Source organism: Salmo salar, chromosome ssa12 (assembly GCF_905237065.1).
Source record: "Salmo salar chromosome ssa12, Ssal_v3.1, whole genome shotgun sequence".
Classification (NCBI taxonomy): Eukaryota; Metazoa; Chordata; class Actinopteri; order Salmoniformes; family Salmonidae; genus Salmo; species Salmo salar.
Window position 1 is genome coordinate 65,695,435 of NC_059453.1, and position 64,280 is coordinate 65,759,714.

General features: G+C 43.2%; 4 protein-coding genes across 5 annotated transcripts; 1 reads left to right on the forward strand and 3 right to left on the reverse strand.

The window, feature by feature from the left end:
- Nucleotides 1-732: 732 nt before the first annotated feature.
- On the reverse strand, nt 733-5,037 carry LOC106565555 (actin-related protein 2/3 complex subunit 4). The gene is made up of 6 exons (XM_014132813.2): nt 4,966-5,037; nt 2,393-2,511; nt 2,204-2,315; nt 1,764-1,859; nt 1,372-1,542; nt 733-1,287 (listed from the first exon to the last, which is right to left on the reverse strand). Exons 1-6 carry the CDS (start codon nt 4,966-4,968, stop codon nt 1,282-1,284), a joined length of 507 nt encoding a protein of 168 aa, XP_013988288.1. The 5' UTR covers nt 4,969-5,037; the 3' UTR covers nt 733-1,281.
- Nucleotides 5,038-7,227: 2,190 nt separating this feature from the next.
- h1-10 (H1.10 linker histone) lies at nt 7,228-8,418 on the reverse strand. The gene has a single exon (XM_014132812.2). The coding sequence runs from the start codon at nt 8,336-8,338 to the stop codon at nt 7,757-7,759; it is 582 nt and encodes a 193-aa protein (XP_013988287.1). The 5' UTR covers nt 8,339-8,418; the 3' UTR covers nt 7,228-7,756.
- A 1,487-nt stretch (nt 8,419-9,905) lies between these two features.
- Nucleotides 9,906-29,657, reverse strand: LOC106565552 (ras-related protein rab7). Of its 2 annotated transcripts, XM_045691647.1 has the most exons (7): nt 29,317-29,657; nt 24,570-24,632; nt 24,319-24,435; nt 16,036-16,162; nt 11,860-12,078; nt 11,433-11,561; nt 9,906-11,274 (listed from the first exon to the last, which is right to left on the reverse strand). In XM_045691647.1, exons 2-7 carry the CDS (start codon nt 24,620-24,622, stop codon nt 11,179-11,181), a joined length of 741 nt encoding a protein of 246 aa, XP_045547603.1. In that variant the 5' UTR covers nt 24,623-24,632; nt 29,317-29,657; the 3' UTR covers nt 9,906-11,178. The 2 variants fall into 2 exon arrangements, with proteins under 2 accessions (XP_045547603.1, XP_013988286.1); XM_014132811.2 differs by lacking the exon at nt 24,319-24,435 and having other exon boundaries at nt 29,317-29,654.
- A 1,771-nt stretch (nt 29,658-31,428) lies between these two features.
- On the forward strand, nt 31,429-37,784 carry LOC106565551 (fibroleukin). Its single transcript, XM_014132809.2, has 6 exons — nt 31,429-32,309; nt 33,104-33,299; nt 34,663-34,740; nt 35,032-35,144; nt 35,441-35,703; nt 36,081-37,784. Exons 1-6 carry the CDS (start codon nt 32,049-32,051, stop codon nt 36,409-36,411), a joined length of 1,242 nt encoding a protein of 413 aa, XP_013988284.1. The 5' UTR covers nt 31,429-32,048; the 3' UTR covers nt 36,412-37,784.
- The last annotated feature ends 26,496 nt before the right edge of the window (nt 37,785-64,280 follow it).

Below are 64,280 nucleotides of genomic sequence, written 5' to 3' on the forward strand. Positions count from 1 at the left end.
GAAACCATGTTTGTCTTCGATACCATTCCATTACAGCCATTATTATGAGCTGTCCTCCCCTCAGCAGCCTCCACTGGTGGAAAGTCCAGGCGTTTAATTAAAAAACATTCTAGAAATCAGAAATGCCACTATACTGTCATGTGTGCATGGCTACAGAAGCCTATAGGTTGGGTCTCAATTACATCCCTGCAAGTTATAAGAACAGCATTTCATAAACGGCACTGTGGAAAAGGTGATACGCTTCAGTTTGCTGCCAAATGACTGGTTTCACATCTCCAGTGATGATAAGGTAAAACAGATCTAAAAGAACTGTCATTTACATTTCCAATCCCCTTATCCAGATGAACTCATTTACCTAGCTCTTATTAACAGCTCGTATCAATTTGTAAATTACAGGGCATGGAGAATGGTGTTATTTGTTGGAAAAAAGTAATGTTTTTCCACTTGGAACTGACAGGTTACTCGACATTCATTGTTCCTCACGCATAAAGGTGGTGGAATTCAAGTCAGTCAGAATATGCATATCTGTAAACACACCTCTGCCACACCTCCATCCCTAACGAATACCTGGCTGGCACATGCATTTCCCCATGCTTAAGGTCAAGGTCAGAATGCGGTAAAAATTAAGTCCCATTTAGGAACTCCCCCCCTATGTAAATAGTTAATGATTCATTCATAAAATAATGTAGTGTAATGTCTTTTTTCCATAAATAACACACCAAAATACAAACAAACAATAAAGGGGTTTATTCATCATCACTGCCAGCACTATTATCATCATCACAATCATTTCCATCAATGATAGGGTCTGCTCTGTGTGTATTAAGACAAGAAACAAGTGCACCAATTCATTTTTCCTCAGGTTTGAATGTTTGTTGTAACAAAAACATAGCAAAAAAATGGTGTGCATATAATATTTATAAAAAAAGTAAAATAAACCGTTTACATTATCAAAAAAAAATAATTCTCTGAATTTCCCTGTGCTCATTAATATTGATTAGGGTTTTATTTTAAGGACCCACCCTGATTTAAAGCATTGTTCTAAAAGCAGAAATTAGATGAGGCTGTGAATATTCATTATGTACAAACATCAATATTTTTGAGCACAGGGATACCTTAAAGATGAAGAGCCACACCCCATTGGTCTGACGAGTCTTTACTTTTTTCTACTGCGATTGACTGGTCACACCTTTGTCCCTTCTCTCTCTGTCCTGTGATGCACACCCTCCAAGAAACCATGTTGACAGTTGTGATCAGCGTAAGGGATGCTTGGGAATTTTCTTAGAACTGTGTAAGTCAAAAACATGGCTGTCAGGTCAAATGAAAACTTCTAGGTGAAAAGACAGAAAGTAAAAGACAGACAGGACTCACGTTTTTGAGGAACTCCTCAGCAACGATACGGGCCCTGGCGTTGACAGACAGCTTCATCTCACTGATCTCCTTGTCGATCTCTTCCATGAAGTGGATGACAAAGTCCACCAGCTTGTGCTTGTACATCTGCTCTGTGTGGAAGTTGGTGATGAGGAAACTGATGTCATAGCCCTGCGGACAAATGAAGGAGAGGGGGAGAGATAAAGGAGGGGAATGATGAGTAAACACTGTGTGAGACCGTTTTGCTCTTTGCACTGCCAATTGTTTATGTAAATATTTTATTTGAAAGTGTGAAAATATGACCGCTTGAGTTCTCTAAGAGGGGAACAAATATTCTCTTAATGTTTCAACTCAAACTGTTGGTTGCACCACCAGTCCCTCTCATTTCTCACCTCCACTGGTTTCCTCCTCAGGATGAAGAAGTTCTCTGCTCTCATCATCATGAAGCGCATGAACTTATGGCACAGGATCTTCTCAATCTCATCTGCCTTCAGGGACACAGCAAATCACACAGCAGTCAGACTTAGCACCCACCAATCACAGGCTACAGCTGTAAAAGCCAGCAATCATACACCAGGTAGTAAAAAACAACTAATCACAGTATACATTTCATGTCTATGACAAACCAGCACACAATCATCCTCACATAACAGGGGGAAAAAAAGGGTAGAGCTGAGCTTACATCTCTGCACTTCTGTTAGGGTAACGACAATGATGGAGGAAAAGATAGGTGTTCCCTAAATATGAATAAAGCATGAAAGTCACCAAAATCAAGCCTGTTAACTGCACAGAAGGACAAGTTAAACACGTTGGAATAAGTAGTCTCACTGACCTGCTTGACAGCGATGCTGACTCGGACTGAGTTGATGGAGCCCTCGATAAGAACCTTTTCCTTGTCATTACGACTGATGATGACTGGCTGCAGCAGCAACTCTTTGCTGCTCCTGAGGGGGATAGCATACACCAAGGTCAAACACCTGAAAACACACACTATCCCGCACACAGACACACAGGGACTCACCGGACCTCCACCTCTGGCTTGTTGTGGCGCTCCACCACCTGAGAGGAGAAGTTCTCCAGACAGAGAGCGGCCTGCAGCGTGGCACGCACAGCGTTGAGGTACGGGCGCAGAGTCGCTGTCTGAGGGAGAAAGAGAGGAAGAAAAGTTAGAAGATGAGAGAGGGGATCTCCCCCATACACTCCGCCAAATACCCCTACCACGCTTTACTTCGGTACTATAACGAAGAGGCCCCTTCCCTAAATCCTATTTTAAATCCAAGAGGGGGAGTGAACTGGACCGCAGCCTCTGCCTCTCTTACCACCTCACTATCCTCTAAAACTATTAGCTAAAAAGGCCCTTATCCTTATTCCTACACCACCATCTCTCCTTACAAACTGAGGGCAAAAGTACTGTCAGGCATGCAGGCCTAGACCTGCAGCTAAAATTCTTTGCATACTGTGTCTTCCATAGCAATGGCTCATGGTTGGGCTGACAACACACAGCTCAGCAGTGCGTATTTGATACTGCGGTTTCTAACAGCTCAACACTGGTTTGACCATCACAGAAACTCAAACAGTCAGTAAAAGTTCAAATAGGCCTAACAACCCAAATGCAAAACAATAATGTTTACTGTGGAACATGAGTGAAGTCACCATTAAATTGATACATCCAGGAGTCCCTCAAATTGAAAAAGAGGAAGTATATTGACCACATGAGTAAAGTGCATTCGGAATGTATTCAGACCCCCTTTTTTTTATTTAACTAAGCAAGTTCCCCTTTGACTTTTTCCACATTTTGTTTGATTACATCCTTATTCTAAAATAGATTAAATAGTTTTCCCCCCCTAAATCTACACATAATGACAAAGCAAAAACAGGTTTTTAGAAATGTTTGCTATGTTTTACATTGAATAATGCCTATAATAGATAAGGATGGTGTGTACACATTGGCTCTGGCCTAAGGCCAGTAGAGTGCACTGCCATTACATTCATTTTCAGGATGACAATATCTAGCTACTTCAATCCAGTCTGCATCTGATTTGGGCCGAGAAAACATTTGATTTGAAATGTTATGTCACATGCGACGCATACAACAGATGTAGACCTTACCTTGATCCTCACTCATAAGCCCTTAACCAACAATGCAGTATTTCTTTTAAGTATAAAAATATTTGCAACATTTTTTTTTTATTATAAACTAAAGTCAAATAAAGTAACACAAAATAACAAGGTTATATACAGGGGGTACCGGTACTGAGTCAACGTGTGGGGGTTAGTCGAGGTAATTGAGGTAATATGTACATGTAGGTAGCGCTAAAGTGACTATGCATAGATAAACAGCGAGTAGCAGCACTGTAAAAAAGAGGGTCAATGCAAATAGTCTGGGTAGCCATTTGATTAACTGATCAGCAGTCTTATGGCTTGCAGGGTAGAAGCTGTTAAGGAGCCTTTTGGACGTAGACTTGGCGCTCCGGTACTGCGCGGTAACAGAGCGAACAGTCTATGACTTGGCTGGCTAGAGTCTTTGACAATTTTTAGGGCCTTCCTCTGACACCGCCAGATATAGAGGTCCTGGATGACAAGAAGCTTGGCCCCAGTGAAGTACTGGGCTGTACGCAGTACTCTCTGTAGCACCTTGCGTCGGATGCCAAGCAGTTACCATACCAAGCGGTGATGCAACCAGTCAGGATGCTCTCGATGGCGCAGCTGTAGAACTTTTGAGAATCTGAGGACCCATGCCAAATCATTTCAGTCTCCTGAGGGGGAATAGGCATTGCTGTGCCCTCTTCACGACTGTATTGGTGTTTTTGGACCATGATCGTTTGTTATTGATGTGGACACCAAGGAACTTGAAGCTCTCGACCCGCTCCACTACAGCCCCGTCGATGTAAATGGGGTGGACATTTCAGTGGGCAAGTCTTATTGCAACCCTATGTGTGTGAAATGCAATTAAGAGAAATCTAGACTTTGGACCTACCTACTGCAAAGCAAAAATAATTCAGGCAAGATGCAAGTGCATAGCTAGCTAGGTGGTGAGGACAAATGAAAGCAAATGTTGAGACAGGTCCCTGCATACCTCTTAAATACCTAGGCTGGCTGCCTGAGACTAGAGATTTCTGCTAACTAGTTAGACTCTTCTACCAGCTTGTCTTCGATATATTTTCAATGTGGCATGGGGATCTTTACTCATGGCAATCATTTTTTTTATATACCAGCTTGATAGATGACGTAAAAGAACGTGAGCTCCCTGCTTCACCATTACAGATTGCTAGCTAATAGTTACCCCAAAATGTATGTTTATATTTATGCATACATTTGAAAGGATACTTTAGTTTACAGTATTTGACACTAAATTCCAAACTAACAAACTAACCTTGTATCTAGCTACATCACTGGCTAAAAACAGATTCTCACTTTTGGGTGGGGATGCTAACTGACGTTAGCTAAGCTAGCTAGCTACCAAACCAAATCCAGCAATAAACATACACATGAACGCAAGCAAGGATCGACATACTGCTCATCGTATGACTGATGTTGAAATAATGTCGAAATGTCTTTATTTTCATTGTAAAAATGATAGCTACATTCTCTTACCATTTCTCTGTATCCGCTGGGGGAAGACGGAAGTACACTTACCAAGGCTCTTCCGTGACCCTCTGCGCTCACTGGAACATACTATGTACAAAACTTCATAGGGGAGCCTATATCGTTAAGACAAAGATTTTTCTATACAATTAATTGTTTGAATGTAGCAGACAAACATGTAATACTTTTTTTATTTAAAAAAAATAATTGTTGGTGGTTTTCATTATTCGGTTACACTATTTCCCAATTTATATAGCATGAGAACATTTTGATAATATAATTCACGAGTAGCAAAATGTTCATATAAAAGAGAATTCTGAATTATTTTGGATTCTCTCATTCTTCATATGAGAACAGTACTCAATCTAGAAATGGTTAAACTGAATGATAAGGATTTGTCTCATTATTCGTATCAATCTAAAACGTGTCTGACTGGTGTTTTCTTCCTTATAAGGTAAAAGGATCTCTCCACTATTTTGCCAATAGGGGGGAAACTTACAATGGTCTGTTTCCATAATCTTAGTGGGTTTTATGGTACAATAATCTGATTCTGTATTATTAACGATTTAATTTTGTGATTCTAAAAGAGCTGCTGTGTGCAAGCTAGGTGCTCCAGAGCCAGATTCTGTCCTATTAGATATTTGCATTTGTTGAGTGTGCAGGCCCCATGTGTAAATTGACTAAACGACATATGATCTTGAAAACGATTGTACCGTTACACACTTAAATTGCCCTGTTGTGTAATTAGCTCCTACCCTCAATCCACCACTAAAGGCATGTCATGTGAACGGACAACAGAAGAGAATGAGAGACTCTGAAGATGCTGTGTAGTAATAGAAATAGAGCAATCGAAGTTGTTTTTTTTTGGGGGGGAGAGATTCCATTAAAAAAATAGAATGACACACCAAATAAATATGTAGGCTACATGTATGCACTGCGGAGGCCCGTTGGAGGCTTGACAACTTAAGAACATCAGAATGTTGAAAAATATATATAAATGAATGTGTCTGCGTTGATGTTCATAAAACTCCACAGACCTGCTCTTGCACAGTGGAACCCAGAACGATATGTGACCACTTGATTACAGCGACACCATTTTGCCAAGGACACCCAAACCAGAGTAGCCACCACAAAGCCCAAGAGCCTGACCCTTTCTGGAAGTTGCTGTAGCCCTGCTTGGGATATTTAGCCTATATTGGCAATTGGTTGAGACACAGGGCCAGTTCTAGCTTGGTAGGCTATGTCGGGGTGGGAAAATGGAAATTGGGCCAAGTTGGAGATAATAATGCATTTAGGTTATAGTTTCTAAAAATATATATATTTTAGAGTTTGAGATGCATGAATACACCACACTAAAAGCTAGATTGGCTGTTTTAAAACGAATTGCCTGCACGATTTATGTTCACTACTTTATTAAATCTATGAAAATCAATTATATACATTGATAGTTCACCGCTGTTTTCTTTTATTCTGGAATAAGGTATATTGTAACCATGTGTTCAAGCTATTCAAATCAAAGTCATTTCAGAACCAAAGTGTTCCAATCGTTTACAACACTTATCAAGATCTGTTGCCGACACCTAATAGTGCTACTCATCACAAATAGATACTTTACACAATGGTCCTCGTTTAGTAAAGTTCGACAAAGCTTAATCAATGTCTTGCAAGATCACATAACAATTAGCATTTTATGTAACATAACCAAATATAATAGCATAGCAGGCCTATAGGCTAATGTTAATGTTACACCTATCGAGATTTTAGGACGGTTAGCTGTATAGTTAAAAAAAAAAAAAATGTATGTGCCAAAACTGAGCCACTAGGCAGGATATACACTTTCAATGAAACAAAATACAAGGTTAAGTTTGTTAATACCATGCGCTCCAATTCACTCAACAGTTTTTGCTGCGACACATAATGTGTCTGCTAATACAGGACTAGTAAGGGCCAAGTGCATTACATTTGTAATTTTTATGTCATTATTTTTATCAATTGCGACTTTTCAGCGGGCGCTGCAACACCTTCTTCCCGTGGCTATGAGACCAACCAGAAAATATGAAGCTGAACAATATGGGGAGAAACTCATTGAAATTGCTTGTCTCATTGACAAACAAACGAGTCCAACATGCATAATTAAAGAAAATAAGCTACAATAGTTTTCTGACATTGTTCTAAGTATAGTAAAGAGACAGTGGAGGAAATTATCCTCACATTCAAATCTAACGCCTTAAATACAAATGTTTCTATGTTTGTCACAAAATGCAAAAAAGACAGTGTTAAGGTATTTATTTACAGAGATTGACAATCACTTCAATGCCACCTTTCCTGAAGAGACAATACAATGCTCATCAAATAGACCTAGTCTTTTAAACCATCAGTTTCTCAGAATTACAAATACACTTTCGCAATGTTGTCAGCCACCTCGAAAAGAATGAAAAGCCACGATTAGGATTTCCTGGTCATATCCGTAAGGGGAAACCTTTGGGTAAAGGTAAAAACATATGTGTTACAATGTAACATTTTGTAGCAGGGCATCTCTCGGACTGACAAGTGACAACATAAAACTGGGGGCGTTGCCTGTTATTCAAAGCAACACTACACTCATGGTCCCTCTGACAATACGCCACTGAGGCAATCATTGCCTTTCAGAAAATAAACAAAGAAAACAACTTTTAACCTATAATAATCCGTTGATTATGCATTGTATGCCAGTGAAACAAACCATGGAAGAAAAAACTACAACAAAAGATGTATAAAAATAAAAATCTCAAATAAAGTTCTGTATTTGATAGCGACTAGGCTACTTCTTCCTCGGTGACTTGGCTGGTGGCTTGCTGGCCTTCTTCGGCTTCTTGTTCTTCTGCGCAGCGCTCACCTTTTTGACACCCAGTTTCTTCAGTTTAGCCGCGGGCATCTTTGCATCTGGTGCCTTCTTCGGGCTGCTCTTCGCCTTGACTACGGTTGCCTTCTTGGTGGTCGATGCTTTGGCAGTTTTCGTGGTGTTCTTGGCTGGCTTGGACTGTGTCTTTTTCGGTACCCCTTTCGCGAACTTATCTTCATTGAGCCTGAAGGAACCGTTCGCCCCCATGCCCTTTACTTGGATCAGCGTGTTGTTGAGTACCAGCGCTCGGATGGAATACCGCAGGTAGGTTCGCCCATTCTGCTCATCAAACCAGCTTGCCTTCTTGGCTTCATTATAAATTTTTACCAAAGACGAACCGCTTCGCTCATTCAACTTTTTGACAGCGTCTAGCACAAGAACACTGTATTTGCCAGGTTTATTCTTTTTTTTCTTATTTTTCTTTTTCTTGGCTGGTTTAAGGCTACTTGCCACTGGAGCCTCCTCCGCGTTTATAGTCACCTCCACCTCGCTTTTCACCATGACGTTTCCTTTGAAACCAAGGTGGTTCTGCAATGCACTGTTATCACCGTCGGGTTTGCTGTGAATGTGGGTGTGTGGTGGATTGGCTTGCCTATATAACTACCAAACGGACGTGATTGGGAACAACAACACAGAGTGCGGAAATGGTATGTTGGAATATGTGCTTTTAGATTTTTGTTTGGAGGTGATTTTATCGTAATTGGACTGGTCGTTATTGTATAACCAGCAACTTTTCTGAAGCCTAAGCGATGCATTATGTTCTGTATTGCGCTCACATCGGTCCATGTCGAAATCTCAAAGAAAACAGTGGATGAGCAGAGGGCACTCCACACTCGCAGCTCCAAATAGGAGGGGGGCACCCACTTCAGGAGAAAAATACTTGAAAACGGTAAATGATTTGACAAAATACTACTTGCAAATCAACAGTGTAGAGTATCGCCATTCGAAATGGATCAATGATATCCCGATTAAATGAAATACCACTGCAACACAAAACGTTTAATTCATGTAAACTAACACAAACGCCCTCGCGTGGCAGCCTATTGACAAATCGAGATTTATTCCCTATCATGCGCGGCACCAATACTATTAAAAGGATCGGACCCTTTTTAGCCCCCAATTTTCGTCTAAAATGACATACCCAAATCTAACTGCCTGTAGCTCAGGACCTGGAGCAAGGATATGCATGTTCTTGATACCATTTGAAAGGAAACACAGAACTTTGCGGAAATGTGAAATCAATGTGGGAGAATAACACATGCGCTTTTTTTCATCATCTTTGAAATGCAAGAGAAAGGCCATAATGTACTATTTCAGGTTAGGCCGCAATTTAGATTTGCCACTAGATGGCAGTGTATGTGCAAAGTTTTAGACTGATTCAATGAACCATTGTATTTTTGTTCAAAATGTTGTATCAAGACTGCCCAAATGTGCCTAATTGGTTTATTAATACATTTGTTCATAACTATGCACCCTCCTCAATTGCATGGAATTCTTCCACTGTAATAGCTACTGTAAATTGGACAGCAGAGTTAGATTAACAAGAATTTAAGCTTTCTGCCCATATCAGATATGTCTATGTCCTGGGATATTTTCTTGTTACAACCTTATGCTAATCACATTAGCCTACGTTAGCTCAACTGTCCCTCGGGACATACACACACACACCAATCCTGTAGAGGTTAATTGACCCTGATTATAATGTATCGGCATTCCTAACAAATCCAGTTAATGCACATAATTAGGCAAAATCGTTTAAAATGTGGTTCCAATCATACAACTTGTAGAGTAGCATTAGGGAGAAAGTATCCATTAAATAATTATAGGCCTATAAGATACAGTAGGGATGACTGGGGATTTAAAAATAACTTTAAAAAAAGCTCTGTCTCTCACCTATTTTACTTTCCATTTGCGTAACAAAGTGGAGATTTCTAAGCAGTCTTCACAAGTTAATCAAATAAAACATGCTCCCTATGTAACGCCATGTCATTCTATCCCATCAACCTTTGCATGCAACCACTCACCAACAGTTTTAAAACACATGGAAATAAATCAACCATAAACAATGTTTATATTCAACCTTTATTATTACTTTTGAAATCCCAAAACTTACTTTCAACAAATTCATTGGCATAACACTGATTATTTTGTTAAGAGGGAAAATCCTTGGACTGTTTCTTTGTAATTGATAGAAAGCTCATCCAATTGTTTCATCTCATCTTTTATTTAATTTTTTACACCGTCCCTGTAATATTAAGCACTTGACATCCTGAGCTACCAGCAGAGACAGAAACAGAGACAGAGAATACAGACATAAGTGGACAGATGTAAATATAGGGACAGAGCTGTAATTCTAGTTTTGAAACAAGATGGCTGACAAAGGACATACAGCACATAGTAGCAGTAGTATTAAGTAGCAAATAGTATTATTATCTTATGGAGAAAGTTCTTGTCTTTCATTGTGTTTGTGTGATCAGCTCTTCTCTTGTCATTGCCTACTTATAAATATTTCCCCTGCAACATGAGGCTACTAAACCAACCAATGCACTCCAGTCCCTACAAAGGGCGTAGTTAGCCTTCTGTTTGTATTTTTTTTGTATTTTTATAGCATCAACAGGCTTCCTAGGGATAGTAGAGAAGTATGGCGGGAGCAGTATTGTTGTTGGTCTAGCCGACGTTGCCCAAATCAGAGTTTAACATTTAAACCCCCCCCCCCAAAAAAAAACAGTAAAACAACAAAGTGCAAAAAAGTATAAGCTTCCGATGGCTTAACTTAGACAGCCAATAAGAACAAAAATAACTTCTAATTCAGCTGATTATTTGACAAGAGTTAGGTAGGCAATATAGAACTTCAAGTCAAAACAAATTCCTGATAAACAGAAAATACAGAGGATAAGAAGTCTCAGGACAATGACACAAAGATATCATAATCATGTAAAAAAGCATCAGCCATCACTTCTAGAGTTCCCCAGTGCATTCTTAGGACATGGCTCCATCTGGTCCCCCCAATTTGAGAGGCCAAGAGGGGACACAGTTAGACAGGGTGGGTGGGCCAGGCCAGGTTGTGGGTTCACTCATGATATGGATTCAGGAACAGGCAGGCAGGGGTCTACTAATTCTTCTCTCATGTGATCTTTGGGCATTGGAATGTGTGTTAGAGGTGCATGTGAGGAGCTATATAGTCATTGTGTTTGTAACTGGGAACTTAGTGTGATTCTGATGGGAGGGGGATGTGACATGGGTGCAGAGACCAGAGATGCAGTCCTTTCCGTAAGGGGGAGCAGGTGAGGAGAGAGAAGGGTTTTCCAGAAAGCCAGACAGAAGATAGTCCATGTTCCCCCTCAGCAGGTGCAGGCCTCTGCTGAAGTCTTTGCTCTGTCATTCCTGTCTAGCTTGATGGGCTCCGGGAATTCATTATACAGCTCCACCTCAGTCTCCTGATAAGAAGAAAAAAAAGAAGAGGGGATGAGAAGACGGAGAAACTGGAATCTAAGTTTTGCTCTTCTACTTAAGTCCCCCCCCCCCAAAAAAAGGTAAACAAAACCAAAAACCCAAACACCCATTCTCTCTCCTGGACAACCATGGCTCCACCCACCTGTTTGAGGGCGTTGCGTGCAATGGTCTGGAAGGCCTGCTCTACGTTGATGGCCTCCTTAGCACTGGTCTCAAAGTAAGGGATGTTGTTCTTACTCTGACACCATGCCTGAGCCCGCTTGGTCGTCACCTGAGTGTGGATGGAAAGACATTCACAAACATTAGATGAGATCAATGAGGAGACCAGGGTTGGGCTCAATTCCAATTGAGGGCAGTCAATTCAGGAAGAAAACTGAAATTCCAATTCAATGATTGAAAAAGGGGTATCTATTTTTAATACTTCGAAACACATACATTAGATAATACCCTGCAACTAAGAAATTATTAATCATATGTATTGAAACAGTGGATATGACATTAGCAACAGTAGCGTTAGGTCCAGTAACTTACATGAGATGTTTTAACACCTACAACAATCTGTCACCCACCTGTCTGTTCTCCAGGTCAATCTTGTTGCCTAGCACCACAAAGGGGAAGTTCTCAGGGTCTCTGGGACTGGCCTGGATCAGGAACTCGTCCCTCCAACTGTCTAGAGTCTTGAAGGTGTTGGGGGCAGTTACGTCAAACACCAGCACACAGCAGTCTGCCCCGCGGTAGAACGCCACACCCAGAGACTGGAACCTCTCTTGCCCTGCCGTGTCCCAGATCTGACCATGAGGACGGGTGGAGGGAGCGACGAAAGGAAGAGGGAGGGAGTGAGACAGTGACAGAAGGCAAGAGGAATAACTATTGTTGGGCAACATATTTTCTGAACTAAGATCTTAAACTAGTCACACTCACTGTGTCATGTAATCAGCCATGTTTGGTTGCCACTTCATGAAGTTAGCATCAGTGCTACCAAAAGAGTACTTTATAATCAACTGTTGATCAAATCACACCGATCACCCATTGGCGTGACAAGTTGTTTGCCTTTCCTCAGTATGTAAATCAGACCATATGTCAGACGTCCTTAAAATCTATTAGAATATAGTCGTTAATAAACTTTGGGTCGTCTTCATTTCGGCAAAATCAATTCAGTAAAGTGACTTTTTCTTGTGCCAGGGTTTCTGTTATAAAAACACCCATTTGGGTCTGTAGCCATTTCTGTAGACTTAAATGGAACTTTATCAATGAGACTTGATACTCCTCTGGATCTTGAGGAATAGGTGGAGGAGAATGTCAACCCATCCCAAGCTCACCCAAACCTTTCACTTTCTATTGCTGATAGGTGAGTTTCTTGCAAAAATAATAAAATGTTGGCGTTCTTTTTCAAATAAGACAATACCTTCATTATTTTGGCTGGTGGCACAATTCCATTGACATTCCATGACACACATGTTAATGCATTCATATCTTACGTATTATCCACGACACGGCATATTGAGATGGGTCTTTACATATTGACTCCATACATTATGTGTTGAAACACTAGAAAACAGCAACAATGAAAATAGCACTTATCAATCCTCAGGCTTCTTAGTGGACATGTATTCAAGACATGAAAAATAAAACATATCCCTCATGTTCCTTTTTCACCTCCTCCCCTTTGATGCTTCCTGCATGAATCTGTCCTGTGAGAGCAACCTTGTTGGTGCATCCATTGTAGTCATTCCCTTTAATGCAAGTTAAATGGTCAGTGACTATGTCTCTATGCAATACAAAGAAAGTATATGTATAGTCTTGGCCGGACTTAAATGCGTTCTAGTCAACCACAAAATGTCCTACTTTAAGTAAGGCACGTTATGAAGAACAAAATTCATAATAATACAACTTATGATTCCATTGGTAAGTCTAATATAAACTCAGCGACCAGTTTATTAGGTACACCACCCAGTTCACGAAAATGGTTCACTCCTACAGACAGTGAGTCATGTGGCCATAGCTTGCCATATAAAGAAGGCAAACGGGCATCGAGGCATTTAGTTACTGTTCGATTGAACATTAGAATGGGCAAAATGAGTGACCTAAGCGACTTTGAGCATAGTATAATTGTCGGTGCTAGGCGCGCCGGTGCCAGTATCTCAAATGTCCGGCGTCCTGGGCTTTTCACGCACGACACCGTCTAGGGTTTACCAAGAATTGTGCGACAAACAAAGAATACCCAGTCAGCGGCAGTCCTGTGGGATAAAACAGTTAGTTGACAAGAAGATGAAGGAGAAAGGCAAGAATCGTGCAAGCCAACAGGCGTGCCACAAACAGGCAAATAACAGCGCAGAACAACAGTGGTGTGCCAAACGGCATCTTGGAACACACAACTCGCCGGTCCTTGTCACGGATGGGCTATTGCAGCAGATGACCACACCAGGTTCCACTCCTATCAACTAACGCAAGTAGAAGCAGCTCTAATGGGCATGCGATCACCAGCGATAGACAACTGAGGAGTGAGAAAACGTTGCCTGGTCCGACGAATCCCGGTTCCTGTTCCGTCATGCTGATGGCAGAGTCAGGATTTGGCATAAGCAGCATGAGTCCATGGCCCCATTCTGCCTGGTGTCAACAGTACATGCTGGTGGTGTTGGTGGAGTAAAGGTGTGGGGAATGTTTTCCTGGCACACGTTAAGTCCCTTGATACCAACTGAGCAACGTTTCCACACCCCAAATAATTCAGGCTGTTCTGGATGCAAAGGGGGGTCCGACCTGATACTAGATGGGCATATCTAATAAAGTGGCCACATAATGGAGAAATTGATATATGAATTGAAAAATGTGTTAAGTGGGAAACATGATATCATCTCATGCAGATTATATATATTTTAAAATCAAATACATAAATCAGTATGTGTAATCTCTGACAATAGAAGGTCTGGGTTGCTGCGTGTCCAGCTTAACCATACCCATTCCCAACAATGCAGATAGCCCGGTTAGCCAATGTGCGGGAGCACTGGTTGGTGGGCCCAATTGAGGTAGCATATACATGAATGTATAGTTAAAGTGACTATGCATATGAGAAACAGAGTAGCAGCAGCGTAAAAAGAGGGGTTGGGGGGGGGCACACAATGCAAATAGTCCAGGTAGCCATTTGATTACCTGTTCAGGAGTCTTATGGCTTGGGGATAAAAACTGTTGAGAAGCCTTTTGGTCCAAGACTTGGTACTCCGGTACCGCTTGCCATGCGGTAGTAGAGAGAACAGTCTATGACTGGGTTGGCTGGGGTCTTTGACAATTTTTAGGGCCTTCCTCTGACACCGCCTGGTGTAGAGGTCCTGGATGGCAGGCAGCTTAGCCCCAGTGATGTACTGGGCCGTACGCACTACCCTCTGTAGTGCCCTGCGGTCAAAGGCCGAGCAAATGCCATACCAGGCAGTGATGCAATCAGTGAGGATGCTCTCGATGTAGCAGCTGTAGAACCTTTTGAGGATCTCAGGACCCATGTCAAATCTTTTTAGTTTCCTGAGGGGGAATAGGCTTTGTCGTGCCCTCTTCACGACTGTCTTGGTATGTTTGGACCACTCTAGTTTGTTGTTGATGTGGACACCAAGGAACTTGAAGCTCTCAACCTGCTCCACTACAGCCCCGTCGATGAGAATGGGGGCGTGCTCAGTCCTCCTTTTCCTGTAGTCCACAATCATCTCCTTAGTCTTGGTTACGTTGAGGGATAGGTTGTTATTCTGGCACCACCCGGCCAGGTCTCTGACCTCCTCCCTATAGGCTGTCTCTGGGTTGTCGGTGATCAGGCCTACCACTGTTGTGTCGTCTGCAAACTTAATGGTGTTGGAGTCGTGCCTGGCCGTGCAGTCGCAGGTGAACAGGAGGGGACTGAGCACGCACCCCTGGGGAGCTCCAGTGTTGAGGATCAGCGTGGCAGATGTGTTGCTACCTACCCTCACCACCTGGGGGTGGCCCGTCAGGAAGTCCAGGATCCAATTGTCGAGGGAGGTGTTTAGTCCCAGGATCCTTAGCTTAGTGATGAGCTTTGAGGGTACTATGGTGTTGAACGCTGAGCTGTAGTCAATGAATAGCATTCTCACATAGGTGTTCCTTTTGTCCAGGTGGGAAAGGGCAGTGTGGAGTGCAATAGAGATAGCATCATCTGTGGATCTGTTTGGGCGGAATGCAAAATGGAGTGGGTCTAGGGTTTCTGGGATAATGGTGTTGATGTGAGCCACTACCAACCTTTCAAAGCACTTCATGGTGGTCTGCTTGAAACATGTTGGTATTACAGAGTTTGGGGAAATTTACAAAATTAAGATTTGAACGGCAACTGAAGTCAATTTCAGTAAGCCCCAAAATTATGTATTTTTGTTCATGCCCGGTTCTCTGGAGCTTTTCTCGTGCAATTTTCTCCATGGTTAACCCGGTTTTGGCCTCCACCACGCATTTTCCCAGTATTTAAAAGGGATATTTTAGTAAAGAAAGGGAATGCCAAAACAAATCACCTTACCTCACGGTCACCATAATGGAAAGCCAAGCCTAGACTTCTCCTGTCCTTATAATATTGTCAATTCATCTGTGTGGCCGTTTGGCACTTCTGATGTCTTCTGATGGGTCTTCTCGGCCTGAAAATGTCTGTTGTGCTCCTATGTTATACTGTTAATATGGTGTCAGCCAGGCCGTGCGGTTTATATGGTGACGTTATTAATGGATATTGCCGCTATGATAGTGGTGCCGTGGCCATGTTTCTGTACCTGCATTGTAACGAGCCGATCGTCCACCATCACCTCCTTGGTCAGGAAGTCAGCTCCTATTGTAGCTTTGTACTGGTTACTGAACTTCCTATTCACATACTGGTTCATCAGGGAGGTCTTCCCAACTCTGAGAGGGAGATGGAGGGGGGGACAATCAGGGGAGAAGGATGTTAAAGATATGTTGAATAACAGCTATTAATCTGACTGCATTATTCCATCTATCTATTCAGTCCTAATGGTGAAAGAGAAACCATGACTGATGCCTCGAGACAAAATCAACAAGGAACAGAGAGAGACACCAGACACCATTAAAACCCCATCAGAGGTGCTCTGGTACACTACTGTGGACACACGCTGTCCACAGTTCTCCCCTGCACTGCTGAGCATGCAGTGACACAATGAGAATACAACAGCATCAGATTAGTGTGAAAGAGAGAGGGGGAGGAAAAGTGAAATAAAAAGTAAACAGTCATAAATGAAATGGATACATACAGTGCCTTTAGAAAGTATTCACACCCCTTAACTTTTTCCACATTTTGTTGCTTTACAGCCTGAATTGAAAAATTATACTTTTTTTTTTTAAGTCACTGGCCTATACACAATAACCTATAATGTCAAAGTGGAATTCTGTTTTTTGACATTTTTACAAATTAATTAAAAATGCAAAGCTGAAATGTTTTGAGTCAATAAGTCTTCAACCCCTTTGTTATGGCAAGCCTAAATATGTTCAGGAGTAAAAATGTGCTGAACAAGTCACATAATAAGTTGCATTCTGACGACCTCATCTCTGTACCCCAGACAGACATACAGATAATTGTAAGGTCCTTCAGTCAAGCAGTGAATTTCAAACACAGATTCAACCACAAAGACCAGGGAGGTTTTCCAATGCCTTGCAAAACAATGGAACCTATTGGTAGATTAAAAAAATATAAGCAGACATTGAATATCTCTTCGAGCATGGAGAAGTTATTAATTACAATTTGGATGGTATATCAATACACCCAGTCACTACAAAGATACAGGCTTCCCTGTTCCATCTATTGCTGCCCCCTGGACCCTATGATCACTTGGCTACATAGCTGATGCCTGCTGGACTGTCCATTAATCACGGTACTCCATTCTGTTTATCTGTCGGCCCCAGCCGCGAACTCAGGCTCTGTGTGTAGTTAACCGACCCTCTCTGCCCAGTCATCGCCATTTTACCTGTTGTTGTTTTAGCTGATCAGCTGTTGCTGTCTCACCCGTTGTTATCTAGCTAGCTCTCCCAATCAACACCTGTGATTACTTTATGCCTCGCTGTATGTCTCTCTCAAATGTCAATATGCCTTGTATACTGTTGTTTAGGTTAGTTAACATTGTTATAGTTTACAATGGAGCCCCTAGTTCCACTCATCATACCTCTGATGCCTCCTTTGTCCCACCTCCCACACATGCAGTGACCTCACCCATTATAACCAGCATGTCCAGAGATACAACCTCTCTTATAACCTCTCTCTTACTCAGTGCCTGGGCTTACCTCCGCTGTACCCGCACCACACCATACCCGTCTGCACATTATGCCCTGAATCTATTCTACCACGCCCAGAAATCTGCTCCTTTTATTCTTTGTCCCCAATGCTCTAGGCGACCAGTTTTGATAGCCTTTAGCCGTACCCTCATCCTACTCCTCCTCTGTTCCTCGGTGATGTGGAGGCTAACCCAGGCCCTGCGTGTCCCCAGGCACCCTCATTTGTTGACTTCTGTGATCGAAAAAGCATTGGTTTCATGCACGTCAACATCAGAAGCCTCCTCCCTAAGTTTGTTTTACTCACCGCTTTAGTACACTCTGCCAACCCTGATGTCCTAGCCGTGTCCGAATCCTGGCTTAGGAAGACCACCAAAAATTCTGAGATTTCCATACCCAACTACAACTTTTTCCATCAAGATAGAACTGCCAAAGGGGGAGGAGTTGCAATCTACTGCAGAGATAGCCTGCAAAGTTCTGTCATACTTTCCAGGTCTATACCCAAACAGTTCGAACTTCTAATTTTAAAAATTAATCTCTCCAGAAATAAGTCTCTCACTGTTGCCGCCTGCTATCGACCCCCCTCCGCTCCCAGCTGTGCCCTGGAGATCATTTGTGAATTGGTCGCCCCCCCATCTAGCCTCAGAGTTCGTTCTGTTAGGTGACCTAAACTGGGATATGCTTAACACCCCGGCAGTCCTACAATCTAAGCTAGATGCCCTCAATCTCACACAGAACATCAAGGAACCCACCAGGTACAACCCTAAATCCGTAAACATGGGCACCCTCAGACATTATCCTGAACAACTTGCCCTCCAAATACACCTCCGCTGTTTTCAATCAGGATCTCAGCGATCACAGGGATCATTGCCTGTATCCGCTATGGGTCTGTGGTCAAACGACCACCCCTCATCACTGTCAAACGCTCCCTAAAACACTTCTGCGAGCAGGCCTTTCTAAACGACCTGGCCCGGGTATCCTGGAAGGATATTGACCTCATCCCGTCAGTCGAGGATGCCTGGTCATTCTTTAAAAGTAATTTCCTCACCATCTTAGATAAGCATGCCCCGTTCAAAAAATGCAGAACTAAGAACAGATATAGCCCTTGGTTCACTCCAGACCTAACTGCCCTTGACCAGCACAAAAACATCCTGTGGCGGACTGCAATAGCATCGAAAAGTCCCCGCGATATGCAACTGTTCAGGGAAGTCAGGAACCAATACACACAGTCAGTCAGGAAATCAAAGGCTAGCTTTTTCAAGCAGAAATTTGCATCCTGTAGCTCTAACTCCAAAAAGTTTTGGGACACTAAAGTCCATGGAGAACAAGAGCACCTCCTCCCAGCTGCTCACTGCACTGAGGCTAGGTAACACGGTCACCACCGATAAATCCATGATAATCAAAAATTTCAATAAGCATTTCTCAACGGCTGGCCATGCCTTCCTCCTGGCTACTCCAACCCCGGCCAACAGCTCCGCCCCCCCCGCAGCTACTCGCCCAAGCCTCCCCAGCTTCTCCTTCACCCAAATCCAGATAGCAGATGTTCTGAAAGAGCTGCAAAACCTGGACCCGTACAAATCAGCTGGGCTTGACAATCTGGACCCTCTCTTTCTAAAACTATTCACCGCCATTGTTGCAACCCCTATTACCAGCATGTTCAACCTCTCTTTCGTATCGTCCGAGATCCCTAAAGATTGGAAAGCTGCCGCAGTCATCCCCCTCTTCAAAGGGGGTGACACCCTAGACCCAAACTGTTAGACCTATTTCCATCCTGCCCTGCCTATCTAAAGTCTTCGAAAGACAAGTTAATAAACAGATCACTGACCATTTCGAATCCCACCGTACCTTCTCCGCTGTGCAATCCGGTTTCCGAGCCGGTCACGGGTGCACCTCAGCCACACTCAAGGTACTAAACGATATCATAACCGCCATCGATAAAAGACAGTACTGTGCAGCCGTCTTCATCGACCTGGCCAAGGCTTTCGACTCTGTCAATCACCGTATTCTTATCGGCAGACTCAATAGCCTTGGTTTTTCTAATGACTGCCTCGTCTGGTTCACCAACTACTTTGCAGACAGAGTTCAATGTGTCAAATCGGAGGGCATGTTGTCAGACCTCTGGCAGTCTCTATGGGAGTACCACAGGGTTCAATTCTCGGGCCAACTCTTTTCTCTGTATATATCAATGATGTCGCTCTTGCTGCGGGCGATTCCCTGATCCACCTCGACGCAGACGACACCATTCTGTATACTTCTGGCCCTTCCTTGGACACTGTGCTAACAAACCTCCAAACGAGCTTCAATGCCATACAACACTCCTTCCGTGGCCTCCAACTGCTCTTAAACGCTAGTAAAACCAAATGCATGCTTTTCAACCGTTCGCTGCCCGCACCTGCCCGCCCGGCTAGCATCACCACCCTGGATGGTTCCGACCTAGAATATGTGGACAACTATAAATACCTAGGTGTCTGGTTAGACTGTAAACTCTCCTTCCAGACTGATTAAACATCTCCAATCCAAAATCAAATCTAGAATCGGATTTCTATTTCGCAACAAAGCCGCCTCCACTCACGCCACCAAACTTACCCTAGTAAAACTTACTATCCTACCGATCCTCGACTTCGGCGATGTCATCTACAAAATAGCTTCCATTACTCTACTCAGCAAACTGGATGCAGTCTGTCACAGTGCCATCCGTTTTGTTACCAAATCACCTTGTACCACCCATCACTGCGACCTGTATGCTCTAGTCGGCTGGCCCTCGCTACATATTCGTCACCAGACCCACTGGCTCCAGGTCATCTATAAGTCTATGCTAGGTAAAGCTCCACCTTATCTCAGTTCACTGGTCACGATAACACCCACCCGTAGCACACGTTCCAGCAGGTATATCTCACTGATCATCCCCAAAGCCAACACCCCACCTTTCCTTACAGTTCTCTGCTGCCAGTGACTGGAACGAATTGCAAAAATCGCTGAAGTTGGAGACTTTCATTTCCCTCACCAACTTTAAACATCAGCTACCTGAGCTGCTAACCGATCGCTGCAGCTGTACATAGTCCATCTGTAAATTGCCCACCCAATCTACCCACCTCATCCCCATACTGTTTTTATTTTTATTTGATTTACTTTTCTGCTCTTTTGCACACCAGTATTTCTACTTGCACATCATCATATGCTCATTTATCACTCCAGTGTTAATCTGCTAAATTGTAATTATTCGCTCCTATGGCCTATTTATTGCCTACCTCCTCATGCCTTTTGCACACACTGTATATAGACTTTCTTTTTTTCTACTGTGTCATTGACTTGTTTATTGTGTTATTGGCTTGTTTATTGTTTACTCCATGTGTAACTCTGTTGTTGTCTGTGTCACACTGCTTTGCTTTATCTTGGCCAGGTCGCAGTTGTAAATGAGAACTTGTTCTCAACTAGCCTACCTGGTTAAATAAAGGTGAAATAAAAAATAAAATAAAGTATTCCTAACTCAGTTGCTGGAGAGGAAGGAAACCGCTCAGGGATTTCACCATGAGGCCAATGGTGACTTTAAAACAGTTAGAGTTTAATGGCTGTGATAGGAGAAAACTGAGGATGGATGAACCACATTGTAGTTATTCCACAATACTAACCTAATTGGTAGAGTGAAAAGAAGGGTGCCTGTACAGATATTCCAAAACAGGCATCCTGTTTGCAACAAAGCACTAAAGTAATACTGTAAAAAAAATGTGGCAAAGCAATTAACCATATGTCCTGAATACAAAGTGTTACATTTGGGTTAAATCTAATACAACACATTACCAAGTACCACTGTCGATATTTTCAAGCATAGTGGCGGCTGCATCATGTTATGGGTATGCTTGTAATCATTAAGGACTGGGGAGTTCAGGATAAAAAAATAAACAGGATGGAGCTAAGCACAGGCAAAATCCTTGATAAAAACCTGGTTGTCTGCTTTCCAACAGACACTGGGAGACAAATTCACCTTTCAACAGGACAATAGCCTAAAACACAAGGCCACGTCTACACTGGAGTTGCTTACCAAGAAGACAGTGATTGTTCCTAATTGGCCAAGTTTCAGTTATGACTTAAATCTGCTTGAAAATCCATGGCAAGACCTGAAAATGCTTGGCTAGCAATGATCAACAACTAATTTGACAGAATTTGAAGAATCTTGATAAGAATAAAATGGGCAAATGCTGCACAATCCAGGTGTGGACAGCTCTTAGGGACTTACCTAGAAAGACTCACAGCCGTTATCGCTGCCAAAGGTGATTCTAACATGTATTGACTCAGGGGGTTGAATACTTATTTAATGAAGATAGAGAAAGAAAAATGTATTTTGTGTAGATAATTGACAAAAAAAAAATAATACAATCCATTTTAATCTCACTTTGTAACGCAACAAAATGTGGACAAAGTCAAGGGGTGTGAATCTCCGAGTTGGGCATCTCCGGCGCGGCCCACGCTTGGATTGCGTCCTACCTGACAGGTCGCTCCTACCAGGTGGCGTGGCGAGAATCTGTCTCCGCACCATGCGCTCTCACCACTGGTGTCCCCCAGGGCTCTGTTCTAGGCCCTCTCCTATTCTCGCTATACACCAAGTCACTTGGCTCTGTCATATCCTCACATGGTCTCTCCTATCATTGCTATGCAGACGACACACAATTAATCTTCTCCTTTCCCCCTTCTGATAACCAGGCGGCGAATCGCATCTCTGCATGTCTGTCAGACATATCAGTGTGGATGACGGATCACCACCTCAAGCTGAACCTCGGCAAGACGGAGCTGCTCTTCCTCCCGGGGAAGGACTGCCCGTTCCATGATCTCGCCATCACGGTTGACAACTCCCTTGTGTCCTCCTCCCAGAGTGCTAAGAACCTTGGCGTGATCCTGGACAACACCCTGTCGTTCTCCACTAACATCAAGGCGGTGACCCGATCCTGTAGGTTCATGCTCTACAACATTCGCAGAGTACGACCCTGCCTCACACAGGAAGCGGCGCAGGTCCTAATCCAGGCACTTGTCATCTCCCGTCTGGATTACTGCAACTCGCTGTTGGCTGGGCTCCCTGCCTGTGCCATTAAACCCCTACAACTCATCCAGAACGCCGCAGCCCGTCTGGTGTTCAACCTTCCCAAGTTCTCTCACGTCACCCCGCTCCTCCGCTCTCTCCACTGGCTTCCAGTTGATGCTCGGATCCGCTACAAGACCATGGTGATTGCCTATGGAGCTGTGAAGGGAACGGCACCTCCATACCTTCAGGCTCTGATCAGGCCCTACACCCAAACAAGGGCACTGCGTTCATCCACCTCTGGCCTGCTGGCCCCCTACCTCTGAGGAAGCACAGTTCCCGCTCAGCCCAGTCAAAACTGTTCGCTGCTCTGGCACCCCAATGGTGGAACAAGCTCCCTCACGACGCCAGGACAGCGGAGTCAATCACCACCTTCCGGAGACACCTGAAACCCCACCTCTTTAAGGAATACCTAGGATAGGATAAAGTAATCCTTCTAACCCCCCCTTAAAAGATTTAGATGCACTATTGTAAAGTGGTTGTTCCACTGGATATCATAAGGTGAATGCACCAATTTGTAAGTCGCTCTGGATAAGAGCGTCTGCTAAATGACTTAAATGTAAATGTAATTAGGCTTGGGCGGTATACCGGGGCCTTTGGAAATAGCCACGGGATGGTTTTTTCAATACCATTGTAACTATTTCTTTGATGTTTTTCAATACATTTTAATATTTGTAGCTATTTAAGTAAATACCTGCAGTCAACTTGTGCAATATGTTAGGAGATGAAGAATGTAATCTGCTTTATTTCCCCGGTCACATTATTTGACATTATGAAGCTTACCATAGTTTCCCAGAACAGTTGTAAATAGCACAACAGGAAAAAGCGGGAGGAGCAGGTAAGTCCAGCTGTGTATTGACAGGGGTCTTATTTTATATTGAAAGTCAGTGTTTTTTTGCTTCAACAGAGTGTTCAGGCACGTGCAACTATACTGTACCTGACAAAAGTAGCTAAACATCAGTCAGAGTGCAAAATTTGTCTGATGCCGAGCAGAAATAACATTAAGAAGCATTTTACATCTGCGTTTATAAAATGCAGCATGATATTTCTTATGCGTTTAAAAAATAAATCCTGTGTGAAAAATGCAGAATTCTGCATTAAAGCGACCCCTAATTTTAACTTGCTAGTTATCCAAGTAAGTGACTGAATTAATTAGGTGACTGGGCACCGTATTGTGTCACTTTCTGCCGTGTTTGACAAGTTAAAGCCATTTGGATGAGTTAATTGTACAGCTGCCACTATCTTGATTTCCTTTCGTTTTTTCTCCTCTACATTCTAGGCCGGTATTTTCCTCCCCCCTCTTCTCCGAGCAGAGCAAGCAGGCCCATTGCCCTTGCGACTCCAGACTGCACACAGACACAGTGTTGTACACATGCTGCTCCAGAGTCAGTACTGTTCTTCCTTCAGACAGGCATGCGTCAAAACTTTGTTCATTTGTACAATTTCTCTCGTTCACATTCACTTATAAAGGTCCAAACTCACCAAAAATTACATTCGGTAGCTCCTACCTAAATATGCATAACTGAGCTAGATTGCCTGTCTTAGCAAATTGTTTATTTTCGTTTGCACTCGTTAACATATTTAGCTAACAGCCTCCATGGAAATGCAATATTACTTGTGCTAATTTTGTTAGCATTCAGGTAATAAAAACACCCAATGTTTTTTTTGCGTTTTTTTGGTGCCCCCTTGTGTACTAAACTAGTAATACCTTATATCCGGGATGAAAGGACGGCATGATGATATGAAAATCTGGATCCCGGCGAACCCTAGTGTGAATACTTTCTGAAGGCACTGTAGATGTGTGGGACAACCAACCAACAGCAGTCTGGTTGGACAGGAAGACTGGAGTAAGCTGTAGTTCTAATGAATCTGGCACACCCAAACTGCATTCTCTGATCAAAGTGGAAGACTAAACACTGTGGTCAAACAGAAAGAGAACACCAATACTCGGTGGCTTACCCAGAATCCCCCAGGATGATGACTTTCAGGAGCACTTTCTTCCTGGATGTCATTCTGTCGTGTCTGAGGAAAGACCACACACACAAAAATCAGGGTTGTGTCCCAATAATCTCCCCTTCAAGTGTGTACTCATTCACCGCTCCCTACAAATTGAAAAGTCTTCAAATGGTGTAGGCCTAGAGGGATTTTCCTTTTAATCCTTAAAGGTTAGTGAAAAAGCACACAGAAAATGACATTTTCAGTATGACACTCCCGGGATTAGAGGTCGACCGATTAATCGGAATGGCCAATTAATTAGGGCCGATTTCAAGTTTTCATAACAATCGGACATCGGTATTTTTGGACACCGATTTGGGGGATTTTTTTTTTTTTTTTACACCTTTATTTAACTAGGCAGGTCAGTTAGGAACACATTCTTATTTTCAACGATGGCCTAGGAACGGTGGGTTAACTGCCTTATTCAGGGGCAGAGCGACAGATTTTTACCTTGTCAGCTCGAGGATTCAATCTTGCAACCTTACGGTTAACTAGTCCAACGCTCTAACCACCTGCCTTACATTGCACTCCACGAGGAGCCTGCCTGTTACGCGAATGCAGTAAGAAGCCAAGGTAAGTTGCTAGCTTGTATTAAACTTATCTTATAAAAAACAATCAATCATAATCACTAGTTAACTACACATGGTTGATGATATTACTAGTTTATCTAGCCTGTCCTGCGTTGCATATAATTGATGCGGTGCGCATTCGCGAAAAAGGACTGTCGTTGCACCAATGTGTACCTAACCATAAACATCAAGGCCTTTGTTAAAATCAATACACAAGTATATATTTTTAAACCTGCATATTTAGTTAATATTGCCTGCTAACATGAATTTCTTGGAAAATGTATTGGAAAATTGTGTCACTTCTTTTGCAACAGAGTCAGGGTATATGCAGCAGCTTGGGCCGCCTGGCTCGTTGCGAACTGTGTGAAGACTATTTCTTCCTAACAAAGACAGCCAACTTCGCCAAACCGGGGAGGATTTAACAAAAGCGCATTTGCGAAAAAAGCACAATCGTTGCACAACTGTACCAAACCATAAACATCAATGCCTTTCTTAAAATCAATACACAGAAGTATACATTTTTAAACCTGCATATTTAGCTAAAAGAAATCCAGGTTAGCAGGCAATATTAACCAGGTGAAATTGTGTCACTTCTCTTGTGTTCATTGCACGCAGAGTCAGGGTATATGCAACAGCTTGGGCCGCCTGGCTCGTTGCGAACTAATTTGTCAGAATTTTACGTAATTATGACATAACATTGAAGGTTGTGCAATGCAACAGGAATATTTAGACTTATGGATGCCACCCGTTACATAAAAAGTCGGAACGGTTCCGTATTTCACCGAAAAAAATCATTTTTTTCTCTCGAGATGATAGTTTCCGGATTCGACCATATTAATGACCTAAGGCTCGTATTTCTGTGTGTTATTATGTTATAATTAAGTCTATGATTTGATAGAGCAGTCTGACTGAGCGATGGTAGGCAGCAGCAGGCTCGTAAGCATTCATTCAAACAGCACTTTCGTGCGTTTTGCCAGCAACTCTACGCAATGCTTTAAGCATTGTGCTGTTTGACTTCAAGCCTATCAACTCCCGAGATTAGGCTGGTGTAAACGATGTGAAATGGCTAGCTAGTCAGCGGGGTGCGCACTAATAGCGTTTCAAACGTCACTCGCTCTGAGACTTGGAGTAGTTGTTCCCCTTGTTCTGCATGGGTAACGCTGCTTCGAGGGTGGCTGTTGTTGATGTGTTCCTGGTTCGAGCCCAGGTAGGAGTGCGGAGAGGGACGGAAGCTATACCGTTACACTGGCAATACTAAAGTGCCTATAAGAACATCCAATAGTCAAAGGTATAGGAAATACAAATCGTATAGAGAGAAATAGTCCTATAATTCCCATAATAACTTCAACCTGAAACTTCTTACCTGGGAATATTGAAAACTAATGTTAAAAGGAACCACCAGCTTTCATATGTTCTCATGTTCTGAGCAAGGAACTTAAACGTTAGCTTTCTTACATGGCACATATTGCACTTTTACTTTCTTCTCCAACACTTTGTTTTTGCATTATTTAAACCAAATTGAACATGTTTCATTATTTATTTGAGGCTAAATTGATTTTGATGTATTATATTAAGTTAAAATAAGTGTTCATTCAGTATTGTGGTAATTGTCTTTATTAGAAATAAATGTATTTCAAAAAATATATATATAAAAACACCAATCGGCCGATTAATCGGTATCGGCTTTTTGGGTCCTCCAATAATCGGTATCGGCGTTGAAAAATCATAATCGGTCGACCTCTACCCGGGATACGTACCATAATGAAGAACGAATGTGGTGCCCCGGGGCAAAATTTGTTTGACACCCCTGCCCTACCTAAACCCGAAAGTCGTTATTGCAAGTATACTGACTTGATTTTTATCTAGATATCTTATATTCCAATAGTTTCAAACTGATCATTAGGGTTGAAATCCACAGCTCTGCACAATGAGTGTAAGACAATGCTATAATGTGTGTGATTTAGCATTCTGTGTGTGTAGAGTCAGGGCTATTCCAATGGGCCAATCAGACTTGAGCTCCATTCATTCCAGTCATGCGTTCCCTAAGCTGCTGGCCAAGTCACGAGTAAGACATCATTAATTCTCTCTCTTAACACACACACACACACAAAAAGTGAGTCCGAGGACTAGATCATGTTTCCTGTTACAGAGGCTAGAGAATGACCCAACCATAAAACTCTACTCTTTCCCAATCACTTGCAGGGTGTCCATTCCCAGACTGCAGTTTTAATAAGTGATTGCGATTACACTTCAATACTACTGCCATACTCCCAACTTCTGAGGGCACACTCGCTCAATGGAGCCATCTAGAAGGCACACACCTTGTGCAGTGTCATTGGAGCGAACCATGTCAGCCCAGCCTAGTCCTATCATAATAAAAAAGCTAACCAATGCTATACTGAAACATTGACGACATGAGTGACCCATTCAAATCCAGTTTATTTATCATGGGAAACAACAACGTAGCAGCCAGGCCAACAGTCAGATTAATAGAGCCTGACCGATTTATCAGTTGAATGATATTATTGGCTGATATTAGCCTTTTACGAATGTATTTGTATCTGGATTTAATCCACCGAAAAGGACTTATGAGAGGAAGAGAAAACGCTCAGGAAAAATGCAGTTCTTCATTATTGGTCCAGAAGAGAGCTCTCTTTACATGGCTATTAGCCTATCTTTCCTTAGCATGCTACAGCAAGACTGGACGCCATCGTCCAAAGCAACTACACCAGTCAGAGGAGAGTGAACTAACCGTTACCGCTTCTACTGTGAGTGCCGAGTAGATAGAAGCTTGACAGCTCAATAAAGTGACAAAAATGCACACTGGCCTTATACTGTTATGTGAAGAGTCATGGTAGGTTGTTGGGTGTCAGGACAAACAATGGATGCTCTGCCCAAATATAAAGTAAATGCTGTGCTAAGAATGTTCAACTCTGTGGTAACGTTAAAAGGGATACTTTAGGATGATTGCCTTTTTATGTACTTCCCCAGAGTCAGATGAACTCCTGGATACCATTTGTATGTCTTGGTGTCCAGTATGAAGGAAGTTAGAGGTAGTTTCATGAGCCAATGCTAAAAAGCATTAGCGCAATGACTGGAAGTCTATGAGTATCTGCTAGCAAATACATCTTGGGACGTCCCTACCCCAGAATGTCGGCCCAGTTCCACCTAGCTCTATACTCTCCCACTGCCGGCCACTGGGTTTCCTCTCCATGGTAAGGAGTGGAAATTCTAACGGGATGCTCCAGATTTAAACATCTGGTGAAACAGCTGGCTGCTTGTTTTATCTGTGGAATGGCTGTGTTCACTCAGGCTGCCCAATTCTGATCTTTCCCCACTAATTGGTCTTCTGACCAATCACATCAGATCTTTTCACGTCACATATTTTTCAGATATGATCTGATTGGTCAAAGGACCAATTAGTGAAAAACGATCAGAATTGGGCTGCCTGTGTAAACGCAGTCATATATGCCTAGATTGTAATGGAACTATTGTAGATCCAACACTCCAACTGAAAATAACCAACATGTTTCTTGTAACAACCCCAGTCCTCGCCTTCTAATCTGCAACCCATGACACTATATTCTAGAAGTCGGATCACATGGGATAAAGATTTTCCCAAGCTCAGGCAACTGCCGAAAAGGCATTTGTTTTAAAATCGACTCATTAGCATACGATATACCACGTGCAACATATCTAACAAACAATGCGACACACACACTCCGTAAATCAGGTTCCTTTGACTCAGAATCCTAGATAAGTGTGGCTCTTTGTGCTGTCTGACGTGACATGACATTCACACACATGCAAGGACGGACACACGCCCGCACACAATCTATCCATCTCTTTGATCCATCCCCACTCTTTCTCTTAAAACATCGTTGATTAGTTAGTTATCTGTAAGGTCCAGAACATCATACATTTGCGACTCGGTTGTTGCCGGACACGACGCCCATGGTTCGACTTGTACACCGCGACCGTCCCCGACCTATTGCGAAATTAGTCTGCAAGAGAAGCCGCCCCAATTACGGTCACACATTTCTCACATTCCCCTGTCGCGTCGGTAAACAAAAGCTTAGTAAGAAACAACGACCTCCATACGTTGCTGTCATAGCTAGCTAATGTTACATCATATAACTTACCTTCAACTTCCAACACACCAGAACGCTGTTTTCCGACTTGCTGTCTCAGGACAGCCTATTCTTACTGGATTTGAATAAATGTCTCAGGCAAAATAGCTAGCAAGCTAACCAGATAAAATGTAAATGTTTAGAGTTGGTGGCCGTAGCTTGTGTTGCTTATCGCTCTGATATCCAGCTTCCCGATGAGTATTTTCAGACTGTCTCCACAGTAATTTAAATACAAATATCTAGTTTTAGTTCCGATTTTGTGAGCTTGAGCCTTTTGCTCTGGGTTCTTTCCTAGACTGATTTTTTTTCTCTCCACTCTTTCACTTCCTCCAAAACAACTATTGCGTCATTGCTCTAAAACGTTTCACGCACAAACAGGATACACCACGCCCACTTTAATAACTGCATCAGGGATGCATCTTTAGCAAGGTTGCAAATACCTTGGCTTTGACTGTACCAAATATGGACAAAGATAGAAGCAATGATGACATGTTTACTCCACGACTGTCCAGATGTAAATTAATACATTTTTGGAAGCTCTCCAAATTACAATACCACATTTCATCTGATATAACATGCAAGTCTAAACAGCACCGTGAGCAGTAGGAGAAAATAAGCCAAAAATAAGTTTAGGGAAGAAACATTTTATTTTAGAAAAAAACAGCATACCTGGCATGACTGTCTATTCTCCAAAAAACATTGCCCACGTGTTTGATGTTACGCAAATGCAGACTGGCACCAAACATACCACACATTTTCCAACTGTAGTCTATCTCTATAGGCCATATCCTAATATCTGGAGATTATTCCATTTATTTGATGACGACAGCTATTATGGAAAGTAAACCAGTAGAGGGCAGTCTTCGTTCATTTCTGACAGTGGCTCTGATTACTTGCGAACTGGTCATGATGAGATGGCGTTACTGAGCAGGCCAAAAATGATCTCCCTTAAGGATTTTCTTGTAGGCCTATTGAGACAACTGGATTACTCATCATTACTATCTTGAGATGAACATCAGTTATCGTCATCACCACAGATGTCGAAGAGCTATCTATTCTCTGTTGTCTCTGTCTGTAGTTGAATTATTTGTATAATGAATCTCATGAGTAAAATATATTATTTTTATTCAATTCAAGCGCCACGATAGAAGTCTCAGATTCCTACTCACTGTTCCGTGTCTGGTTTTCGATCTAGAATGCAGCTGCTCTATTCTTCATCATCAAAGTGCTGTTGTGTCCGATCGCACCCTGATATTTCCTGAGATCCAGGGCTGCCTGAAGCCATTCAGTCCTCCATTATTGTCTGTGCATTCAAAGAAGGGCCGCTGGTACAGGACTAATGGACTGTTCGCCATTACTGACTGACAACACATACTGGAATGTGGATGTGGCTGAAGTGTGCCAATTGTCTGACAGTGAAAGGGCAAAGGCCAAAGGGGAATGGTGGTCAGTTCACTGGAAGTGTCTTTGCCCCTTGGCTGTGGGCATTCTGTTAGAGTGTGTCCGTTTGGCACATCGTAATGAGTATGGATGACCCTAGTGTTTATGGAGGAATTCCTGACTGTTCTCCCCTTTTGAGTGTCTAGTCTTTATGACCTGGTAGGAACGCAGTTGATAAACACATACGCCAATAAACCAAAGGGATTGGGTGAGAAACGTGGGGGTATACAAGAGAGGGTAGTGTTTGAAAATATTTGGCTTCTTGGAGGAAAAAGCGTCACAAATATACACATTTTCTCACACAGACACACACTGACAGGAGAGAGTTAGAGGTGGGCACTGACTGTCAGAGGGAAAGTAAAAGAGAGGAATAGTGAGAGAAAGAGAGAAAGAGAGAAAAAGAGAGTGAGAAAATGAGAGAAGGAGGGGGGAACATGTGACTTGAGCATGAGAGGAGAGTAAAGAAAGGGAAAGTGATTGAACTCTAGAACAAGCTCAATCACTTTCCCTTTCTTTACTCTCCTCTCATGCTCAAGTCACATGTTCCTCCCTCTCCCCTCCTTCTCTCATTTTCTCACTCTCTTCTTCTCTCTCTCTCTTTCTTTGCACTGGTTTATGTGTCCATAAACTATGTGTGTGAGAGAGAGAGAGAGAGAGAGAGACAGAGAGAGAGAGAGAGAGAGAGAGAGAGAGAGAGAGAGAGAAAAAAGAAAAAGAGAGAGGGTATGGGTCAAAGAGATGGATAGATTGTGTGAAGGCGTGTGTCCATGCGTGCGTGTGTGTGAATCAGGGGGTGGGTGCATTAGTGCATGTCAGACAGCAAAGAGAGCCGCAGTTATCTAGGAATCTGAGTCAAAGGAACTTCACTAACAGAGACAGGGAGAGAGAGAGAAAGAGAGAGAGGGAAAGGGAGCGAGCGAGAGAGTGCAAGAGAAACTGAGGGAGAGAGCAATAGGAAAGAGAGAAGTGGAGAGGATGAAAGAGGCATACAGATAGAAACACAGACAGAAGAAGAAGTTGAAGTTAACACAGAAATAGAAGAAGGTTATGGGAAAAGTGTGGAGGGACACCATCAAAGGCTTCAAACAAAGCATCAAGCGGAGAAGAAACCCATCAAGAACAACAAAAAATACACAAAAGAAGAGCGTCACTAAAGACGTGTCGGCACCCAAGTCCAACAGCTTTAAGGTGAAAACCGGTGTCAGGGGGGACAGTAAACGGAAAAACACAGAGGTGTAGTGTCTGAGAGACTGGATTCTGTCCCGAATTCTGCCAGATTTTCAAATTCTTTTAGGAGTCTTCCCATGTTTCCATTAGGCTCTCTCGGCGTGCTCCCCCTGCTGTCCCTGTGTGTAGGGGCCATGTTGTCCCCCCCGGATGCACCTCCTGCCTGTCCCCACTGCAAGGACAGTCTGGTGGCCGCTCCACCTGCGAGGACAGGGTCAGGGGGGTGTGAGGGACGCCCCGGGATGGCAAGCTGCAGGGTGGCGGTCGCCCCCCTGGCTGCCTCTGACCCCCCTCTGAGGGTGGAACACAGACATGAAGTTCGACAGGTTCAGCCCGAGGTAAGTTTCATCACGCACCAGGTCAATCTGAAGTCATTTCCTGTGCTTTTCCCAGTAGAATGAGTGCGGTATTGATATAACTGACTCCGGTATTGTACACGCCAAACAATGATCATTCTGAGCTGGGTGGCACAGAGGAAGGCCTGGACAATGTTTGTTCTGTAGGGGTGATTAGATACTGCTGGGGTAGAGTCTCTGAGTCTGACACGCCATGTGCCTCTGGTTTAAATGGGGGTGAAGTTTAAGCTGTTGAAAAAGTGACTATGGACATAACATCACTCAGCCAATTGAAATGGAATCGAGCCCAACTCTGTAGCATAGTGGTATAGATAGTGACTGGTGCCTTTAGCAATAGTGTTATGGTATGTGGGGGCAACAGGTCCCTAGTCTCGGGATTAGGGGCACCACATGACAGACGCTTTCCAGGGATAACAATCAACAAGGGAGTCAAATTAGGCCTGGGTTTATAAATGTCCTCATCATATGGCTCTGCTGAGCTCATGCAATGACAGGTGTTCCACTGACATGGCTAGGAGTGATGGAAGTGTAACTGAGTGATTGAGTCTGTGGCACTGATCCATTTTGCATGCCTTAGTGTCGGTTCGTGTGTGTGATATGACTGTCAATGATGGTGCGTGCTTGTGTGTGTGTGTTTGTGTGAGAGAGAGGGAGAGAGAGAGCAGTGTGACTATTGTGTATGTGTGTGATGTGAATGCTGCTGTATGTGTCTGTCAATCCTGGTGTGTATAACACGCATATGTTTTGACTGTAATGCTAAAGTGTTGTCTCTGCAGTCCAGGGATGTGTCGGAGCGTCTGGTCCAGTTGCAGCGCTGTATGAATTCCCTCCAGGAGCCAGGGGTCCCCAGGGGCCGTGTAGGCCAGGGAGGGGACACGCTGGGGGCCATTCTGGCTCTGATGGCTGCAGTACTGACAGAGTGTGACCTACACTGTCACAGCCAGGCCCTCAGGGCTATGGCCAGGCGACTGGGTGAGGAGCATGGCCAACACACACACACACTAGTGATGTGCAGTTTTGCGAACGATTCGTTCTTTTGAACAACTCTTTTTACTGACTCGAGAGTCATGATTTGTTTCTCTGAGTGACTCATACATTTTTGTCTTCGTTTGACCTGCTGGCCGCAATGAGTCCTACTACAGCAAGATTAATACACACTCCTCCGGCTCAGCGGCTCCCATTGAGATAGCGTCTGTAACAACATGGGTAGCGCCAGTGAGGCTATAACCCATAGGAATCCCCACCCAGTATACTACTTTGATTACTTTAAATGGCGGAAGCATGGTGGAAGCCTTCAATGGCGCTTAACATGCTAAAAAGACCTTTTGGCCACTAGATGCTTCAATCATTATTTATGGCGGCTCCAGAGATGTGCTCTGACCAACAACTGTCTGTCATATGTGTAAGAACCGACGCTGGAGTATAGAAGCAGGTACGGAGAGAGAACATTTAATATAGCACAGCCATGGCTCAGGACAGGACTAGCGTCAGAACCGGGTAACACAACGACATACGACAATTAATGCTGAAGCGGGGAAGAGAGCTGGTGAACAGACAGATATAGGGGAGGTAATAACACAGATGATTGAGTCCAGGTGAGTCCAATGAATCGCTGATGCGCGTGATGAGGGAAGCAGGCGTGCGTAATTATGGTGGCAGGAGTGCGTAGTGCTGGGCAGCCTGGCGCTCGAGGGAGAGCGGGAGCAGGCGTGACAATATGCGGGCAGGAAAATAGATCCCGAGAATAGAGAAGAAAAATATGTTTGGGCTGTTTGTGTTTTTATCACCCTCACGGCATTCAAGCAATGCATTTCACCAAGAGTCGTTTACAATGTAGTCCGGTTGCGGACGCTATCAGACCTCATTTCAAATGTATCAACCAATAATCGTATTTGTATGCCTAGCAATCAACAAATGTACGTTGTTTAAAGCACATGTTTAAAAGTCTCAGTCCCAAACGATGGCTCCAATAAGCCCCTTATGGTGAACGACTTTTGAACGAGAGGCTTGTAGATTCATGACTTTCGAGTTTTCAGTTCATTGTTCGCCGGTGGGGGGGTCCTGCATGCTCTGGGCATTACTGACTCAAATCAACAAAATTTGTCGAAAAGATCAGTCAGTAAAAAGAGCCGAACTTCACATCACTAACACACACACACTTAGTAAGGCCTGCTCTGTGTCGGTCAGAGGTGAATGTTAGGAATGTTAGGTTCTGTGTGGTATGAGTAGGGCAGATAGCTCACGGTATCTCACAACCACCATATAACTTCTACAGCAGATCAGAAGGATGAGTCCTCAATCTCACACACAACTTCTTCTTTGTCGATGTGTTTAGAGGGGGCAGCGGTTGGGAGAGAGGGAGAGAAAGACCTGATACTACTGTTGAGGAGCATCACACAACACCCTCCAACAGGTGAGAGTGGTGTGTGTGTGTGTACTGTGTGTGTGTGTGTGTGTACTGTGTGTGTGTACTCTGTGTGTACTCTGTGTGTGTGTACTCTCTGTGTGTGTGTACTCTCTGTGTGTATTCTGTGTGTTTACTCTGTGTTTACTTTGTGTGTGTACTCTGTGTGTGTGTACTGTGTGTGTACTCTGTGTGTGTGTGTGTGCACTCTGTTTGTGTGTGTGTGTACTCTGTTTGTGTGTGTGTGTATGCGTGTGCGTACAGAATATACAGCTGTAAGAGCGTGAGTGTGTGTTGCAGTGGTCCCCTCAGCGAGGCTGCATCCTCAGGACTGTGCTGAGATCTATCGTTTGGGGATCAAAGAGAACGGAATCTACACCATCCAACCTGACCCACGCAGACCTGCAGTGGAGGTACCTCCTAATACTTACACACACTGAATGCAAACAACCTGTATACTGTATATGTGTTATGTCCCATCTGTAGAGCTTGGAGGGGAACATACAGAGAGATAAAGAGAGTAAAATATAGTATGGAGTTTACAGATTAGAGTAGAAACTCTCATTGTGTAACATCTCTCACTCCTCACCCCCTTTACTCCCTTTACTATATTGGCAATGATCAGGCAAACTTCATCATTATTCTCTGATGTAAATGTGACCGATGTCTGATGTCCAGGAGTTGTGACCTTTGCACCCTCCTGCCCCAGGCAGAGTGTGACATGGAGACAGCAGGCGGGGGGTGGACAGTGTTCCAGCATCGGCGAGATGGCTCGGTGGACTTCAACCGGACGTGGCAGGAGTACCGCGAGGGTTTTGGTTCCCCACAGGGAGAATACTGGCTGGGGAACGCAGCGCTGCATGCGCTAACCAACACTGGTCAACACCTGCTGCGTATACAACTCGAGGACTGGCACCAGCAGAAACGCCAAGCCACCTACAACACTTTCAGAGTGGCAGCAGAGGCACAGAGGTAATGGAAACACACAAACACACACATACACCGATGAGCAAACAAGGATACACACAAATTAAAGAGAATATTTGCCTCAAAATCAAAGTTTGAAAGTATTTGACAAACGACAACAAAAGTGGTATAATGTCGAGATCAGTTCAGGTCCCACGGCATCTGAATGGGAAGATAGGGACGGCCTGAAATCAGACTGTGCCGATCTTTCCCATTCATTTGGGATTAAGGCATGTAGCTGGATCTACACAACAGGTGGAGTAGGACGTGGACTCATTTTAACATTAGAGCTCTTTTGAGGTCTGAAAACATCTGACAAATGTAGATTTTGGTGTGAACGTATCTCTTTAACATGGTGTTAATGCTGTCTCTCCTTCTCCCAGGTACCGTCTGACAGCACGGGAGTACTCTGGTGACGCGGGCAATGCCCTAAGCTACAGCAAACGCTACAACCATGACGGCCGAGCGTTCAGCACCAACGACCGTGACCACGATCGCTACACGTCAGGGAACTGTGCGGAGTACTATGGTGCAGGCTGGTGGTTCGACGCCTGCCTAGCGTCTAACCTGAATGGACTCTTCTACCACGGGCGCTACAGCGGGCTGACCAATGGCATTTACTGGGGCACCTGGTACATCCTGACAGACAGTCACAGCGGTGAGCGCTACTCCTTTAAGAGTGTGGAGATGAAGACACGCCCACGCAACTTCTAATGAAGACTGACCTGGGAGCTAGTAGATAGACATACCCAAACATAGACATACCCAAACATCATTATTTTTCAGGAGATGGCCATAAACAATAACTGGTAATGTTGCGTAGTTATAGAAAGGTCTGGATCTCACCTTTCGGTCATTTAAAAAAAAAAATTGCTGAGATATACTCACTTATGAGGACACAAGCTCAATTACATAGTACAAATATTATGAAAATATAAAAAATAATTAGTTTTTTTTTTTCCCAATTTAACAAATTTCACCTTTCCTATAACTGTAAAATAAATGATCATATTTAGTGACAATTTCATCTAACTGACGACAGAGACATTTCTCCTGAAAGTCCACTTAGCAGATCAAAGACCCCATTCAAATGTGCAGACTCATTATAACTTCAGCTTTAAACACAAAGGGATTTTGTCTGTCTGTGATCAAGAGAATGTGGTCTTGTTTAAATTCTATGAAATGATTTAGTATTTTTTCATGTTGAGATCTCTAAATCCGGTTGAGAATATCACAGCTACATGAACCACAATTGTTGGGTACGCTAGACTGTTACTGTTCATATGCCGCCTCCCAGGCTGGGCTCTGTCACTCATAAGCAGAGCGAATCGATTCTTTGTCTGGATAGGCCAGACAATGTGACACGTCCCTCCCTATGCAAATGTGGGGTCTGATACCTGACACTTCAAGTCAGCTCCGTTGAGAGAGTGGTAGCGCAGAGTAGACAGATCGGCCTTTCTGACATTATAAGGCACGGGAACCTACGACATTCACAGAGCGCTTTGTACCCCAAAATCAGTTGGAACATGTCCCGAACCGCTCAAAGTCCCCTATATAGGGGACTTAACATCTTCAAATTAAAACATAGGCCTACTACGCAATACTCTGAGCCACAGTACTGTATATGTAAATCTAGCCTGGTTCCAATCTGTTTGTGCTGTCTTGCCAACTCCTATAGCCATGTCACTCCAGACAATATTGGCAAGACCACACAAACAGATCTGGGACCAGGCTAGGGAAACCCTAATCTGGCTGCAGAGTGTGTGAAGGTTATTATTACTCAGCTAATGACTGGATGTTGGATTCACTGGATAATGTTGGGATAGTGAGCCATTAAATCAGTTTGTCCAGGTGTAAATATGGTGCTAAATGAAAAACTGGTCAGATGACTCTATCCTTATCAAGTCAAATCAAAATCAAATCAAATGTATTTATAAAGCCCTTTTTACATCAGCAGATGTCACAAAGTGCTTATACAGAAACCCAGCCTAAAACCCCAAACAGCAAGCAATGTAGATGTAGAAGCACAGTGGCAAGGAACAACTCCCTAGAAAGGCCAGAACCTAGGAAGAAACCTAGAGAGGAACCAGGCTCTGAGGGGTGGCCAGTCCTCTTCTGGCTGTGCCGAGTGGAGATTATAAGAGTACATGGCCATTAAGGCCAGATCGTTCTTCAAAATGTTCAAACGTTCATAGATGACCAGCAGGGTGAAATAATAATCACAGTGGTTGTAGAGGGTGCAACAGGTCAGCACCTTAGGAGTAAATGTCAGTTTGCTTTTCATAGCTGAGCATTTAGAGGTCAAAAGAGAGAGAGAGAGAGAAAGAGAGCGAGAGAGAGAGAGTTAGAGAGAGGGGGGGATGGGATGAGAGAGAGAGAGAGAGAGAGAGAGAGGGTCGTAAACAGTAGGTCCAGGACAAGGTAGCGTTTCTGATTAAAGTGTTGAAATTGAATTACACCATTAACCAGCAGAATCTGTGACCCTAAAGGCTCATGGGCTCCTCACCCCTGCTTCATTTGTATTATCCATCATTCAAGTCATATACCATGCAGCATCTTTTTGTTTTGTGAGATTAAAACAACTGTAAAGTTTTCATATATATGTTATGCAAATCTTTCAACAAAAATGTAATCTAGAAATGTGTATTAACAATCATGCCTGTAGAGAAATTACTCTTGAAATAAATTGCTATGACACGTAGAACCAATGACTTCATTATTGTGTCTCTGAAAACAGTTTATAGGTGTTGTTTTGGTGTTATTGACGGTAAACGCCAGTTGAGTACAGTACTTGACCAAAGAGGACAAGCACCTCTTTTAATTTTTCACCTGTATTTCTAGGTGAAAAGGTGTATAGCTTCAATAAGAATCCCAACTTTACTGTAAAACGTAGACATTCCGAGTTACACGGTGGCTGCTTCTCCTGTCCCCCATCCCCCCTGACTGGTGCCAGCTTCACGCAGAGGGGGGTCAGTTATCAGTTGGGTGATACTCAGACCCTTCCAAACCATGGCCCGATAACATGATAATGTACTAATGTACAACAGAGGGGCAACCGAAAGCCAACTCAGCACTCTCTACCCACAGACCTCCAGGCCGCTGTGTTCTGACTCCAGCTGTGGGATTGCTCAGCCAAACCCGAACTGTGCTTCTTTTGAAATGATGCTATGACACTCAACAGAGAACAGCTCAGGTTTGGTACCACCCACACATAACCTGTAACAGCTTTCACGCTGTCCCACACCAAAATCCCACACAATCATGATGGGTATTAGGGGCACGATGAAGCCTACCTTGGTAGCTCGCTCACTCTCTGGCACACAGAGCGAGAAAGAGACACACACACGCAAATGTACACACGCACACATACTGACCTCTGGCTGTCCTCTGGAGTTGGCGTCAGACGGGCGGCTCCCTCTCTGGCTGTGGTTCACAGAGCTTTTCTGGGAGTTTAGAGTGCGTGTGTGAGCACTGTCTGTGTGCAGGTGTGTGCAGGGTGTGTGCGGGGTGTGAGTGTGTGCGTGTGCGTTGGGGATGGTGAGGCTATGTGGTAGTGGTGGGTGAGGGGGTGTGTAAACTGCTGTTCCCATTTTAGCAGCGTTCGCGACGAGCTGCCAGTCTGTCCAACAAGTTCTGAGTGGCTAATAATAACCCCGGGAGGGTGGGGGGGGGGCAAGGCGGAACTCTGATGTAGACAAATGGACAGAGAGCAGGCAGACTCCCAACCAGCCACAGTATTTCACACACACTATCCATGCACACACACTGACAAGCACAAACACATACTGCCTGCAGCAAAGCAAGCACACACACTGTCCTCAGAATAGCAGACACTATATGCAGTAAAGCTCAATAACTTGTACAAATGACCACACTGTACTTACTAATAAACACTACTTCCAGAAAAGCACACACTCATTCATGCTCATGCACACATGCACACACACACACACACACACACACACACACACACACACACACACACACACACACACACACACACACACACACACACACACACACATGCACACACACACACACACACACACACACACACACACACACACACACACACACACACACACACACACACACACACACACACACACACACACACACACACACACACACACACACACACACACACACACACACACACACTCTCTCTCTCTTGAATGGGAGGTGAATGATTCGCTTGGCTTAATAAAAACAAGCCTTTATTAGAGATGAAAAGGCTTCAAGCTGGCTTCTCCCCTCACAGATGTAGTTTGATCATACCGCTTCAGTTATCATTATCTCTCTCTTACACACACACACACACACACACACACACACACATAAATTGTCCCAGGCATTTCTAACACACTGGCCCATGTTTTCCCCTGAGGCCCTCATTACCCTGCTAAAAAAAACAGCATAGACCTGGTTATGCTGGTCATCAGAGGTCTGTGCACCGCCCTGCAGCTAGACCATGCTGGTCAGACAAGCTTGCCCAGCATCAGTTGAAATTTCTGTTGGTCTATGCAGTTTCTTTTCACCATGGTAATAGCTATAGAATGACAATTTTTGGAAAAACCCTCAAGTAAGACAGGCCGACTGGACAAAAAATGGACCAGGCCATCTGCCATTTGCCCTAACTGCCCTATGACCAGTCCACCCTTCACACACACTTTCCTATAATGTCTCTTTTGTCATATCATTGACTGACATTTTGGGCTTTATTGTAACTTGATGTGGGATAAGAGACAATCTACCCCCTTGTGGTTGGATATATAAAGAGAGAACTGTTGATCACTGCAGCCAGGGTTGAGTTAGAAGGGTTAAAACTAAAGCAGGCATATTGTCCTTTATGTTGTGGTGGTCGAATTGGTGGTTGACCTGCCCCCCCCAAAAAAATATAATACATGTTTGCGATGGAAAAATGCTTTCAGTGTAAACTTAAATCACTAAAACCAAATAGAAAGTATGTAGAAAAGATAATGGCCCTATACATTTTTCAATAATAGCCTAAAATCTTTGAGAACTTACACTCAACAAAATAAAAGCTAGACAATCAGACCCTCAATGATTTTGTTATAATGTTTGAGAATAAGAATACAGCTTTAACCATGTCAAAATACTTAGAATTGTAGGAAATTAGCTTAAAAACCTCATTATTGAGGTTCATTATTAGTGCTGACAAACTCAGATCTGAACATCTTCAGTTAGGATCAAAACCTAAGGCAAGTTCACTGTCACTGACACAATCAACAGTATATAACGTCAAAGTAGATGTAGTGTGATGGAGTTACAGTATTGTTCAAGGGCTATGTTTTGTGGGCCGGCAATCATTTTTTAGGCTCACAGAGTCAAGTTGAACATGGCAAAACTATGCCAGAACACATGGCTGTGGAATACTGCAGAAGTTAAGAGAACAATGTCACTCAGTAACTCCTCATACCTGTAAGCATCTCTCTCCCCCTATCCTCCCATCAGTCTTTTTGACATTGGAGGAACCGAGGGCCCAGGGCTGTGTCACCACAGTATCCTGACACAGTGTCTGGAGTTGGGTGATAGTGAGGGTGCTGGAGGGCGAGAGGGGGCCCAGCAGGCTGAGCTGCCCAAGGGCCGGAAGCCCAGCCTGGGCAGCGGTTAGTCAGCAACATCCCCCCTGAGAACCGCCATGCACCCCTGGGGGAAGTGGCACACGTGACCCGTTCCATTTCAACAGCCCTGGAGCACAGAGTACACAGTGTATTTACGAACAACAACCTGTCTCACCTCACTTCGGCACTGGTACTAGATAGACATTGGGCAACAGTGACCCTGAGAGTCAGCAGACAGGTGCTTTCACAACCCACTCTTCTCTGGTTCTGTGCCAACATTACCATGGCAACCTCAAAGCACTACTGGTGATGTTCAAGAGCGTTATATGACCAAGAGGCACTCAGTGTTACTCTTTTTCTGCTTTTCCCGTATTAGATACAACCTTTTGGGAACACATGGTACAAGTCTACAATCAGTTGGCCCGTTTAGTTGTGTAAAGTTCAAATACCGTAAAACAGAAAGACTGTTATGCAAAGAGATCCAACAGAATGAAACTCATCCTGACCCAAACAGGCCCAATCAAAGTGGGGGCCTGGATTTGGAGCAGGACTGTGTATCCAGCCTTCCATTAGGGCCGTATCCTGACACACGCAGCAGGTCTGAACACAGTAACCCCTAGAGCAGATCTCAACACCAGATGGCAGCGTTGCCTGGGGGTTGACGCTTGAAGTTGAGAGACGGTTCTGGAAAAAGAATCTCTTTCTGACCTGTACTAAAAAGTTCATCTGGGAACAAACTAGGCAAAAGCCTAAAAGATTCACAAGCGAACACACAGAGGCAATGTGCAGCTACGTGCAGAATCACAATGTGTGTAAGCAAGGTCTCCGTCACCAGACAATGGATATTGTGTTTTGTAGGAACATAAATAGTAAGGTAACATACAGTGCATACAGAAAACACAAGTGTGTATAAGAAGCACATTGTGGCGGAGCAGAGCGGAGGGGGACAGGGGACGTGATCAGTGCCCCTCTATGGGAATAAGAGGCTGATCCCACTGCCCTGGGATTTGACCTCATGATTATTCCATCCTCTATGGTTCTCTGGCTGTATCATATATCCTACAGTGGAGGATCAGCTTAGTATGATACCATTCTATAGCCATTGCACAGAGATATGAAGAGTATGTGGGGACAGGAGTTTTCAAATCGTTTAGTGCTGTGAGTCATTCCACTCTTGTTACCCTCCAAATAATCTGTACGGTAGAGTGCAGTTCAACCACAAAACACAGTGGGTCCTAATGTGATCTTTAGCAACTGTTGAAAGTATGTAAAACGTATGAATACTGAATAGCCATATGAAAATTATATGACAATAGCTGAGGATGGCAATCCCACATTCACTCCTGTAGGACTAGAGTTTAGACTTGAGCTAAGCTTCTGCTGACCTGAGTCATGCTTTACCTTATCTCAACACTTGGAGCAGCAGATCCTGGCCTACGGGTCATTTGGGGCACATAGAGTGAGGGGCTAGTAAGAGAGAGTTGTGACATGTGACTCAGAGTCTCTGGGCTGCTGGGCTAGGTCACTTCATTTCCTATGCTGAGGCATAAAGGCTTGGCGCTCAGCTACAGGGGCAGAAGAGGGATTGCAAGGAAAAGATGAGAGTGAAAAAGGGGATAAAGAGAAAAGAGAGCTCAGTAAGTGAGAAGCTGCAGTCTCTTACTTTATCCCTTTATGATCTTTAATGTGTAAAGATCCCTACGAAGGGATGCACTCTGGACCCAATGTAAGGTGAGGTGAGTGAGTTTGGGGGAGGGTGAGAATGTGTGTGTCGGCGGTGGGGTGGGGGGGTTAGTAAGGCGGAGGGGGGGTTAAGAGTCCGTTAGGGGCGACCCTCCCTGACCACCAGCCCACTGAGAGGGGACGGGATGTGTCTGCTAATAATACCGGGCCTGCGGCACACCAGAGAAAGACAGGGTTCCGTTTGAAACCGGATCCCACCAAAACAAGTGTATCCTGATGTGGTAAGGAGAGGGGTTAGGGGAGGGAAGGAGAAGATAGAGGGCGCCGTGTGGCTGGCCTAACTCTCCTTCTTTTCTCTGTTTCTAATGCTCTCTCTGTACTCACAGGTGGGTTGAGTGGAAGAGAGGGGAGGTGCGGTGGAGGGGCTTTTTTTGTGAGGGACGGTTTGTTGTGTAATTGGTTGGTAACCTCAAGCAACACCTTCTCAAATCAAATGTGTAGGCGTGCAGTGTATCTCCAACCACAAACTCCACACACGTACTGTATATGAAGACAACAGTAGATGCCATAAATGTTGTACACACTAATAGAGGGTGAAAGGAAGGAATTTAGTCTGCAGAATGTGCTGATTTGCTCTCCAATAATCCAGTGCTCAACTGTCATCTGTCACCTTTACAAGAGAGAGGAGGAAAGGGTAGGATGAGGATGAGGCAGAATCTAATCCTCATATCAAAGGGATGTCACACCTTAATAAAACTGCCCTGAAAGTCACAAACAGATACACACAGAGTGTTAAGTTTAGTTTATTCATTTGACCATTTTAAAAAACAAGCACATAAAACTAGAAAAAGCCACACATGCACATGAGTTAAAGCATGGAGGATAACACACAATAAAGTCTGGGACTTATTTCCATTGTTAAGTCATGGAGGATAACACACAATAAAGTCTGGGACTTATTTCCATTGTTAAATCATGGAGGATAACACACAATAAAGTCTGGGACTTATTTCCATTGTTAAAGCATGGAGGATAACACACAATAAAGTCTGGGACTTATTTCCATTGTTAAAGCATGGTGGATAACACACAATAAAGTCTGGGACTTATTTCCATTGTTAAGTCATGGAGGATAACACACAATAAAGTCTGGGACTTATTTCCATTGTTAAATCATGGAGGATAACACACAATAAAGTCTGGGACTTATTTCCATTGTTAAAGCATGGAGGATAACACATAATAAAGTCTCGGACTTATTTCCATTGTTAAAGCATGGAGGATAACACACAATAAAATCTGGGACTTATTTCCATTGTTAAATCATGGAGGATAACACACAATAAAGTCTGGGACTTATTTCCATTGTTAAAGCATGGAGGATAACACACAATAAAGTCTGGGACTTATTTCCATTGTTAAAGCATGGAGGATAACACACAATAAAGTCTGGGACTTATTTCCATTGTTAAATCATGGAGGATAACACACAATAAAGTCTGGGACTTATTTCCATTGTGGTCTTCTTGAGACAAGATGGCTAGGCAAGATCAAACACAGTTGAACACAGTATGACTGCGAGATAAGAAAAAAAGAAGAAGATCTATCTCATCATTGCAGTTACATCATAGGGGTCATTCATATGGGCACAGAAGACATCAAACAGTATTTTTAAAGCTGCCCAGAGAGGACGCTGTTTTTATGGGCTGAAGCAACTCATTCCACTCTGTGGCTCCGGTACACAAGAAGGTACCTTTCCCAGCATTACTCATGAACCTGTATAAGCACACATTAGCAACACCTGATCTGGTGCTGTGGTTGTGTGCATCCCTAACATAGGAAAAGTAACCAGTCAGATAACTAGGTGCAGAACCATAAATACTCCTGTAAACCAGACCCAGTCTAATCTGGGACACCCTATCCTCAACAGGTGTAACCGATGTGAAATGGCTAGTTAGTTAGCGGTGGTGCGCGCTAATAGCGTTTCAATCGGTGACGTCACCCGCTCTGAGACTTGAAGTAGGGTTGCCCCTTGCGTTGCAAGGGCCGTGGCTCTTGTGGCGTGATGGGTAACGATGCTTCGGTGGGTGTCAGTTGTTGATGTGTGCAAGGGTCCCTGGTTCGAGCCCAGGTTGGGGCGAAGAGAGGGATGGAACCTACACTGTTACACAGGCAGCCAGTTGAGTTCCTGAAAGCAGCTCCTGCCTATGTGAATAAGTTGACTCACCTTCAATACTACCCTGATCAGCTTATTCTGGGCTATCTGGAGCTTCCCCTTCAGAAGCTTAGATAAGCCCCAAACCAGGAAGTACAAGCATAGTCAAAATGACATTGAACGAGGGCAGTGGCTAGCACTCTCATGAAGTCCTTATCAAGCAGCTTGGACTTTCTAGCCAAAACCTTAGTCCAGGCATTAACCTTCCCTAGCACTTTAGTGACCATGCTCACACGCCGCAAGCTTCGTTCAAAGATGCATCCCAGGTAGCTAACAGAGGTTTCAGTAGTCAGCATCTCACTCCCTAACTTCACTCTGATTTCAGAGGACCTACACAATTTAGGTCTGGACCCAAAAATAATTGCCTCAGTTTTATCAAAGTACAGAGATAGCTTATTACCGACAACCTCTTTGCTAATGTCAGGAAGCTCTGGGCTAAGTATGCGCTCCAACATAGTTTACCTTTTATGAGACACCAGTAATGTAGAGTCATCCGCATAAAGGAAAAGGCGGCATGAACAAGTATCTTTCATATCGTTTATATACAGTAAAAACAGTAGAGGCACAAGCACGCTCCCCTGCAGAACGCCACAACTTACTGGTTTTGACTGAGACAGTGAACCATTAACCTCTACCACTTGCTCTCTACCTGTCAAGTAGGACTTCACCCAGGCTTGTCAGAAGGTGGGTGTAGCTGGTGCATGAAGTCAGGCGCAGGAGAGCAGAATGAGTGAGCAACTTACTTTACTCAAAATAAAGGCACAAGGTAACAATACACTTGACCAACAATAAACGGTAATCAATTACGCACGGGTGAAAACAGCACCCATCCAAATACCAGGAATAACGTACCGAAGGAACATAGAAACAATCACGCACAAAAACATGGGGGAAACAGAGGGTTAAATACATGAACATGGAATTGGGGAATGAAACCAGGTGTGTAGAAAACAAAGACAAAACAAATGGAAAATGAAAGGTGGATCGGCGATGGCTAGAAGACCGGTGACGTCGACCGCCGAACGCCGCGCGAACAAGGAGCGGGACCGACTTCGGCGGAAGTCGTGACAAGCCTAGAGGGATACTGCTTAACCCCAGTGCCTCCAGTTTGGAGATTAGGAGACAGTGGTTAACTGTAGTTTAAGTAGTACCATTCCACAAATATTTCCCTCATCAATCTATTTCCTGATGAAGTCAGTCAAGTAAAGTATACACTCAGTCGGGGTCTCAACTTATTTTTGAGAGTTAGAATAGTAGAATACACAAGGTGCAAGTTCAACATTTGGTTAAGTTTTGCCAGTCACTGACAGTCATTTAGCCATGTCAGCTAAAAAAACATTGATTGGTAAGTTAGTCTAGCCAGTTATCTAAACTTGTAGTAATCATGGCCGAAAACAAACCGTGCATGCAGGGCACACGCCCAGGGGCCCTGACCACCAGGGGGGCCATATTGATTTTGTTAGTCACTCTCACTCAGATATCATTAACATGGCATAAGTCATGGCAAAATGTGTAAAATTCCATGAAATTAGCCCCCGCAGAAATCGAAATAGCATAATAAAAAAATCCCTATCAAAATCTGTCTAAGCTAGAGAATCTGTTTTTTGTATGGGCTGCGTCTCAATCCACCACATCCGCCAATGTCGGCCTTCCGCATCTGTGGTGGAAGGTGGCCAAGCTATAGCAGTGTTTGTCAGACCAGGAGAATCACGAAAATTGGTCTTCTCACAAACATTTCTGAAGCGTCTGAACGGTTTGGCCCCTCTATGGAAAGGTGAGACTCTCATGAACATGTACATGTCAACTGTTTTGCTCTAGGACGCCCCCAGGCCTCACATGACTGGTCTTAATGTAGCCTAGTACCAGTTTAAAAATGTATGAAAGTATACACTGAGTGCACAAAACATCAGGAACACCTTCCTAATATTGAGTTGCACCGCCTTTTGCCCTCAGAACAGCCTCAATTCTTCGCGGCATGGACTCTACAAGGTTTTGAAAGCGTTCCACAGGGATGCTGGCCCATGTTGACTCCAAAGCTTCCCACAGTTGTGTCAAGTTGGCTGGTTATCATTTGAGTGGTGGACCATTCTTGATACACACGGGAAACTGTTGAGCGTGAAAAACCCAGCAGCGTTGCAGTTCTTGACACACTCAAACTGGTGCGCCTGGCACCTACTACCATACCCTGTTCAAAGGTACTGAAATCTTTTGTCTTGCCCATTCACCCTCTGAATGGCACACATACACAATCCATGTCTCAAATGTTTCAAGGCGTAATAATCCTTCTTTAACCTGTCTCCTCCCCTTCAGCTACACTGATTGAAGTGGATTTTTAACAGGTGACATCAATAAGGGATCATAGCTTTCACTTGGATTCACCTGGTCAGTCAATGTCATGGAAAGAGCATGTGTTCCTAATGTTTTTTCCACTCAGTGTATATGGAAGTAGTTTAATGCCCCCAAAATATTTATTAAAAAATCGGTACATTTTTTAAATAAAAATAAAGAAATATATATTTCTTGATCTTTCTTATATCTCTTAGATATAGAACAGACACTTTAAAACAAACTTCCTTTTGATTTATTTTTGGACTATCTGTTTTTCCATGTATGAATCTATTCAATGTTAATCAAATAATTTCTGTTTATATTTTTTAAATACCTAAAGGGATCCTAAAATTCTAAACCAAATACCTAAATGATCCTTGGTATGACCATCTTAAAACAATGATGTATGTTAGCTTAGTAGACAATCATCCATAGGCCAATCAACACCACCATCTTCAGTGACAGTAGCCCCCTAGCCCCTCCCCTTGTCTTTCCCCACCATCCATGTCTGTGCAGGTGTGTGTGTTGGGGATGGACATAGAGAGAGGTGGAGGATGAAGGATGTGGTAAAGTACCACAACAGCCAAATGTGTCTCCCTCAATTGCACCTGCAGGGCTGTGGTGAAAAGAAAACAGATAGACAGACAGACAGAGAGCACACGTGCACAGACACAAACACAAACGCAGACTCACTGACTGACCGCTATCTAGAAGGAGGAGACAAGTGCATCAAAGCTGGGACCGAGAGACTGATAAACAGCTTCTATCTACCGGCCATCAGACTAGCCGGCCTCCGCCCAGTGCCCTGCCCTGAACCTTAGTCCCTGTTACAAGCCGGCTACCACCCGGTACTCTACAGTGCACCTTAGAGTCTGCTTTCCTTTCCCTATGTACATACAGTGCCTTCGGAAAGTATTCAGGCCCCTTGACTTTTTCCACATTTTGTTACGTCACAGCCTTATTCTAAAATGTATTAAATATTTTTTTCCCCAGCAATCTACACACAATACCCCATAATGATGAAGCAAAAACTGTTTTTTAGACATTTTTGCAAATGTATTAAAAGTAAAAAACAGAAATGCCTTATTTACGTAAGTAGTCAGACCCTTTGCTATTAGACGTGAAATTGAGCTCAGGTGCATCCTGTTTCCATTGATCATCCTTAAGCTGTTGCTACAACTTCATTGGAGTCCACCTGTGGTAAATTCAATTGATTGGACGTGATTTGGAAAGGCACACACCTGTCTATATAAGGTCCCATAGCTGACAGTGCATGTCAGAGCAAAAACCAAGCGATGAGGTCAAGGGAATTGTCCATAGAGCTCCGAGACAGGATTGTGTCGAGGTACAGATCTGGAGAAGGGTACCAAAACATTTCTGCAGCATTGAAGTTCCCCAAGATTACAGTGGCCTCCATCATTTTTAAATGGAAAAAGTTTAGAACCACCTATATACTCCTCCTAGAGCTAGCCGTCCAGCCAAACTAAGCAATCGGGGGAGAAGGGCCTTGTTCTAGGAGGTGACCAAGAACCCGATGGTCACTCCGACAGAGCTCTAGAGTTCCTCTGTGGAGATGGGAGAACGTTCCAGAAGGACAACCATCTCTGCAGCACTCCAGCAATCAGGCCTTTATGGTAGAGTGGCCAGACGGAAGCCACTCCTCAGTAAAAGGCACATGACAGCCCGCTTGGAGTTTGCCAAAAGGCACCGAAAGACTCTCAGACCATGAGAAACAAGATTATCTGGTCTGACTAACTCCTAAAAAAGCTAAGGTAACTGAGCTAAACGACTATTGCCCCGTAGCCCTCACTTCCGTCATCATGAAGTGCTTTGAGAGACTAGTCAAGGATCATATCACCTCCACCCTACCTGTCCACCTAGACCCATTCCAATTTGCTTACCGCCCCAATAGGTCCACAGACGACGCAATCGCAATCCCACTGCACACTGCCCTAACCCATCTGGACAAGAGGAATACCTATGTAAGAACGCTGTTCATTGATTACAGCTCAGCATTTAACACCATAGTACCCTCCAAACTCGTCATTAAGCTCAAGACCCTGGGTCTATACCCAGCTCTGTGCAACTGCGTCCTGGACTTTCTGACGGGACGCCCCCAGGTGGTGAAGGTAGGTAACAACATCTCCACCCCGCTGATCCTCAACACTGGGTCCCCACAAGGGTGCATTCTCAGCCCTCTCCTGTATTCCCTGTTCACCCATGACTGCGTGGCCATGCACGCCTCCAACTCAATCATCAAGTTTGCAGACGACACTACAGTGGTGGCTTAATTACCAACAACGACGAGACGGCTTACAGGGAGGAGGTGAGGGCCCTTGGAGTGTGGTGTCAGGAAAATAACCTCACACTCAACGTCAACAAAACAAAGGAGATGATCGTGGACTTCAGGAAACAGCAGAGGGAGCACCCCCCTATCCACATCGACGGGACAGTAGTGGAGAAGGTGGAAAGTTTTAAGTTCCTCGGCGTACACATCACGGACAAACTGAAATGGTCCACCCACACAGACAACGTGGTAAAGAAGGCGCAACAAGGCCAAAAAGAGCATCAAGGACAACAACCACCCGAGCCCCTGCCTGTTCACCCTGCTATCATCCAGAAGGCGAGGTCAGTACAGGTGCATCAAAGCTGGAACCGAGAGACTGAAAAACAGCTTATATCTCAAGGCCATCAGACTGTTAAACAGCCATCACTAACATTGAGTGGCCGCTGCCAACATACTGACTCAAATCTCTAGCCACTATAATAATTAAAAATTGGATGTAATAAATGTATCACTAGTCACTTTAAACAATGCCACTTTATATAATGTTTACATACCCTACATTACTCATCTCATATGCATATACTGTACTCTTTACCATCTACTGCATCTTGCCTGTGCCGTTCGGCCATCGCTCATCCATATATTTATATGTACATATTCTTATTCATTCCTTTACACTTATGTGTCTATCTATGGTAGTTGTTTTGAAATTGTTAAATGACTTGTTAGATATTACTCCACGGTCGGAACTAGAAGCACAAGCATTTCGCTACACTCGCATTAACATCTGCTAACCATGTGTATGTGACCAATCAAATTAGATTTTATTTTATTTTATTTGATGAAACCAAGATTGAACTCTTTGGCCTAAATGCCAAGCGTCATGTCTGGAGGAAACCTGGCACCATCCCTACGGTGACGCATGGTGGTGGCAGCATCATGCTGTGGGGATGTTTTTCAGCAGCAGGGACTGGGAGACTAGTCGGGATCAAGGGAAAGATGAATGGAGCAAAGTACAGAGAGATCCTAGATGAAAACCTGCTCCAAAGAGCTGAAAATAGCTGTGTAGAAACGGTCTCCATCTAACCTGACAGAGCTTGAGAGGATCTGCAGAGAAGATTGGGAGAAACTCCCCAAATACAGGTCTGCCAAGCATGTAGCGTTATACCAACGAAGACTCGATGCTGTAATCGCTGCCAAAGGTGCTTCAATAAAGTACTGAATAAAGGGTCTGAATACTTTCCGAAGGCAATGTAGTTATTGAACACTGGTCACTTCAATAATGTTTACATACTGTTTTACCCACTTTATACTGTATTCTAGTCATGGCTCATCTTATATAACTACCAGTGTACAGATCTTTTTCTATTCATATACTGTCCATACTGCCAAATGGCCAAAACAAAAGTATATTTATTTTCCGGGCTCTGACATTGATTGTTCTAAAATGTCAACAATTTTTTTTTTTACTTTTGGATTATGTGCCAATTGTTTTGTATTGCTATGTATTATTACTGCACTGTTTGAGCTAGAAACACACACATTTTTCTGTAACTGCGATAACATCTGCAAATCTGTGTATGCGACCAATAAAATGTGATTAATTTGATTTTGACTGGCTAACTTCCAACAGAGGAGAGGTTCCGGTGTGGAGAGAGTGACATTTCGTGACAAAGAGAAGAGAAACAGGGAGATGATGAAGAAGGTGGATGTGGAAGAGAAATAAATTAACTCTGTGTGTGTGTGTGTGTGTGTGTGTGTGTGTGTGTGTGTGTGTGTGTGTGTGTGTGTGTGTGTGTGTGTGTGTGTGTGTGTGTGTGTGTGTGTGTGTGTGTGTGTGTGTGTGTCTGTGTGTGTGTGTGTGTGTCTGTGAGAGAGAGAGAGAGAGAGAGAGAGAGAGAGAGAGTGAGTGAGTGAGTGAATTAATGAATAAACAATGTAACGTTTATCATTTAGATGCTAATGTAAAAGACCAGATTTAGTTGAAGTTGAATCATAATCTCACACACACACGCGCACGCACACACACACACCACACACACACACACACACACACACACACACACACACACACACACACACACACACACACACACACACACACACACACACACACACACACACACACACATACACACAGACAGATCCGCATCTTATTTACTCCCTGTCTGTGTGCATATAGAGTGGATGTGACAGGCAGGACCAGATGTCACTGGTGAATCAGCTTAAAGCAGAGACAGCTCCTCAGAGTAGGATGACGTCTGCTGAGGATCTATGTCTCTCCATCAACCAGGATCTACAGACAAACCAGACATACAGATGAACAACATTACACACACATACACACACATACATACACAAAATGGGAAGGTCTCTCTCTCTCTCTCGCTCTCTCTCTCTCTCTCGCTCTCTCTGTGTCATTATACCTGCTGTCTTTGCACCTTACTTATCAATGTATCCCTGCACAGAGGAAATGGGAAACTTTGCTACATTCAGTGGCATACATTAAGTATTTGGAACGAGGATGATGAGATAAGGAAAATGTAGGGAAATATAGAGAGACAGAGACAGTGTGATCTCTCTCTTTCTCTCTCTCTCTTTCTCTCTCTTTCTCTCTCTCTCTCTCAGCACTCCACCCTACCGGTAAATTCTACCTTTATGGACTCTCCACACTTCCCGTCCAGACTCTGGGCTTCAAGTCTGGAACATTATTGCACTGTGTTACACCCAATGGACACGTGCACCCAAACACACACAGACACAACCATACACACACACATACGTGCACGCTTAGCCCAGTTGTTGGTCTAACATGCCTGTTTTTTAGCTACACTAACACTGGTAGTGATAGCAACATGAACACAAGAGTTGCATAGAGGTCTGTGGTAACCAATCGGACGGACGGACGGACGGACAGACGGACAGACGGACAGATAGACAGACGAAGGCAAACAGGCTGAGTTCAGTGTTTGGAATTCTCCAAGTCCCTAGATAGGGCCTGTGAAAGCCAGTGTGATTGACCGGTTGTCAGCAACGAGGTGCTGTAAACGCTGTCTTCCTGTTGCACTCTGGGCAGGAAGTGAACTCCTGACCTCTAATGAATTAGCACAGCCACTTCTCAGGGCACCACAGTGTTATGGGGAAAGGGGGATGGAGAGAGAGGGATAGAGATATTTAAATATTAAATGAAAAGAGATAGTAGGTTATATAGAGTGGAAGACGTGTAGTCCAAATTGTATTTATAATCAGAAATGCAACTAAACCAAACCTTTATTAAAATATCCCTGAATCCCTGACTGCAGAACTGTCTGGCCATTTCGTATATAGACAGTCCAATTTCATATAATTTAATCATTCCAAATAGCTTTCCTGTGATTTCGATTTTCAATACGGGAGAGGAGGATGGAAAGGGGAGATAGACAACCAGAGTGAGAAACAGAGAGAGAGGGGGAGTGAGAGAGTGAGAGTAAAGAGAGATGGAGGAGGGAGAATTTCCCCTTGTGTCACCTCTCTAACATTTTACAATAACAAACATGAGGTCCATAACCTGTGTCCCCAAGGGTCATGGACCACACTCCTCCTCCAGTCTCCAACTCCCTCCCTCTCTCTCTCCCTCCCTCTCTCCCCCTCTCTCTGACCCCAACAGGACGGCCAGAGAACTGTTTATTTTCTTAACCTTTAACACATCGAACCTAACACTTCTACTGTTCTAACTCTACTGTTCTAACTCTTCTACTATTATAACTCTTCTACTGTTCTAACACTTCTACTGCACTAACTCTTCTACTGCTCTAACACTTCTACTGTTCTAACTCTACTGTTCTAACTCTTCTACTATTATAACACTTCTACTGCTCTAACTCTTCTACTGCACTAACTCTTCTACTCTTCTAACTCTTCTACTCTTCTAACTCTTCTACTGTTCTAACTCTTCTACTGTTCTAACTCTTCTACTGCTCTAACTCTTCTACTATTATAACTCTTCTACTGTTCTAACTCTTCTACTATTCTAACTCTTCTACTGTTCTAACACTTCTACTGCTCTAACTCTTCTACTATTCTAACTCTTCTACTGTTCTAACTCTTCTACTGTTCTAACTCTTCTACTGTTCTAACTCTTCTACTGCACTAACTCTTCTACTGTTCTAACTCTTCTACTATTCTAACTCTTCTACTGTTCTAACACTTCTACTGCTCTAACTCTTCTACTATTATAACTCTTCTACTGCTCTAACTCTTCTACTGTTCTAACTCTTCTACTGTTCTAACTCTTCTACTGTTCTAACACTTCTACTGCTCTAACTCTTCTACTGTTCTAACACTTCTACTGTTCTAACTCTTCTACTATTCTAACTCTTCTACTGTTCTAACACTTCTACTGCTCTAACTCTTCTACTATTCTAACTCTTCTACTGTTCTAACTCTTCTACTATTATAACTCTTCTACTGTTCTAACTCTTCTACTGTTCTAACTCTTCTACTGCACTAACTCTTCTACTCTTCTAACTCTTCTACTGTTCTAACTCTTCTACTGCACTAACTCTTCTACTCTTCTAACTCTTCTACTGTTCTAACACTTCTACTGCTCTAACTCTTCTACTGTTCTAACACTTCTACTGTTCTAACTCTTCTACTATTCTAACTCTTCTACTGTTCTAACACTTCTACTGCTCTAACTCTTCTACTATTCTAACTCTTCTACTGTTCTAACTCTTCTACTATTATAACTCTTCTACTGTTCTAACTCTTCTACTGTTCTAACACTTCTACTGTTCTAACTCTTCTACTGTTCTAACTCTTCTACTGTTCTAACTCTTCTACTGTTCTAACACTTCTACTGTTCTAACTCTTCTACTGTTCTAACTCTTCTACTGTTCTAACTCTTCTACTGCTCTAACACTTCTACTGCTCTAACTCTTCTACTGCACTAACTCTTCTACTATTCTAACTCTTCTACTATTATAACTCTTCTACTATTATAACTCTTCTACTGTTCTAACTCTTCTACTGTTCTAACTCTCTACTGCTCTAACTCTTCTACTATTATAACTCTTCTACTGCTCTAACTCTTCTACTGTTCTAACTCTTCTACTGTTCTAACTCTTCTACTGTTCTAACACTTCTACTGCTCTAACTCTTCTACTGAAATACTAACCTAATTATTCTACTGTTCTAACACTTCTACTGTTCTAACTCTTCCACTGCTCTAACTCTTCTACTGTTCTAACTCTTCTACTGCTCTAACTCTTCTACTGTTCTAACTCTTCTACTGTTCTAACTCTTCTACTGTTCTAACTCTTCTACTGTTCTAACTCTTCTACTGCTCTAACTCTTCTACTGTTCTAACTCTTCTACTGTTATAACTCTTCTACTATTCTAAGTCTACTGTTCTAACCCTTCTACTGTTCTAACACTTCTACTGTTCTAACTCTTCTACTGTTCTAACTCTTCTACTGTTCTAACTCTTCTACTGTTCTAACTCTTCTACTGTTCTAAGTCTACTGTTCTAACTCTTCTACTGTTCTAACACTTCTACTGCTCTAACTCTTCTACTGTTCTAACACTTCTACTGCTCTAACTCTTCTACTGTTCTAACTCTTCTACTGTTCTAACTCTTCTACTGTTCTAACTCTTCTACTGTTCTAAGTCTACTGTTCTAACTCTTCTACTGTTCTAACACTTCTACTGCTCTAACTCTTCTACTGTTCTAACACTTCTACTGCTCTAACTCTTCTACTGTTCTAAGTCTACTGTTCTAACTCTTCTACTGTTCTAACACTTCTACTGCTCTAACTCTTCTACTGTTCTAACACTTCTACTGCTCTAACTCTTCTACTGTTCTAACTCTTCTACTGTTCTAACTCTTCTACTGTTCTAACTCTTCTACTGTTCTAAGTCTACTGTTCTAACTCTTCTACTGTTCTAACACTTCTACTGTTCTAACACTTCTACTGCTCTAACTCTTCTACTGCTCTAACTCTTCTACTGTTCTAACTCTTCTACTGTTCTAACTCTTCTACTGTTCTAACTTTTCTACTGCTCTACCTCTTCTACTGCTCTAACTCTTCTACTGCTCTAACTCTTCTACTGCTCTAACTCTTCTACTGTTCTAACTCTTCTACTGTTCTAACTCTTCTACTGCTCTACCTCTTCTACTGCTCTAACTCTTCTACTGTTCTAACTCTTCTACTGCTCTACCTCTTCTACTGCTCTACCTCTTCTACTGCTCTACCTCTTCTACTGCTCTAACTCTTCTACTGCTCTAACTCTTCTACTGTTCTAACTCTTCTACTGTTCTAACTCTTCTACTGCTCTACCTCTTCTACTGCTCTAACTCTTCTACTGTTCTAACTCTTCTACTGTTCTAACTCTTCTACTGTTCTAACTCTTCTACTGCTCTAACTCTTCTACTGTTCTAACTCTTCTACTGTTCTAACTCTTCTACTGCTCTAACTCTTCTACTGTTCTAACTCTTCTACTGCTCTAACTCTTCTACTGCTCTAACTCTTCTACTGTTCTAACTCTTCTACTGCTCTAACTCTTCTACTGTTCTAACTCTTCTACTGTTCTAACTCTTCTACTGTTCTAACTCTTCTACTGAAATACTAACCTAACCCTTCTACTGCTCGGCACAGAAATACTCTGAATGAACATTAGAGAGGGGGGTGGAGAGAGACAGAAAAGAGGACATAGACTTTTGAGCCTACTTTTTCTCCTCTACATCTCACTTCTGTTTTACAGTTTAAGGAGACCACTAGCAGGTGTGTATCAGACAAGAGAGACCCTCTTCAAAGCGAAACTCCATGTTTCTCTGTATCATCATTGAGGCTGAGCAAACTGCTTTCTCCAACTTCTCCAACTGGTATGGTATATTTCATAAAAGTGGCAAGAGTGGATGAGGAAATAGTACTAAAGCAGTGCTAAAGAGACACCTGATTTAGAATGTAAGGAGTGGAGGCAATCTGTCTCAGGACACCTGTGGCAGAACTCCTGCATGTCTAGTGTCTGTTTCCTTATTGCGTTAGTTATATAGCCTTAGCCTTGACAAATCCGTTAGGATCTTCCCTTTCCGGTTTTCACCATAACCATGTTTTAGTTACACAACATCTTCCCATCAAGGGCACAAAACAACATGCTTCATTTGACACGTGCGTAAAACAGTGCATGAAATGTTGTGTTGGCCTCGTACTCTCCACTGGGTGTCACTGTCTGCCTGCTTATAACCACATCCCACTACCTGGCGCTCAAATTCTGTCAGCTAATAGACCATAATCAAATAAACTGTAATAATGCATTTCTCCATGCCGCTATTGAGATAACGACACACTCCTTGGCGCGTGTTTGTGTTTGTTAAATCTTTATTACATGCACTGAAGTCGTGAGAAGAGCTGCTTCGGGTCACTGTGATTCTTTCAAAGGAACCAAACAAGGGTCGTTTTAATGATATTAAAACAGATTGACGAGAGGATGGGGGAAATAGAATGTGCACTATCACGAGGGGGGATAAACAGGGAGGGAAAAATACTCCAGGTTCAATGACTTTGTGTTTGACCTTTCCCGGAAGGAGAGCTAATCCCTGAATATAATAGACTCTGGCAAAGATATGGAAAATGGCTGTAGCGTTATCAGTGTTGCCCGGGAGACCATCAGCGCGCTGGGCTGATGGAGATGCCTGGTTATTAAGCACCGAGTTTGTGTATATTGGAAAAATACCGCTTTTTGTCATAACGTGTCACTCAGACATACATAATGTTCCAAGTGCGATAATAAGTGGATGCCTCTTATTCATTCCCTGTGCCCTCACATAGGCCATCCACGCGTTTCGTTTTTCCGTCGTTGCCTGAAGAATGCAATTTCTAGAGAGGAATGAAATGTGTACGAGTCCTTTTCATTGCTTACTTTTCGTATATGAAAGGATTTCACGAAAACTACTATTGTTACAGGTTACAGGATTGGCCCGCTGGAACCTGCGTAAGCCTACGTTACACGTTTAGACATTACGGAAGCGTTTTCAGGATAATGTGCACGTGCTTTACGAACATATAGGCTTCAAACGTTCATTAGGGACAAATTGCGTTTTAAATTAAAAATGAAACGAATTAAAATATGACATAAAATTACTAATCAAACAGTCAACATATGAGAGGTCGCACTTGGTGTCCCGAGTTTTGCATACAAGATAATACCGTTACTGATGTGTTGTTGCTGCCGTGAACAGATATTTACATTCTCCTCAACTACTCCTCCTGGGGTTCAGTCTCCTCAGGCTCAACCCCATCCCAATCTACTTTCCAGGCCTACGTGGATTTTAACTTGTAGGGATACATCCTAGGTCAGCTACAAACATAGATATGTATATTTCTAAAAGAGCCCATTGGATATCAAAAAGCTCTGCTCTCAGTTGTGTTAGTTCTGATATACTCTGGGTGTGGTCAGATAGTCGGTTTGATGGTTTGATGGTTCGTTCCCTCATTTTAAGCCTATGTTTTCAAGTTCTGTGGTTCATGACTGCAGACAGTGGGGCAGCCGCGGACATGGTTAGGTCAATTCGTGGTCGTTGGGCATGGGGTGGGCTTCGCTCAACAAATTGCAGAACGGCTAATTACTCAATTAATGGAAAGGTGATCACTGGCCACAAGAGTGCGCGCATAGAGAAGGCGTGGGGGGGCAGGCGTGGGGATCCTACACCGAAATGTAAATATCACAGCACATGATTGATTGGCTGTGATGCGGGGACGCCATATTATGCAAAAATTCTATGAAGGTCTATGGATTCTAGATTCTCAGATTGATTAATAACAGACCTGTTGGGTTTCATGGTGAGTAGCCTATATTCCCTAATTCATTCAAGTTCGTTATTCTGATATTAATAAGAACTCTGTCTGTTAAAAAAAGAATATTTATTAAGTAACAATAATAAGAAGCATATAGTACACGGAAGCATTAGGCTATAACAAAACACCCTTTAAGCCCCTAGAGTTTTTTTTCAGGGGGGTGGACTGTGAATCAGTGGAACAACTGCCTAATAAACTTCCACACGACCGCTATTAACGAAAGAAATTAAACATGCGAATTCTAATCAAAAAGTTATTATAATTATGAGTATTTTACAATTGAGAGATTCTACGTCAGTAATTTTATGGTTTTGTTAATTTTATTGGCATGTTAGCACAGGGAAACTGAAAAGTCAACAATTCTCTCGCAGAAAAAAAAAACGTCGCGATAATTATTCGATTTCTTTCATCCTTGGGAGGAAATACTTGTGTTCCCACTGAAACCGTTACCCAGTGAAATCCAACATAAAATAACTAGCTGGTGTGCGATACGACAACAAAGACCATGGATTGCAGATAGATTCTTAAGATAAAATCTGTATCTCAAATTTAACAGAATATAAGTGAGTTGAATTGAAATAAATGGGCTCTCCAAATACACTGAAGCCAAAATAAATATATAAGCCTTTGCACATGGGGCCCGTTAAACTTATTTAATGGGCCGCATGGGCCACATTAAATATTTTCAGGGACCCAGTACCCCCTCCTCCGAACCCACTCCCCACTATCTGTCTATCATTTGGAGAGATCTACTCGGGTAAATGATGCATTCGATGCATTGGATGTATTTGTTGTGCGAGTTTGAAAAGGCGGCGATAATCTGGATGAGGGAGATAAGAAATACCATTTATTCCGCGGCACTTTGGAGCCTATTTCCCGGGCTGATCAGCCTCATTCTCCCGACACCTTCAGCAGCTCGCTGATAACGATTAGGCTATTTATTATCTTCACAAAGAACAAAGATTAGCTAGCACCGATGAAAAATTACCCCGGGATGGGTTATAATCAGAAGGAGGACCCGAGGATCCAACGAGCATATTCATACATTCACACACACGCACGCACACACACACACACACACACACAGCCTTGAAATTTCATCTTCTCCTTCCTATTAAACAAACATTGCCTGCCCCTCACAATATATTGCATAAGGGATGTTTCCTACAATCCGCTGCATGGAACAAACTGATGGGGCACAACAGATTTCTTGGATTTATTTGAATTGGATTATAACCAGGTAATAATAATAATAATAATAATAATAATAATAATAATAATCTCAGACTCAAAATAATAACCATTTATAAAAAACAATAATAACTATTGGGGGGGAATACACTGTGCATTGCCCATTGCACCTCCTTTTGAAAAACATTATTAGTGTGGTAAATTACTGCATCGCCATCTTTCTTTCTCTTCCTTCTCCTCTTTTTTATTGGTTTAAATAGAACTACTGCTGTCACTGTGGCAAAGGGCAGTGTGTGTGTGCGCCTGTGTGTGTTTAGAGTTGAGAGAGAGCGAGAAGAGAGAGAGAGAGAGAGAGAGAGAGAGAGAGAGAGAGAGAGAGAGAGAGAGAGAGGGGGGAGAGCGAGAGCGAGAGAACGAAAGAGTATGGAGAAAGGGAAAGGGGTTAGTGTGGCGAGATTAATTAAAAAAGTGAGATGGAAGTGGATGTTCGCCACTGATAAGGTTTTATCGCGTGCGCATCAAGAGTGCTCCGGTTCTGCCCGCCACACCAGATCAAAAAGGCTCGCACTAAACGCCCATCCCAGCCAACATTGATATAGCCACATTATCATGCAGATGAGTTTAATATTTGGCACACTTAAATATGTTAGCTTTGTATTGTATCCAAGATTTCACTGTGCACAATGCTGTCACTTGTTAATGCACGATTTCATTTGTTGCATTGAGGTTCTCTCCTCTTCTGTCTTTTAAACAGGATTATTTGGGGAGCTGTGATGGCAGATAAGGCCCAATCAAAATATTTCACCGTCACCGGTATAACAACACTGCCTGCGTTCAGTCCTATTGTGATTAAGTCTACCAAGTGACATTGACCTTAGGCTTCCAGACTCCATATCATTGACAAATTCCCCGCCTAGCCAATGTCTGACATTTGTAAATTCATTAAGACCAACCAAACCCGATTTAAAAAAGATAGGCTTCACGTGAGAATAAACAACCTATATTGCTAAATCAATATTTCTTATTGAGAATGACGCTCCAACACATCGCCTCATAATAATTTATCTATAGGCCTAATGAAAATATGACATGCATAGGCAATTTATCCTTATCATCAATACATTATCACGCTATTATCATTAGGCTATTCACGATTATAAATCCTCAACATAATAATAATCATCTCCATCCTTATTATTAGCCAGTTGTTCAGATAATCATGCTAACAAGTAAAGGATACATGCCCTGTCGTGCTCCGAGCATCTTTGAAAAAGGAACGGCTGAAATGGGCTCCCTTTTCGTTTGAAATTAAAGTCAAGACGCAGAGACAGGGGGGTGCACAAAATAAGCAGTAAAGGCACAATGCCACGCGCTTGTACACATATTGTAATGACGCAAATGAAGACGAAAGGACGAGTGGTGTCATTATTCTCATAAATAGGCTACACAACTGGCACAATATGCCGGTGCTACGAGAGATTGCTGCCACATAGCAACAGAGAACTTTGGCAACGTTTTCTCTCTCTCTCTCGATTCTGAGGAGGATCACGAGTAAGATAAATGAAGAAAGACACCGTACACAGGCAACATTATGCAATGGTTATTAGGCTAGGGTCTATGATAGGCAAATTTATCAACACAATGTCAACATTCTCAATTATTAGGAATAGTATTCATAATAGTTTTCTTTATTCAATGATCATACAGCTCAAATCCAACTCCATCCAACCTTTAGGCAGTTGAGAGCAGCCACCTTTTCCCCCAGTAGATTTGTATTGTCTTACTCTAAAACCTGTACATTTAATTCCGTTAACGTTTTTGTTTCTCGAGTAATCTTTTGTGTGTGTGTGTGTGTGTTTGTGTGTGTGTGTGTGTGTGTGTTACCCTTTGAACCTGGGGGGACGTGGGCACGAGACCCTGAGCCCGTGCTCTCAAGCACCTGCCGGCTACGGCGCCACGAGCCCATGGTCTTGTTAGGCAGCTTTGCGAGGGCTTAGCGTGTAGTAGGCCTAGGCTATTTTCCATAATGTGAAGTGTAAGTGTGAAGGAGATGAATGGAGGAGTAAAGGGTATATTTATAATCACAATAGCCAAGGAGGGGAAGTAACTTCAATGTTTTAAATACAAAAGTTAATCGTGTAAACTATTAAGGAAAGATCGTGTGCACCACTGGATTGGGCAGAATTGGTTAATTTAACATGTTTCTTATTTAAATGCGAGATCTCGCCAGTCAACGTCCTGTCTCATCCGTCTATAGGCTACGGTAAAATGAGGAGATAAATTAATGTAAATACTGTCAGGTATGTGGTTCTGATAGACCAAAGATAAGCCTAGCTAACGGTCTATCTGCCGATTGTCCTTCTTGCTTTTAGGCTCTGGGGTGTCTAGTGCGTGTAAAATACGACTCCGCCATCCGTGCCAGTCGCGCTCTGACAGCTGTAGCCTACTCCACGCGCGCCCAGGGTTGGCTCAATCACAACAGGGACTCGCGCCTTTGTAATCCGCCTTGCTATCCCTCACAGTGCAGCCTGTTTTCCAGCTTCCCCCTGTCACATAGTTTACCCTGGCCGGGAAGACAGAGAGTATAGGGGTGAAGTAGGGAGGATGATATTTCAATCCTATCTGACACATTGTTATAGGCTATTACTTTCAAAATACCTGAAATCCAGCTTCGCGTCTGATTGTAAAAACAGAGAATGTAACGGTTTTAACCGCAGCCACAGACTATAGTAAGCGACGTACTCTCAAAAGTATTGTGGAGCTCCTGCACCTAAATATAAACAGTACCGGCACCCAAAATGAGTACTGGAACCTATTTCAGTCCAAGTCAAGCACTGCGCATTGCTCTGAATGGACAGCAGCCTAGTTGTGTCACACACCACAGCGTAGGCGCCAAGTATTGTTAAGACGTAGCCTATTTGAATATCTGAAAATCTGCCATGTATAGGATATGCAGTTTTGTTTTGGAAGACGTGTTACTGAGAGCATATTCAACTTTTTCCAAAGCATATTCGTATTTGTAGCCTACTTTGCATGTGGCATTTGTTCATTCCAGCACACAGAAAAAATAGAACAATTTAATTGAGAAATTGTGCTTTATTTTCACTGGACATCTGCTAACAGGTATTATAGTAGCCTAGTGTTATCAAATGCAAAGTCTAATTGAGGAATGGCGAGGATGGCTGTAAGTGAGCGTAAATCCTGCATCGAAAGCATGAGGGGCGCTATTGGCTAAAAGCTGCAAGAGCAGTTCAGCTTTAGGATCCTGGAGAGACCAATTCAGTAGGCCTATCGTCATTATAGTAGACTATTTGTAGCATTTCATTGGGAATCACGGATAGGCCTAATTTCTGAAAACGATCTTATATTATGATTGCTTTATAACAATAAAACAATGACGAAACAATAATAATAATAACATAACAATAGTATAGTAGGCTAAATATATAGTTTATATGATAATAATAATAAAATAATAATAATAGCCTAATAATAATTTATTTTGACGTTGAATTTTTATTTTTAACCCAATTCAAAATAATGTTAGTGATCCGAGCAGCCACCTCCCGTGGCTGGGCTGGAGACTGACTGCCCTTCTCCCCTCGTCTATCCAGGCTAATTACCAATGACGAGGGACCATCTCTCTGCAGCGCGCGCTCACACGGTGGCGCTGAGTAATGTCAACCCCTTATCTGCGGCGCGCCTACCCTTCGGTCCTCGCCCAGACGCCCACCTTGCCAATGGGAGAGCGATCAAGCGCGGTAGGAACAAACAGGTTAGCAACGCAAATCCTTGTCGCGACATTTGCTAATTATCAGTGTGATTACTGCTTCTCTGAATGCCTTTTTTGTTTCCTTAAGGCACCCATCCCACAAGATCCTTGCTACAGCACAGCATAAAAACAACCAACTATTGTCTAGTAGTGGCAATGTCAACATGTCATCGGGGCGGCAGGTAGCCTAGTTGTTAGAGCGTTAGGCCAGTAACCGAAATGTTGCTGGATCGAATCCCCTGGCTGACAAGGTAAAACTATGTCGTTCTGGCCATGAATAAGGCAGTTAACCCATTGTTCCCCCATAGGCCGTTATTGTAAATAAGAATTTGTTCTTAACTGACTTGCCTAGGTAAATAAAGGTTAAATAAAACACATAGGAGGCAGAGGACTCTGATGACTATACATCTGGCTAATCAGCGGCTGCTACTTGTACCATTGTAATAATAGGTAGAGGGAGCTGACGATACCTCGCTGACCTCCATCCAACCGCCAGGAAGGATGTTCACAACAAAAGTGCATTAAAGCAGATTTTTTTTCAGCTATGTTGGGCTCCCCCCATGCGGTGTCCACTCCATAGTCCATTAGACTGCAGTTCTCTGCTTTATTCACTGTGTTTGATTGTGTTTCGTCTTCTCTGGGGTCAAATCAAATTCCTGGTCAGGCTAGTGCCACCCAATCTCAGTCT

Excerpts from the sequence above, each read along its gene's own strand:
- LOC106565555 (XM_014132813.2), bottom strand. Across the intron at positions 2,316-2,392 it reads AAGCCAGAGGTGGAGGTCCG|GAGCAGCAAAGAGTTGCTGC; the intron begins GTGAGTCCCTGT and ends TATCCCCCTCAG. Across the intron at positions 1,860-2,203 it reads TCAGCATCGCTGTCAAGCAG|GCAGATGAGATTGAGAAGAT; the intron begins GTCAGTGAGACT and ends GTGTCCCTGAAG.
- h1-10 (XM_014132812.2), bottom strand. The coding sequence starts at position 8,338 with ATGGTGAAAAGCGAGGTGGAGGTGACTATAAACGCGGAGGAGGCTCCA.
- LOC106565552 (XM_045691647.1), bottom strand. The coding sequence starts at position 24,622 with ATGACATCCAGGAAGAAAGTGCTCCTGAAAGTCATCATCCTGGGGGAT. Across the intron at positions 12,079-16,035 it reads ATCGGCTCGTTACAATGCAG|ATCTGGGACACGGCAGGGCA; the intron begins GTACAGAAACAT and ends CCTCATGGTCAG. Across the intron at positions 11,275-11,432 it reads CACGCAACGCCCTCAAACAG|GAGACTGAGGTGGAGCTGTA; the intron begins GTGGGTGGAGCC and ends TCTTCTTATCAG.
- LOC106565551 (XM_014132809.2), top strand. The coding sequence starts at position 32,049 with ATGTTTCCATTAGGCTCTCTCGGCGTGCTCCCCCTGCTGTCCCTGTGT. Across the intron at positions 32,310-33,103 it reads TTCGACAGGTTCAGCCCGAG|TCCAGGGATGTGTCGGAGCG; the intron begins GTAAGTTTCATC and ends TTGTCTCTGCAG. Across the intron at positions 33,300-34,662 it reads GGCTATGGCCAGGCGACTGG|AGGGGGCAGCGGTTGGGAGA; the intron begins GTGAGGAGCATG and ends CGATGTGTTTAG.